Source organism: Peromyscus leucopus, unplaced genomic scaffold (genome assembly GCF_004664715.2).
Source record: "Peromyscus leucopus breed LL Stock unplaced genomic scaffold, UCI_PerLeu_2.1 scaffold_339, whole genome shotgun sequence".
Classification (NCBI taxonomy): domain Eukaryota; kingdom Metazoa; phylum Chordata; class Mammalia; order Rodentia; family Cricetidae; genus Peromyscus; species Peromyscus leucopus.
The window spans coordinates 1-72,089 of record NW_023505221.1 but is presented as its reverse complement, the minus strand read 5'-3'; the positions used below and the strand labels follow the sequence as shown (position 1 = coordinate 72,089).

The window sequence follows — 72,089 nt, the reverse complement described above, 5'->3', positions numbered from 1 at the left end:
TGAAAATAGATCTGCCACATTACCCATCTATACCACTATTGGGCATATGCTCTAAAGACCCTATATCCTACCATAGAGATGCCTGTTTATCCTTATTCCAGGAAATAGAAATAGTTTAGCAGGCCTTCAACTGATGAATGGGTCATGAAAATGTAGATATATTTACACATTAGAATATTATTCAGCTATTAAGAAAAAGAAAGTATGAAGTGCTCAGCTAAATGGATGGAGCTGGAAAGAGTGTGGTAACCCAGACTCAGAAAGACAAATATCACAGTTTCTCTCATTTGTGGAGGCGAGCTTTGAATCTTAGACATGTGTGTTACATTTGGAATGTAAGGAAGAGGTAATGTAATGTAAGAGGTCAGGAAATTACTAAGGGCCCATGGGAAGAGTCTTTCAGGGGAGGAAAAAATAGAATACACTGGTATAAAAGGTTAAAAGGGAATCGTGGAACAAGAAGTGATAAATTGGGAGAGGGGATGACAAGAGGGCATGATAGAAGAGAGAAACTAGATGGGATAGAAAACACTAAAAACCTTTGCAAAAAGTCATAAGGAAGTCTATTACTGTAAAAGCTTCCTAAAATATATCTATGTACATGGATAGAGTTAAAAAGGAGTTATCGTTCATTATAGGGGCAACAACTAGACACTATAGGCTAACAAATTAAAAAGCCCAGTCATAGGAATGGGTTACTTCCTTTGGAATCATTGGACATCGAGTTCCCAAAGACCCCCAAACATTACAATTGCTAATGATCTTGGTTACCTACCATAACTTGATGGTTAGACTCAATTGCTGAAGACACCACATACTTGAGTTACTGGACATAGAGAAACCAAGCTGGCCTTAACTTGAAAACTTTGTCTCTACTGGCTAGCTTTTACAGTGCTTGAAGGTGCTATTCATACTACTGGAGGGGGAAATTAACCATCACTCTTAACCCAGCTGTGAACCCTGCGAGCTACAATAATGGTAAGACATACCCACCTGGTGTAATAATGGTACACATGTTGTGGAGTAACCCATTGTTTTCTGATTGGATTCAAGTCCCACTCAACAAGATAAACTTCATACCTAGAGCCATTATTTTGCCAAGAATCTGTAACTATACAGATCACAAGCCCTAGGAGAGACTTACTATTTTTTTTTTTTTTTTGTGATATATATTTTTTATTTTACAATACCATTCAGTTCTACATATCAGCCATGGGTTCCCCTATTCTCCCCCCTCCCACGCCCTCCCCTTACCCCCAGCCCACCCTCCATTCCCACCTCCTCCAGGACAAGTCCTCCCCGAGGACTGTGATCAACTTGGTAGACTCAGTCCAGGGAGGTCCAGTCCCTTCCTCCCAGACTAAGCCAAGTGTCCCTGCATAAGTTCCTGGTTTCAAACAGCCAATTCATGCATTGAGCACAGGACTTGGTCCCACTGCCTAGATGCCTCCCAAACTGATCAAGCCAATCAACTGTCTCACCTATTCAGAGGGCCTGGTCCAGCTGGGAGCCCCTCAGCCTTTGGTTCATAGTTCATGTATTTTCTATTCATTTGCTATTTTTTTTCAGTAATTGAGAGACTTACTATTATTATCCTGCTAACTGGACGTAGTACTTAACCAACTCCTATTGAATTATCATTATACCCATAGATATCTCTCCACCTTCATCAGAGATGTTGCTGTTTACAGTAGCTAATGATCAGCTGGCTAATACAGACAAAAAGAGACTGTAGAATGTTCAGCTTTCAAAGGAACATATATACTGTGGTAGTTTAAATAAGTATTGCTCCCATAGACCCATGTGTTTGACCCATGCTTGGCCCATAGCAAATGGCACTATTAGGAGGTGTGGTCTTGTTGAAGTATGTGTGGCCTTATTGGAGAAAGTGTATCACTTTGGGGGCGGGCTTTGAGGTCTCATATGCTCAAGCTATGCCCAGTGTGGGACACAGTTTACTTCCTGCTGCCTGTGGATCGAGATGTAGAAATCTTAGCTACTACTCCAGTATCATGTCTGCCTGAAGGCTGCCCATGTCATGCTGATAATGGACTAAACCTCTGAAAGTGTAAGCCAGCCCCAATTAAACGTTTTTTCTTGATATGAGTTGTTATGGTCATGGTGCCTTTTCACAGCAACAGAAACCTTAACTAAGACATATACCATTCCCTCATCTCCAAAGGCCCAGGGATTATTGCAGAAGAGGAATTGGAAAAAGCATAATAGCCAGGGGTAGTGGATGACTATAGGGAAAAATGATCTCTGGACACAGCCAGGCAGACGAACATATGGATTTACAGTGTTAAGACAAAACATGCAAGACCTGTGTTAGCCCAAGTCAGAACAAATCCCAGGCTAGAGAGGAGAGATGGACACAAAGTTCTAATTGGCAAATATCAATTACTGTGGAAGGAAGGGTCAGTAAATCAACCATGCTTAGAAAAAACATACATCCAAGAATTTTTAGGTAGCAGAAATTCACATTAATGGGGGGACACAAAGTTAGTGGGAAGAGAAGGGGTATGTCTTTGGGAAAAGTTGGGGGAGGGAGGGTGAATATGATCTGTGGTGATATTTTGCTTATGTTCTAACAAATAAAGCTTGCTTGGAGATTAGAGTGCAGAGCTAGCCACTAGTTAACCATAGAGGCCAGGCAGTGGTGGCACACATCTTTAATCCAGCACTTGGGATCTCAAGCCTTTGATCTCAGTACTTGGGAGGCACACGCTTTAATCCCAGCACTAGGGAGGAGGAAACAGGAAGTGATAGGGCTGGGCAGAGAGAGGAATATGAGGCCGGCAGAGGCAAGAGCTCTGCCCCTTTCAGGCTGAGGAGTTGGTGAGGTGAGAAGTAGCTGTGGCTTGCTCTTTTGTCTTTCTGATCTTTCCGCATTTACCCCTATATCTGACTCTGGGTTTTTATTATGACCAATTGGAATTTGCACTACAATGATAAAAGTATATTGTACAAAATTCTCAAAGAGCTGATAAAAAGATGTGTCCATTTTTACTTTATATGTATGTGTGTTTTGTCTGCAGATATGCATATGCACTTCATGCACATAGGCCAGAAAAGGACAGCAGAACCTCTGGAACCAGAGTTACAGATAGTTGTGAGCCACCTTACATGGGCACTGGGACTGGACAGTGGCATATGTAACCACTGATAGTTTTCCTGTAAGAGAACTTACAAGAGCACCAAGTGCTCTCAACCTCTGAGCCATTGCTCCAGCCCATAGTTCCCATTTTAAGGTGGAACTGCCAAAGTTGTAGTTGAAATGACTCAGACCCTCTTCTGCACTTTGTGCCTAAAAGATATTGAAGAAAATTATACTATAAAAGGCATAATAAAGTCAAGTGGCAAGAAAGAATATGAAGGAGAAAAATGTATGTTCGTTAATTTAAATTAGGCTTGTTTTGTATTCTGTGACCTTTTATAAGTCATATCATTTCTTCATTTTATATTCAACTAATACTGTTATAAAGACTTGGAAAAGGGCAAAGCTGATATCTAAATGTCACATGATTTTCTGGTGTTTCATTTAAATGCAACCTACCTTTTGTTTCTTCTCTCAACAGGAAAACTATCAATGGTTTCCATATGCCAACGTTAGTCTTATGGAATTATGAAAAACTAGAATCATTGTTGAGAGCACCTTAATAATACCTCCAGAAGTGACCATAGTCTAGTTAATAGAATTAACTTAAGGAAAATGCCACAAATTATTGCTATTGTATATTTTGAATTGTGTACACAATGAAGATGCAGAAATCCAAAGTTCAGGGACTGTCCAAAAAACAAAAACAAAAACAAATTCCTAGTATAGTGTTAGCTTTCACTGTCAAATTTGAAACAGCCCACAGTCACCTGAGAAGGGAGTCTTAACTGAAAATTGCCCAGATCAGACTGACATGAGGGTGGAGATTGTCTTGATTATTAACTGATGTAAGAGGACTCAGCCCATTGTGGGCAGAAACATTCCTAGGCATGTGATCCTGGGATATAAGGAATATAGCTAAACATGAGCGAGTAAGTAAGACAGCAAGCAGTGTTTCTATGGTTTCTGCCCCGAGTTCCTACTGAGTTCTGGTTATGACTTCCCTCAATGAGGGACCATGCCCAGCAAGTGTAAGCCAAATAAATACTCCTAAGATGCTTTTGGTCATGGATGGTGTCTGTCATAGGTACAGAAAGAAAACAAATATATCAGAAGAAAAAGCCAACAATTGTACTATACCTGAAATGTTTTATGACTATAGAGACTTACAAAGTTTATTCAGGGGCTAAGAGCACTGACTGCTCTTCCATAGGACCTGGGTTCAATTCCCTGCACCCACAAGGCAGCTCACAACTGTAGTTCAAGTTCCAGAGAATCTGACACCCTCATACAGACATGCAGACAGGAAAACACCAATGTATATAAAATAAAAATAAATAAATCATTAAAAAAATTATCTAGAAGCACAGAGTATGGGCAGCTCATTGCTTGATTGCTAGTAGCTTTTCCCTTGTTCTTTCTTTGGGAAAGGTTTCCCAAACAGCCAATTTTTTTTTTCTTTTCTTCTTTTTCTTTTTTTTTGCTATGCATCTTGAAAACTGCATCAGAGTGACCTGGTTTGGAGTTGAAAATTCTAAAAAGAGACACCAGTATTTGTAAAAAACAAACAAAAAACCAGATGTCATCTTCAGAAAATTTAAATGTTTACCTGGAAGATAGTAAAGAGATCATGGTCCATGAGATCCAGTTGAGCAATAGAGATTTGGGGGGCTAGCCATGACCTTGTAACATTATAGAAAACTAGGGTCATCCTTGAATTTTAATGGGACATTTCAAGTGACATCTTGACTGGCTAGGTGTCATAGAACATCATGATAGGGCTGAAATAGTTGAGCAATGTGATTCCACTGGTTATCAGTTTATATCTCTAATCAAAGGGTCCCTTTAAAGGGTCCTAATAGTCTTGGGTCCAGCCAATTCCAAGACTAAATACAGTGTCAAGAATATGGTCACATTCAACATATGTTTAGTAGAGGTAGTAAATGATTGAGTCCAACAATCAGTAAATAAGTAGCTAGAAATTAACTTCTTTATTCATACCCAAGTTTTACAGGAGTAATGCTGGAATTCACTTTAATACAGTTAATCAAGAAGGCTGGTTGGGGAACATACATAAAGCCTGATTATTAAAAATTGGAAAATTACTAACATTAGGAATTGGGTACATCAGTGGTTTACTTTTTAATTTACTTATTTTTTTAGTATTTGAAAGTTTTCACATTTAAAATTTTTATTCTGAAAATTACTCAATTTCTAGAAGAATAAATATCCTGGCTTAAGAAAGAATTAACTCTTTTTTTTCAGTGTTAGGCATTGAAGCCAGGGCCTGGCACATGTTAGGCAATTGCTCTTCTACTAGCTGCACTCTTAAGCCCAAGGCTTAATCTTTTAAAAAACGAGAATGTAGGTTTGTAACTTTGAAAACTAGATCGGAGGGAAAACTTTGCACAGTATAAATATTTTTGTACTCAATACAACTTAAAAATTGTTACATTTGGGCCGGGTGGTGGTGGTGGTGGTGGTGGCGGCGGCGGCGGCGGCGGCGGCGGCGGCGGCGCGGGCGGCGGCGGCGGGCGGCGGCGGCGGCGGCGGCGGCGGTGGCGGCGGCAGCAGCAGCAGCAGCAGCAGCAGCAGCAGCAGCAGCAGCAGCGGCGCACGCCTTTAATCCCAGCACTCGGGAGGCAGAGGCAGGCGGATCTCTGTGAGTTCGAGGCCAGCCTGGTCTACAGAGTGAGTTCCAGGAAAGGCGCAAAGCTACACAGAGAAACCCTGTCTCGAAAAACCAAAAAAAAAAAAAAAATTATTACATTTATATTTAGTGTGTGTCTGTGTGTGGTGGTCAGTGTACAACTTGCAGGTGTCACTTCTCTTTCTACAATGTCTTGAGGATGAAACCCAAGTTGCAGGCTTGGGAGGTACCTTTATCTACTGCATCATCTCACCCACCTAATAAGTATGGATGAGACTTCGACTCTAAGCAAAGTTTCAGTCTTAGCATGGCTACAGACCGTTCGGCTCAAAACTCTCCACACCCAGTTGCACGACTAAAACTAATTTACTAGAAATTAGATGTCAAAAGCCTACTCTCACTCCAAGAAGTCCTGTAAAGCAGTCAGGAGTCCGTATTGTACTTAGGAGATTATTTCATATAATTTGTTTAAAAATATCTTTTCCTGGATTTGTAAAAGTTATATTTTTGTAATACAAGAAATTAGGTTAAGACACAAAAGCATAGTCTGCATGTAATAAGTACATCCATTGTTTCTATTTCTGGTTTCTGAATTTTCTAAAGCTAAACTAAAGAGGTCTATGTAGCCATTGAATCAGATCTCTTGCAGTCTATGCAATAAATTGAGTTATTGCTGCTGAATAAAGCCTGATTTTAATAACTGATCACTGAGGGAGACAGGCCAGACCACCAGCGAAACCTCTGCTTTCCAGGTCTAGGCCTTCGATGGGGAGGCTGCCGCCTCACATTCACTCTTGGCCTCTGGACCGCCTGTGCTTATCTGTGTACCTTGTGTGTTGGAGTGAAATGTACAACAGGGCCCCCACCTGCAAACTGACATTTAAATGATGGTTCTTCAGCTGGTACACAGAAAGTAAGAATTTACAATGAGGATACTATTGTGTGAAGCGAGGCAGACAGGGGCAAGGGGCAGATGCTAGAGATGGACTTGGGGTTTCCATGTCAACTCACTTGTGTCCAGAAAAAGAAATATATCTTCACAGAAGTAGTACGTGATACCAGAACTTGTAATAGATACTCCTATTTGTTTTTTTTTTTTACTTTTAAAAAGTAAAGTTCTATTGAAATAGTTTATTGGTAAAATAGAATAAGAACTAATTGAACAAGAAAGGAAAAAATTGAGAGCCAAAGGAATAAACAATTTTTTAATAATTATCCTAATAAAAGAAAAGGGTCTAGTAATAGTTGGTAATAGTTATTGGAGGAAAATATCCTTACAACTGAGCCACAGCAAATTTTCCAAGTTTATACCATAAATCACTCTTTAAAAATTTAAGGTTGTATGGGATCTGGACCCAATAAATCAAACGCTTTTTCTAATTTAAATTTTGTAAAGAGGTGAAGTTAGGCAAAATTAGTCATAAAGAAATTCAAGCCTATGTAAGTGCTAGAAGCATCACAATCTAAGAATTGGAGAGAAGCAAAAATGACATGTAAAAATTCACTAATTTCTTTGTGTGAAATTTAATATCTGAAGAGGCCTCTTCCATCTTGACTTGGTCAGACACACGGAAACAAAATTAGTAATATAAAAAAACACATGCACACATTGCACAAGCAGAAAACACTTGTTTAGACTTCATTTGTTTATGTTTGTGGAAAAATGAGAAAGGAAGGAGAAAAAGGAGGAGGAAGAAAAGGAGAAATGTAGGGTGAGGAAAAGGCCCTGCTTTCCTGATTTTTTTTTTTCAAAAATCGTTCCCAAGCCTTTCCTTTGATAACCAAAACAGTTGAAAGTTAGAGATGCTAAAGATTTTAATGTATGACAACCTCAATTTTAAAAGCAGGGACCAGATTCATATGTATATATATTTTTAGAGTTTCTTACAGTAGATCCAAAACCGATCACATTAAATGGAAATTGTTTTTTGAGTTGATTATGGATCTTGCTTCTCATACTTGATTTACCACTAGAAAAGTAAAGTCTCATTTATGGAGGAGAGGAAAATTTTAGATATTTTTGAAAATGACTGAAGATGTAGGAGTGTTTGGGGAAGGTGAAAATCTGAGGCATGACCTTATGAAGGAACCCAAGACGGACTAGAAAAAGCGCACAGTGTGACCTGAAGAGTCAGGGACCAAGGGAAAAGAGGAGCGCTTTGAAGAATGGAAACTGTTCATTTTTGACTTTTTTTAAAAAAAAAATTGTTAAACGTTAAGAAGACATGCTAAGCCAGGAAGGAATGGCAGAACAACAACAACAAAATAATGTATTTCTTCCTTCTCGTGTAGTGCTACTTTCTTAATACTAGTGAGCTAGTCCCCCAGGGATGCCCAGTGATCCGACGTGTAATAACACTTGAAGGCAAACAGCACGGGTTGTACCTACTACAGTGTCTCATGGAAAGGCTGTTTGTCTATAAATCATTCTCTCTCAGTACGGCTTTTTCCACACCTGAATGTGAGCACTCGAATTATGAAGGTAATAGGATTTGCAATCCCAGAATCTAGTGATAAGCCTTTCATAAACTTCAGCGCAAATATCTCACTAGAATAATGTTGGTTTTATTCTATAAGGCCTGATGGATACTCTAGCACAAGTTAGCCGATTACATTTCAGTCTTTGCAAGGTGCAGGCACGTATAGGAAAACAAAAGCAATTTACATGTAAATTATAGCTAGGCCTCCTATTTTCTAACTCTGAAGTTGGAAAGAACATTTTGATTACCAAATGGGTTAAATCTATAATGTCAGTCACATCTTTAATCTTCGTTGGAAACTAATTTAATTCTCAAGTTTGAGTTGGACTTGACCTCTACTGGCATCCTGAAAGTTTAGGTCTTACTCCTTCGGAGCCTTTTCCTTCCCCGCCGACAGGTCTACTTTGGTGTCCTTGGTTCCTCGGCATTTTTCTTTTGAGAAAATTTCTCAATGTTTGCTAGAGAAGCCTCCCTTCCTTCCCTTTCCATAACGAAATCCATTTTTATTCTGTGGGGGTCTTGAAGTTTATGAATTAAGTACATATAAAGGCAAGAGATGACTAACTCCTGCCCTGAAATCCTATCTCAAAAATCACATGAATAATAAAATGTTTCATTTAAAATCCCTCCAGTAGCAACTTCTGGGAGCCTCGGCATCCTCCTCCCCATCTCTCTTTTCCACTGTTCGGAGTCCAGCCCACTCCCTGTCCATCAAGCACCTTGCTAGGATTGAACAAGCCTGCAGACATCTTTATGTTTTTTTTCCCCCCTGAACAGGCTTTTTTTACTTCATTTACTGTGCTGCTCTGAATCTTGGAGAAATATGTTCTAAAACTGTTTCTTTTTTCTAACGTCCAACTGTACTGTTAAAGTCATAAAGTGATTTTTAAAAAATAAATTTATCCATGAAGACATGTATTTATTTTATAAATTAACATGTACAAATTGTAAACTAACAGGATAATTTAATTGGGAGGGAAAAGAAGCTTGAATGATTTACTAATGTTAAACTTGGGAAGGGAATAAATGATTGCTGAAATCTAGTTAATAATTTGCTACAGATTATAAGGGAAGGTGCTACAATTTATGTAAAAAGTTCTTTCAGTGATCTAATAAGGGATAACCATTAAATATCTAATAAGGGGTAACCATTAAATACCAAAAAAAAAACCTTGTTAAGTGATGGGGTGGTTTATTCAAGTAAATCAAGCCTGTTCTTTCTAAAGGCACCTGAATTCTATAGCTGCTCATGAACTTCAGCTTTGGCATTCACACTCTGTGGAGACAGAAGGATGTGAGAAGACAAAGACAGACAGGCATGGCAGGAACACGGTGGTGGAGAGCAAAGCTACAGGAGCGTGGCTTATAGGACAACGCCCTCCTAACAGCGGATGTGTTTCGTTCTTCAGGGCAAATACGTATGTTTAAAAAGGTGTGTTCTTTGGAGAAGGATGCCTTTCTACCTTTTTATTTCATTGGGTGAAACGTTTTGCTATGAAAGTAGCATATGAACGGAGAATACAAAGCTCAGAGGTGGACTGCCTAAGTAGTGTGAGCAAGAACCTGGGTTCAATGACCAGTATTACAAAATAAGAAAACAAAACAGAAGAATGCAACAGTCCCACCAGAACCCATAAGGATAACATGATACCAGTACTGAAACATGACTTAACATACAAGGTAACACACTGAATCCATGAGCTTCAGTTATGTGTCATTCACCATACTACAGGAGACAAATCAAATTTCATAAAGGGAGCACAACTGCAATTAGTAGCCATCTTATTCTAGAGAAGACTTAAATGGCAGATTTTTTAAAAAATAATTATTGCTTATCAAGATCAACACAAAGTTTTTGTGCAATGTTTAGCTTGTTTCATGCGATGCCAGGCTGCAGTATGAATTTCATAGAAACTTCAAAAAAGTTTATAATTCTCTTAAACTATCATATAAAAATTACTTTCAGCTTTCTAAGAGTTCTTCTCTTTCTTCTTTCATTTTTTGTTTGTTAATTTGTTTTTCTGTTTTATTGTTTGTTTTTTGTTTTTGTCCAGCTTTTTAGTTAAAATTCATGGAGAGTTTTTTTTTTTTTTTTTTTTTTTTTTTTTAATTTGGAGTACATGAAAGAGATGAAAATAGAAAGGGCTGTGGGTGGAATCTCAACTCTCTATAGAAACAGATAACCTGTGAAAATAACTGTACACACTCTGCTGTGGGAATAAAATACAGGGCTTCTAAACAGGAGCTTCTATTTGATAAGCACAGACATTTTGCATATAGATGCACAATAGATGACTGAGCAAGCTCCCAGTGAGCTGAAATGTTTGATGTTAAAGAGACTTATGTGAAGTCATCTTGGTTTTATTTATTTATTTTTCAAAAAAAAAATTAATGGACTTAGCAGGATATAATTTAACAGTGAGAGGGAAAATAATACTTTATTGGACTGAGAGAATGGGAGAAAAAAAATCTTAATTTTTGTCAAGTTCTCTGTGTTTTTAATACAAAGTATTGATAGGAATTAGTTTAAAGGCAAGCTTGTACTGTTTTCAAACTAAGTTTTTCAAAAAGAAACTAAAAACATTGTCAAGGGTTAGTCAAAACAATGGGAATATCTGAATATGATATTCAGAAGGAAGCAGGCTTTTCTTAAAACAAGTTTATTTTTTTTTATTTTGGTCTCATGAAAAAGCTCATAAGGCTTCTGCATAAAAAGCATACATGAAATAATCATGATAGCTTTGCCATATCTCCCAAACACCTATAAAGACATGGTACAGAAAACTTTAACCCAGAGAAATTTTTTTTTTTGCATTACATGTCCGAAATTTGAAGTGACCAAAAAAAAAAAAAATAAAAAAAAAGACAAAGAGAACAGATTTTTTTACCTATTTTTTACCCCCCCCACCCCCTATAAACCCCAACTTTTTACCCCATTTATACCCACCTACTTTTATATTACCAATATAAAACCCCCCTTTAACAATTTTTTTTTTTTACCCCCCCTTTATTACCCCCCTACCCCCTTTTTTTAAACCACCGATTTTTTACTACCCCGCCCCTTTAAATTTACCTAACCCCCCTTACCTTTATAATTTTTTTTTTACCCCTTTTATACCGACCCTCTTTTAACCCCACCCCCTCTTTTTTTAAATCCTTTTTTAATATTTATACATTATATACCTATTACCCCTAATTACCCTTTATACCCTTTTAATTAACCCCTTTTTACTTACTACACCCCACCCCCCCCACCCGCTATAAAACACCCCCCCCCCCTTTTAACCCCACTATTTTACTTACACCACCCCTTACCCCCCTCCCCGCTACTTTTCCCCCCCTTTTATACCCCAAAATTACCAACTCCCAATTTAAACCCCCCTCACCCCCATAACCCTAATTATTACCAAACCCCCCCCCCCCCACCCAAATTTTTTAATTTTAACCCAAACCCCCCCCCCCTTAATTAATTTACTCATACCCATTTTTTTAACACCCCCTACCCCCCAACCCCCTTTTTAAACCCCATTTACCCGTTTTTACTTTTAATACCCCAACCCCCCTACCACCTTTTTAAACCCCCCCCCCCCCCCTTTATACCCCCCCCCCACCCCCCCCCGTACCATAACCGCCCCCCCCTCTAACCCGAAATTAACCCCCATTTTTATTTTAAAACCCAGCTTAAATAATTACTTAACCCCCCAACCCCCCCCCCCACACCCCCAAACTAAACCACCGCCCCCCCCTTTTACCTTTAATACCCTTTTTACCCCCACCCCCCCCCCACACCCCCCCCCTACCCCCCCCCACGCCCCCCACTTTAAACGTTTTTTTACCCTCCTACCCCAACCGACCCCCTCCCCCTTTTAATAACGCCTATTACCTCCGCCCACCCCCCCAACCTTAAACCTACCCCCCCAATTTACTAAATTTAAAATAACCCCATTTTTTTTACCCCCATTAAACCCCCCCTTTAACCCCACCCCTTTTTACCCCCATTAACCCCAACCCCACAAACACCTTCACTTATTACCCCACCCCCCCACCACCATTTTTATTATTACCAACCCCACTAAACCCCCCCTTTTTAACATTTATTTTTATATTAATTAATTAACCCCCCCCTTCCCCCCCATAACACCTTTAACTTACCCCCCCTTACCCCTCCCCCACCACCTCCCCCCCCCCCCCTCCCCCTACCTATACCCCAACTACGCCACGACCCCCAACCTATAACCCCCCCTCCCCCGCCCTTTTTACCCCCTTAATATACCCTTTTTTACCCCCTTACCAGTTAAAACTCACCCACAATTACCCCCCCTAACCCTACCAAAATACTACTACCCCCCCCCCTTTTTACTCCCCACCAATAACCTTACAACCTATTAAAACCCCCATTTAATACTTTTTTAATTACCCCCCTTTACACCACCCACCCAAAATATATATTTTATTTTACCTTTATATACCTCATATTATAACCCCCACCCCCATACCACACCCACCTACCCAATAAAAAAAACCGACCCTAACCCCCCCCCCTTTTTTTTACCCCACCGCCCCCATATTTAACGCCCGCCACCCCCCCCCCCCCCAACCCCCCCCTAACCATAAATATACTTTTTTACCCCCCCCTACAACACCACCCTTTTTTAACCCACATTACCCCCACCCCCGCCCCCGCTCCATAACCCCCCCCCATTTAACTATAATAAAAACCCCCCAACCCCCTTACCCATAACCCCCCCCCCCCCCCCCCTGCCGCCCCCCCCACCCCTTTTTAACTTTACCCCCATATAAAACGTACAAACCCATTACCTATTACCTTTTACCCCCCCCCCCCATTTACCCCCCCTACCACCTAACTTTATACACCCCTTAACCCCCCCCCCCTAAACATTTTTACCCCCTCTATACCCTTAATTAACCCCACGCCCTAATACAAACCACGCCCCCCCCCCGCCCCCCCACCCGACCAAACTATACTTTAAACCCCTACCCCTACACACATTACCCACCCCCCCAATTTTTTAAACCCTCCCCCAACCCTTTACCACCCAGGCGCGCACTAATAACCCCCCACCCCACACCCCCTTTTTTTTACCTACCCACACCCCCACTTTACCCACCACTACTTTAATACCATAATCCCACACTGTTCTGCTGCTACATCTGCCTTATTGAGGTTTATTTTAATATGATATTACCTGTGGATAGCGCCGGCGACTTTAATCTAGACCGCCCTCACCCCCCCCCCCCCTATTATTACACCTCCCCTTTTAACCCCACGCCGCCCGCATTACCCACCCTAACGCCTCCCCGCACACCCACCCGCCTGCAGCACGACCCCTCCTAGAGCGACGACCGAACCTAACACCAATTAAACCCCCCCCCCACCCCCCCCCCCAATTTTAAAACCCCTACCCTTTTTTTAACCGCCCAAATTATACCCCTTTTTTACCCCCCCCCCCTTAAACATTTACCCCTCCAATTTATGACTACCCGCCGCTTACCCCCCCCCCCCCAACCCCCCCTACCCCTTTTATTTACCCCCCCTATTTTTTTAATTATTACAATTTTAAACTTTAAACCCCCCCCCCCCCCCCACTACCACACCCCCACCCTTTAAATTTTTTAACCCCTACCCCCCCCCCCCTATACTAAACCCCAGCCCCAACCCCCTTACCCCTTAAACTATTCTTTTAACCACCAATTTACCTCCCCGGCCCACTTATAATTTATTTTACACCCCCCCAACCAACCTATTTTAATAACCCTAACCCCCTACCTCCCCAACCCCCCACACTTACCAAACCCACTTACGCCACAAAAATACACCCCACCATACTTATAACCCCCTAAAACCCTCCCCGAAAATTATAATAACCCCCTTACGGCGAGAGCCACACACTCCCAAGATCCACCCCCACCACCCCCCTCGGACGACCGTTTTACACCCTCGCTTTTTACCTAAACCAGCCCATGAGCTATAACCCACCCTACTCCCCCCCCCCCCTTTACCCCCCTCAACCCCCTCCCGCGAACGCCAAACCCACACCCACCCCCGACCGCATTTACTATTTTACCCTCATTTTTAACCTAACCCCCCTAACAACCTCACCCCCCCCACTTTAACCCCCCCCCACACCACCCATAACCCACCTTTTACTATTATATATACCCCCCGGCTCCACCTGGTCACGCACAAGGTAGAAAATCTAAAGAGCATAGAGAGATTAAGATTAGTGTGTACCAGAAAATGTCGTAGGATTTCTAGTTCTCATAATCTGTTGATTAAAGACCTTCCCAGTGGAATAATCAATTACGTAAAGAAACACATTTTAAGAAGTAAAATAAGCATCAAGCCATATTAAATAAAATATACAATTGCAAAAGGCATAGAAAATGTGTTTTTAAGCCTAAGCATCTAGAAGCCGGCTATTTTACCTATCACTGTAAGAATAAAATGCCTTTAAAATGCAAACATTTTCAGAATCTGAGGATAGCCATGTCAGGTTACTAGCAGTTCTTCTGATAACGAGGCGGTGACAGGACCAATCATGGTAACCTCTCATTTCTATTTTATTGAGTTACAAAAGGCAATTTTATATCCCATTATATTCCGAAAGGGTGGAGGTTGGTCCCTCTTGCTTCCACGTGTAAGCATTTCTGATGTTTTAGTGCACTCTTGCAGTTCAGCCCAAGGCAGCTGCAGCATTTCCCACCAGGAAGGCAAGGAGCTAGGGAGCGAGCTTTGAGGGAACAATCCGGAAAACCACAGTACAGCTTCTTGGTCCTTACCTCAAAATTACCTTTTAAAATCAGACTCATAAAAATGCAGCTTATTGTCTAAAAATTTCAAAGAGGAGCTTTGTTAAAGGATTAACAAAAGAACGACTATCCTAATTCTTTTTAAAATGCCAACCTCTAAAAAACTGACCTCTCAAAGTCTTTTGGAAAGTGTTTAAATCATCTGGAGATAAATATCACTTGGTGTCCTTGTTTTCTAACAAATGGCATTTTCCATTGTTTCCATTAATTTCACCCATATTCGTTTAAAAATAACAAGGCCCCTATCCTCATCAGCAAAACAAAGATGAACGATTTATCATATGAAACCAGTAATTACATTCTGATTTACGAAAGATTTTTGTTTCTGCTTTTCGTCTGTTTTTAAGAAGTCCTCCGGTGATTAACTGTAAACAGGAATGGTTTACACCTCAAATTAGAAGCCATTAATTAGCATGACGAAGTCAACTGCAAGATACACAGATAATTTAAATTATTTAATCACTAATCACCTTGGCTAAACTGTAATATACTCTTTTCAATAACCTTCGGTAGGTTATCGACCGGTCAGTAATTTACGTTCATATCAGTTAGAGATTAAGTATTAGCTAGCGTCCTTTCCTTCCCCTCAGGTTTATAATAGCCCTTCTTGTAAACACTTTAAAAAGCTTTACGGTTCTTCTCTCCCAAATCCCTAATTAGCCATCACTAGCCTTTTTGTATAAGGGGAAAAGATGATCTGAAGTACAAAATCTGGAGTTCCTCCTATCCGTTTAACAAAAAAAAAAACATTTTTTTTTTTTTTTAAATCGAACGCTTCAGGCAATGGTAGTATAAAAGAAATATGCAGAGGTGGCTTCGGGAAATAACGGGTTTGCAAAACGCCAAGTGCCTCACAAAAAAAAAGCGCCCGAACCTCTATGGCAATCCACGGCACTCCAATAAATTACACACACTTGCACAGGCTGCAGAAAATATCGCAGGAACAAGACTTACAATGCCAATCCGCAGCATTTATACTCATGCATGGCAAGACAGAAAGCAAACACTAGCGTTCAAGTCGGGCAGGGCGGCGCGATCCCGACTTGGCCCAGCGTGAGAGTGCTCCCTGAGTGTCTCTGTGCGTGCGTGAGAGTGAGCCCCATCCTCCCGGCATTTCCCCTCTTTGGGCAGTTTTGCTTCATTTGTTTCCTATTTCTGCTACATAGAAACTAACTTCCATCTCAGCCCAGCCAGCGCCGCTGAATAGAGCCTGTGCTGCGGCTCCGTGTGCGTCAGATCCCTCCGCGCAGCCGTGCGGGGCCCCCCTCCTTTCCCCTCCTTCCCTTTCTCCCTCCCGCGGGCGGCCTCCTTCAGAGAAAGCGCCTGCCAGCCAGCCAGCCCGCCAGCCCGCCGTTTCGGCTCCGGCATCTTCTCGGGCTGGAAAAATAAATAAATAAGTCGCGGCCCGGGGCCGCGCGGAGGGGGGCGGGGGGGGGTGACAGCGCAGGCCTAGGCCGAGGCACTCCTTTTCCCGCGGGGGGCGGGGGCGGCGAGTGCGGGCCGCGAAGGCGCGGACTCCTTTCTGCGGCGGAGGGATCCCGGCGGAGGCGGCCGCAGCCGGGGCCGCTGCCTGAGAGTTGTTGTTTCCTCCTCCTCCTCCTCCGCCTCCGCCGCCGTTGCTTGAATGGTGGAGCGAGCTCGGCTCGTGAGCACACACTGACAGCTACACAGGGGCAGGCGGCGGCACCGTCCCCGCTTCCCTCGGCGGCGGGGTGTCCCGCCGGCGGCCCCGAAGTGACCCGCAAACATGTCTCGTGAGAGGAAAGGCCTCTCGGAGCTGCGATCGGGTAAGTCGGGCGCTGCGGGGGCCGCCCGCGGGCGGACTCGGCCCGCGGCCCCGCCCCCCCCCGGCCCGCTCAGCCCGTGTCTCCCGTCCCTCTCTCCCGCGCAGAGCTCTACTTCCTCATCGCCCGGTCCTGGATGACGCCCTGTCAGCAAGGCTCAGGTAGGCGGCGCGCGGCGCGGGGGGCGGGCGCTCGCGGTGGCCCGCGGGCGTTGGGGGAGGGCGGGCGGGCGGCGGCGGCGGGGCGGCGGGCCGCGGCCGGGGCGCGCGGGCTCAGCGTTTGCCCCGCTTTGTTGTTGCAGGTGCTGATCCGCGAAGTGGCCGAGAGGTAAGGGCGCGGCGGGGTCGGCGCGTCCCCGCACGGCTCCTCGGGCCGGCGGCGCGAGCCCGGGCATCCGGCGGGGCGCGGGGCGCGGGGGTCCCCGGCGGGGCGGGGCGGGCGGGGCGGGGAGCGGCGCGGGCCGGGCCGGGGGCCGCGCTCACCGGGCGTCCTGTCCGCAGCTGCTGCCCCGGCGCACCGACTGGACTGGGAAGGAGCACCCCAGGACTACATCTGGTGAGACATTCACAGCGCACAGCAAGAAACTTTTCCCCGAGTCGAATAAAAATTGAATTTCCCGCAATTTTTTTTTTTTTTTTTTTTTAAACAGAGACAAAACTTGGCCTCGGAACGGGAAAGCTGCAAAGGCCACGGGGAGGGTTGGGAGGCAGGAGCGGGGGGCGGCGGGGGGCGGTGGCTGGGGGGTGCGGGCGCCCCGGGGCCGCAGGGGCCGCGGACAATTTATTTGTGATATTTTGTTAATGTGCTAGAAATAAAGATACGTCATGAGTGTTGTGCAGTGCAAGGCCGGAGGAAGGGGGCCGGCGCGCGCGTCCGTGCGGGCGGGCGGGCGGGCGCGGGCGCGCGCGCGCGCGCGGCGGCGGGAGCGGCGCAAGCCTGGAGAGCGCGCTCGCCAGCTCCTCGCTTGCTCTGCACGCGCGGCCGGCTCAGCTTTCTCCAGACCCACACAATAGCTGGTGACTAACTGCTCCGAAGTGGCATTAGCATTTCACAAGAAGGCCTTTCAGCCAACGGACGAACCTTGGCAAGATTTTTTTCTTTTTCCCTTTTCCCCCCCTCTCTCTCCTTTTCCTTTTTTTTTCCTGTAGATTCAGACCTAGATTTTTTTTTAAAGCTTTTTTTTTTTTGGTTGGAGGCGTTCAGATAGATCTTTGATGGTAGCTACCCAGAGGCACATTGTGCATTTATAGAGACATATCTGCTGAAGTAGAAACCGAGAAGTTTTAACAGGCGTTTTCTAATTTTGCTGATTCTTAGGGTATATCCCCTTTTATTAAAAATCATTAACGTAGAGCTTTGCTTTTTAGCTGCATAGTTACCGTGGTCTGGACCTTGGCTCTTAATTTTTTGTTTACATTGAGATTTTTGCTTAATGGCTTGAAAAATCATGTGTTTTTTTTTTTTTTTTTTTTTTTTTTTTTTGTAGTTTGTGGGTCTTTCAAGGCAATAATTTAAAAAAATAGCTTCCCCAAAATGGAGCTATCACTTGAGTATTGTGAATGGAAAGGTAAAGTCTCACTGCTAGTTGACTTTATTAAAAGAGCTGTAGTTTGCCTACCCTGATAGAAGTTGTTTGTATGAATGTATTGAATAGTCAGTTACGGCAGGGCCCATTTAACAGTTGAAATTTAGACAGTACTTTGAAAAAACTGTTTTTTGGACACGTTTGTGACTGCTTGAGGTAGATGTAATTCCTCGTGTTGACAGGGCTGTAGTGATTGGGCAGTTTTGGTAGTTCAGAATGTCTTCTGTGAGGCGATGGCATGACACGATTCTGATTGCTTTGGTTTTGAATAGAATTCGCATAGCTTTTGTGTGTATGTCTTATGTTTTAACGTAAACTATTGATGACTACGCTGCTGTTTAGGCTTAAATCTAATGGAGACTGTTTTTCATTTTCATGCCTAAAGTTAGTTTTCAGGTAGCGATTTAGGGTAGTTCAGTCAATACTTGGGCCAATCCCAAAATGATTGGGATTGGAAGTAAACGCCACGGTTTACTGCTTTCGATGTTTTAAGTTTTTAGGTTTACAATTTTTGGTAAAATCTTAATTTCCATATCTTCCTTGCTGTTTAAGAAAAATCAACTCTAAAAATACTGTCACAAAGATACAGTGTGTTTTTACCAAACTCAGTTTTCCTTTCTAAAAATCCCACAAAGTTCAAGTCAATAAAAACTGCTGTCTTTTTAACTAGGAGACTTTAAGTAATACTGTGTTTTTTTGATCAAAGCACTTAATGGTGTTTGACCAAATAATGACAATGTCTAATCTGTGTGGGAATATAATTTGGTTTGTCTAGTGAAAACACTACTGCAGGTTTAGATTTAGACCTAATTTAATTTTAGAGGGGGTTCTCATCGGTTCAGATACTAGTAAGATGAACTATTCATGGTTTTCAAATTTCTTAAATTGCCTTTGTTAGTGTGCTGCTTACCAAGAGGCATGCCTTTCCCACGAAGGTGCTTCTTCTTGCTTGAAGAGTTTTTTTTAACTCTAGTCAACGATGGCTTTACTCTTAAGACAGGTGAAAATTCCTCCTGGAACTTGGGGTTAATTATTGCTCTTTTATTTACTCTGCGCTTACTGCCTGCTGGATGCAAGGCACCCTTGGAAGTGCTTTCGTATCCATCGAGTTATATGCTGAGGTGTGTGAGAGTGTGATTTATCTTTATCTCACTTTAATTGCAATTTTAGTTAGCTTTAAAAACATTTTGATTGCCAGGTTTCTGAGCACATTAGTAGATCTGAAAATTTTGTGTTTTGGTAAACAAATGCAAAATCTCTTGTATATTCTGTTGCCTTAATTTAATCTCATGGCTTAAAGTTTTACTTTTTATACATCAAATTGAATTAACAAAAATTGCTTTAAAATTATTTGGTGTGTAAAAATGTAGTTTCAGTAGTTTCTACTTCTACCTGGAAATAGTTTGTTGGTGTATTAACCAAGAAACTGAACAGTATTTTAAGTGGAAAAATTAATGTGAAATTGGAATTTTCTAGAAAGTCTTTAGGAAGAAGATGTTCATTTGTACTTAATGAGTTTAAAAATAAGTATTGATCAGCACTGATAGTCTATGAATAGAATTGCAGTGATTCAGTTTTGGTCCAGAGGAAAATGGAGTGTTTAGTTCTGTTTTTGAAAGTTTTATAAGTTAAGAAAAGTAAAACTGATATAGTATATATAAATGATTGTATATAAATGATTGAAAAGGGGGATTCTCACAAACTGAAAATTTGTCTTTGCTACTAAGAATGTGATGGATTATTATCTGGGCAACACTTAAAAATATTCTTTTAAAAGTGAATGGAATATGATAGGACGTTAAAATTGTTTTGAGGACTGATTTAAGTTTATTCAGAGTTTATATTTGTTAACCTGTAAATTTTTTTTTAAGGTAAAGGACATTTTTCAAGTATTCTTCAGAATTCTTTTACATGAAGCCAAGTATTAATCCAAAAAAGTATTTATTTATTTATTTTAAAGATAGGCTTGCCTTGAACTGTCCACGTAGCTGAAGTTGACCTTGAATTTCTGCTTCCACTCCCAGAAGGCTGGAATTACCGAGTGGTTTATACAGTACTAGGAAATGAACCAAGGAGCTCTGTGCATGGCCCTTCAAAAACTGAGCTGGCTACATCTTCAGTCCAGTTCATAGAATAAGAGTCTATTTTTGGACAGTGTTTTCATTTTTTTTTCTGTGGGATTTCACTTATCCCAAGGTGGTTTTGAATTAGCTGCAACCTTATACAGTAGTCGGATGGCCTCTGTCCTCTGCCTCAGCTTCCAAGTGTTGGGGGTTATAGGCATGAGCCACCTGGCTCATTTCTTAATTCATGTATTTGAATTTGTTGAGTGTCTAGTTCTGTTTCCCACTTGTCTCCTTACTTAGTCCTGACTGCTATTTTATTAGATAAAAGCAGATTATTAAAGCATTTTCACCAGACTTGGGATACTCTGATTGCATTATTTCTTACAAGTTCTTTTTTTCACTAGAGTTGATGTTTTGCTAATTTGTTAAAATGATATAATTTTGCTTTAAAAAAAAAAATCATACTTTTCTTTCCTTAAACTGATTGCATCTTACTAGATATATTTTTGTCAAAGTGAAAGAATTATAAGTCAGGAGATGTGGTTTGTTGTTTTAAACCCTGGTGATAGCTTGCAGGTAATATGGGCAAACTCTTAATTTCTCTTGTCTTGGTTATTTGTAACCATATGTAAAAGCATGGATTGAAAATTATCTGGAAGTATGATTTTGAGTTAGAAATAACAGTGCATTGTTTTTAAGTTCTTAGCCTTCATTTTGGAGTTTAGTTTTCCAAACTGGAAAACTAAGCCTGTAGAAATCATGCCAATTTGAAGTTGAATAAGTGCTTCTCATAGTACCATTCTTTGGTGGTCTTCCTACTTTGGTTTATGTTGCTGGCATAAAAATCTCCATGAAAAGCAACTTGGGGAGGGAAGGGTTATTTCATCCTAAAACTCCCAGATCAAAATCCATCCCTGAGGGAAGTTGGAGGAACTCATGTCAAAAACCTGGAGGCAGGAACTGAAGCAGAGGCCATGGAAGATGCTGCTTATTGATTTATTCCCTGGCTTGCTTAGCTACTTTTCTTTACAGCTTAGGCTGGGTACCATCCACAATGAGCTAGATTCTCATCAGTACATGGCCACAGGCCTCTTTGATTGAGGCAGTTCCTCTTCCCAGGTGTGTCAAGTTGACAACCGAGTTATTATAATACATTTCTTGTAAAGATGAAGGTTTTTGAGATAGTAGCCAAATTGTAGAATACCTCGTCATTGCTGTATGATTTGTGTTTTTCACTTTGGTTTAAGTAAGCTATTAGTAGCTTCAAATTGAGAGATGAATACAGGGGCCATGAATAGAATTTACTCAAGTATGTGTATATTTTAGGTATACACGTATTTAGAGTATGCTGATTAAATTGAGTCATGGAATTAAACTTAGAGGTGCACTTAAGGAAAGTGATAACATATGAGATGTCCTTAAAATAGGATTAAGATGCTTTGAAGACTTGTATAACTTTTTCCAGTTTGAAAGAGAACATATGAGGAGGTATATATATATATGTAACATGACAAGCAAGGCTTCTGTGGGGATTTTCTCCTTTAATTTTAAATTCTTTGACAGTTTTCATACATGTACATAATGAATTTTAATGTCCCCTTTTAAGAGTTTCAAATAATAAGCTTAGCTTGGTAGTTCACAAAACTGGATGTTTAAAATGACTTACAGTTATAATTAGGGATAAAATGTGTTAGGTAAAAAGGAAACAGTATGTGCTAAAGGACTGAAACTTCATCTTTTTTATATGTGCAATTCTGTTGGTACTTAGTATCATTTTTAAACATTGGATTCATTTATAAATTTATATGTGTACTTGTGGGTTTTTATGCATGTGCGATTGTGGAGATCAGGACAACTTAGTCCTCAGGCACTACCACTTTCTTTTTCTTTCTTTTTTTTCTTCCAGATAGTTTCACTGACCTACAACTCCTATAGGTGAGTTTGACTGTCCAGCATATACCAGGGATGTATCTACCTGTTTGTCTTTCAGAGCTAGAATTAATTACATGTGTGGATGCCTATATTTTTAAACATGGGTTTTGGGACCAAACCCAAGCACTTAGCTGACTTTATCCCCCAGTCCTATACATTTTTAAATGAAATAAATCCACATTAGATTCTTAATACTCACATTGCAAAGTGATGTGGTATGAAAGGGTAGTGGAATTGTTCCTTTCCTAACTGCATGGTGGTGGTTTATATGACTGAGACAGGAGTATCAAAGGCATCCATTTATTTGCTAATATCTAAAATGGTCTGATGATGAGAAATCCACCTTAAAAGGCTGGAGTGGTAATTGGTGTCGGTTTGGATTTGCTCTTGGCAACCATAGTGACAGTAGAAAAGGCTGTAGAACTGTGGCGGTGTAAAGTTTTCCATAAGGAAAGCATTTCTGTTTGAGATACAAGTACTCAACTTTCTCAGCCTAGCAATACTTTCTAAAAAAAGCTACTTTGAAACTTTAGAAAGTACTAATACACTTTTTAGACTTGAAGATGAAATAACCCTAAGAAATAGAAAAAAGGCCAGTGAATGTAAAATAAATAATTTCTTAGATATTGTGGATGGGTCTCTAGACATTTTGCTGTTAATTTTGCAATGATTTTCTGTGAGATAGCAAACATTAAATGTTTGGATGGTTGAGTTACCTTGAACTGAGGCTGGAGTTACAGCTCTCTATGTGGTCAAGCACTTGCGCAGTCTGAGTGAGGTCCTTTCTGGGTTTGATCCCCAGTGCTGAGAGAAGGAAAAACAATAAAAAATGAAGAGGAAAGTAAAATCCTGAAGTGATTAAAGATGTCATGAAGTTTTTTCTTTTAGGGAAGATTGTACGGTACTTTGGAGTAGGTAAAGAGAGACTGAGTGTTAACATTGGCTCCTTTTATTCACAAGTTTGTGGAATTTAAAGCCAGGGCAGTTTGTGAGAATTGTCACGTGTTGTTCTTAGTCTGTTTAAAGATGTGTTCCAAGCAATTTAATAATTTAAAATTTGCATTATTCTTCGGTTAGTTTTAGCTTAAATAAATACTGTCAAGTTTTTACTTCATTTAGAGGTTCTTTGTTAAGATTGTCTGCAAGTTTTTGTCTTTGTTGATTACCTCTGGAAATTCTTTTCCTGTAGGCATTTTTCTCTGTCCCAAGTTTTGTGACTGTCTGCCTGTTCCTGGAGAGCTTTTAACACATGGGCAGTTTATTTTGAGCAGTACCTAACCTAATGGGTGAATTCATTCTTTCGAGTAGTTTTCTTATGTGTATTTTAGGATTCTCAGAACAATATGTTAATATTAACTTACTTGGCCTTGAGTTAGCAGATTATTTAGCAGATAATAAAATAATTTCCTAGTTTATTTTGTATTGACTTCAGGAAGATCAGGCATTATATAAGTACATTGGACATAAAAAACTTATCTAATTAGGAATTTTAATTTACTTTTGTAATTATATCTAAAAGTGATAAGGGCTATCAAATTTAAAAAACTTAAATTACCATGTTTTTAGTTTCATATTTTGTTTGAGAGGATATTTTGGTGACATAAACAATTCATGAAAGTTAATAAATTTCTTTGAAAAAAAATTTTGAGAATCCATTTTGAAGAATTAATATGTGAAAGTGAAAGTTAATGTTTGCAATTAATAAGGTATTGAGCATGCAGATTATACAGAGGTATAAGTACTCTATGATATGGGGAAAATTTAATTTTTATTTATGGAATTTGAGAATATAAGATATTGCAAGTCAGAAACAATGATACAGAACAGTCATTTATGTAACTTTGAGAACTTGGTTATGCATACGAGGCAGTCGCTGCTTGTCTAAGTCTACCTTCAGTTACTCAGTACACATGCATGTGCAGTCTTTGAGTTTTCACGGATGGTTGGATGAGAAGTTTTGATATTGAGGAAATCTAAGCAGCAGCGTAGTTTGGTATATCTTCTGATTAGTTAAAAAATGAAACTGTAATGAGATTTGTCATCTAAGTTATCCATGGCATTACAGATGATGGTAGCATGTAACAGGCAGTACCAAAGAGTGCGTGGATTCTGCCACAGTTGTCATGGCATGACTGTCCTGAGTTTCTGTTATGGGTGGAGAGCTTGTATAGAACTTAGGAAGGGTTATAGTGTAACAAGGCAAGAAATAACTACTGTAAGCTGAGTCAGTTGACTCCAGTTTACTTGTGGAGTGCAGAAACACTAAGTTTGTAGGCACCTTGGTGAAACACATGTCTGAAACGTCACTCTATCTCTAGATGTTAAGGGATAGTTATTTTGAGTACTGGAAACTAAAACATAGCTAAAAATGAAACTGGTTTTTCTGTTAGCATTATTTACATTGACACTTTTAAGAATAAGCAATTTAAGGACTTTCTCCTCTATCTTTTTACTAGAAAGTATCTTCATCAGATTCATAAATTTGAGTTTTGAATTACACTCTAATAGGTTTGAGAGAGAATTTATTGTACATAGCAAATACTTGATTTTAAAAACTCAGTGTGTTACTCTATGAATAGAGCACCCTACTTTGCTGTAGGGAGGAATCTGAAGAGGGTTTTTTTTTGTTGTTGTTTTTTTTTGTTTTTTTGTTTTTAAGCAAAACAATCAGATTTTAAGTGAATAAGGTTGAAAAATTTGTATTGCCATTTTCTTTAATTGATAACATCATCTGAATTAACTAAATGTATTCTTATGGTTGACTGATTCTTGAAGACAGGCATTCATGTTGTGTTTGTTTCCAAGTACTTTGTAAGTAGACTTTCCAAGTTAGTTTTGATGTTTGGCAAAAAGTGTTTGTGTTAACTGTTGTTAAGCATCTTATAAAGAAATGATGAAAATTTAAGAATTCTCAAGTTAGTTAACCTAACTTAGAAAATTTGGTTTATAGAGTCTGTTAAATTTTAATGCTCAAACTTGTGTAATTATTGGGGAAAACTAAAGTTTTGAGAAGGAAACAGTACTATAAACAGTGTTGGAATCTGGAGACCTGGACTTGATTAATTTGTGTCCTATTTTCTGAAGATAAATCCTTGAACAAATTTACCTTTTCTTTACTATAACATAGGTAGTTTCCTTGCATTTGTTTGCAAATCTTTAATCTTTAAAAGATTAAATTTTGAAAAATAGTTGGCACCAACATGTTTTTCTGAGGAGAAGCTAGTAAAAAGTTACTAGAAAATACATACTAGCTTTAAAGACTATAGATAAATTTAACACATACTTAAAAAACCATAATAGCTTATAAATTTGGAAGTTTTGAAACTTAGTTTTAAAGTTTTGGAGTTTTTTATGATTATGCTTATAAACAGTGAATATGTTTCTTGAAATTTTTTAATATTCTAGAATAATTGGAAAAATGAGAGTTGTATTCCATTCAACTGGCCTTTTTTATAATGCAAAATATAGAGAGCAGAAATAACCAACCCTTTTGATCTGACAAAGTTTATTGGTCTAGTCACATGGAAGGAATGAATATGAAGTGTGTATTTTAATTAAAACATCAACGCTGAACTTCATTTTCAGAAATACTGATTTGCTAAAGGAAGGACATTTTTAGGTCAACATAAGCAAACCAAGTAATTGGAATGAGTCTGTGGAGCTAACCTCACAGTGGGAATTTGCTGGATTTTGTATTGCTATATCAGTCGTGTATACGTCATGAAACTAGAAGTGAAACTGACAAGGGGATAAAAGGACTAAGGGGAGTGGAGAGGGATGAGGATGCAGGTAGGAGCCCTGCAGAGAAAATGCTCAATGTGCAGTATACACTTGTATGAACGTTTAACAAATAAAGATACCCTAAACAATTTCCTGGATTAGACAAGTTTTCTTCCCAGTATGTGGGTCACCATGTAATTTGTGTTTGGAGTATAATTGAAGTAATAGTTGACTGTTTATGTGCAGTGCTAAGGATATCAGATGGTTTAAATAATAAGTTAGTGATGCCTTCTATTGATGATGAGGACACTTGGACTTAGTGCTTTCTCCATTTGTATTGCCAGTAGAATGCCTGGCTGCTTTGACTTGAAATGTTTTCTGAGCTGCTTACCTTTTCTTTAAAAGTTGAGTAAGAAGTTCTTTTGGTTTGTTAAGACAGGGTTTCTCTGTGTAGCCCTGGCTGTCTTGGATCTTGCTCTGTAGACCAGGCTGATCTCAGATCTGCCTGCCTCTGTCTCCCAAGTGCTGGGATTAAAGGTGTGCCCTACCACTGCCTGGCTGAGTAAGAGAGGTTCTTAATCACAGTATGTCTAGTGGAAATCAGTGGCTTTCAGTTTCCTCATAGGAACATCTTACTGATTATACCTTTTTTTTTTTTTTCAATGATGAATGCTCTGCATATATACCTGCATGCTAGAAGAAGGCATCAGATCCCACTGTAGATGGCTGTGAGCCACCATGTGGTTCCCGAGAATTGGAGCTCAGGACCTCTAGAAGAGCAGCCAGTACTCTTAATCGCTGAGCCATCTCTCCAGCACCCGACTACCCTTTAACATTACCTTCTGATAGTTGCCAAACTTTCTGTCTAGAAGGGATAGGTGCTTATATTGAATAGCTTGTATCTTAGTTTGCTTTTCTATTGTTGTGATAAACACCATGACCCAAAGCATCTTGGGGGAGGAAAGGGTTATTTTATCTTAACAACTTCAGGTTACAGTCCTTCACTGAGAGAAGCAAAAACTTAAGGAAGGCAGGAATCTGGGCAGGAACAGAAACAAGCAGGGAGGAGTATACTGGTTTAATCTCCTTGGCTTGCTCAGTGTGCTTTCTTTTACAACACAGATACCTGCCCAGGGGCGCACCACCCACAGTGAGCTCTTGAGACTTCCCATATCAGTCAACAATCAAGAAAATGATCATCAATCAAGAAATGTTCCACAGACTTGTTTATAGACATATATATATATATATATTATAATATATATATATAGAGAGAGAGAGAGAGAGAGAGAGAGAGAGAGACTGTATGTATATAGTGTAATGGAGGCATTTTCTCTACTGAGGCCCGTCTTTTTGCATAACATTAGCTTGTGTCCAGTTGACAAAAAACTGACCAGTATAGCATGCTACCCAGAAACAGCTTGGTTTACCCAAAGATGCAGATAAACCAACCATCCGGCTTAGTTTTTTTTTTTTCTTTTTTCCTAATATGCTGCAATTCACATTCTCAAATGATTATTGTTAGTTATTTGGCGGTTGTAGCTAGAGTTTTCCTCTTGTCCACAGTCAGGACAAATCTTTGTCACCCGCTAGTCCCACAGCTGCTCAGATCCAACCAAGTAAACACAGAGACTTATATTGCATACAAACTGTATGGCCGTGGCAGGCTTCTTGTTAACTGTTTTTAATATTTTTTGTTTGTTTGTTGGTTTTTCGAGACAGGGTTCTTTGTGTAGCTTTGCGCCTTTCCTGGACTCACTTGGTAGACCAGGCTGGCCTCAAACTCACAGAGATCCGCCTGCCTCTGCCTCCCGAGTGCTGGGATTAAACGCGTGCGCCACCACCCCGGCAACTGTTTTTATAGCTTAAATTAGTCCATTTCTATAAATCTACCTTGCCACGTGGCTTGTGGCTTACTGGTGTCTTTACATGCTGCTGGTCATGGCGGCAGCTGGCAGTGTCTCCCCTCAGCCTTCTGCTTCCCAGAACTTTTCTCTATCCTTGTCCCACCTACTTCCTGCCTGGCCACTGGCCAATCAGTGTTTTATTTATTGACCAATCAGAGCAAACAGGAAGAGGGGGAGAGACACTGCAGCCACCGCCAGGACAAGCAGCATGTAAAGATGCCGGCCGGTAAGCCACCAGCCATGTGGCTAGGTATAGATTTATAGAAATGGGTTAATTTAAGATATAAGAACAGTTAACAAGAAGCCTGCCACGGCCATACAGTTTATAAGTAATATAAATGTCTGAGTGATTATTTTATATATGGATTGTGGGACTGCGGGGCTTAATGGAACCTGGAGAGAAGCTCTCCAGCAATAGGCGGTGTTCTTACCCTGCGAGGAAATATCACGAAACACGACAGAATCCACTAACAAGAGTTTTATTAAGATAAGAGAGAGAGAGAGACAGATGTGCTCAGGCCTGTGGAAAAGACTTGTGTATAAGGAGAGGAGCCGGGAATACAGCGCCGGCTGGCCACTCCTGCGTACACAGGCTCATGTGGTTACTCCACGCATGTGTGTGTCACATGATTGTGCTGCACACTTTACACAACCATGCAAAGCCACAGGTCTGGTCACGAGAGATGTTTTGACCCAGAAATGGCTAGGCGGAGTGTTTATGTCTGCCGGACATGGGGGCGTATTGTAATCTCTATACCATTCAAATTGTAGTTAATAATTCCAGAAATATTTCTTATATGTGATCTGAGAAAGAAGTGATACACATGTGATTTTGATCAAAGTGGAAAAAGAAATAAGAGCTGTGTTGTTTTTCAGAGAAGTTTTTTGACCCTGATGTGAGAAACATTGCTATAGACCTATGGATCATTCTTTTGGGAAAGGGTCAGTAAATATTGATTGCCATGGTAAAGTGCTTCTGGCTTTTAAGGTTGCGTACCTAATTGGTATTGATAGTCCCTGTTTTGCAGCATTTTGTGTGGAGTGTTGACATGAAGGTCCATGGTTGCAGTTTTCCAAATGAGTTCTTAAAGAGACTCCTAGGATTCCAGGTGTCCTGAGGAAGTTGAATGGCCAAGGCTAAGAAAAGATGTAAATTTGGGAATTAGCTAAGAATTGTCCAAAGAGAGAATGTAGCGTGAGGAAATCATGTGTGGATTTGGGACAACTAGGACCTCAAGGGCTTTACCACTTTGTGGCTAGGTAGAAGAGAATGAACTTGTAAGAAGGAATGGATCCACAGATAGAGGAAAGTCAGGGAATAGCTTGAAAATCAAGGCTAGATGGTGGTAAAATATGAAGATACAGATTTAAAAAAAAAAAGATCACTGGGCGGCAGTGGTGGTGACACACGCCTTTAATCCCAGCACATGGGAGGCAGATCTCTATGAATTTGAGGCCAGCCTGGTCTACAGAGGGAGATCCAGGGCAGGCTCCAAAGGTACACAGAGAAACCCTGTCTCGAATCCCCCCCCCAAAAAATCAGAAGTTAAGGTGAACCCAATGAGGCTTTTGTTTTTCTGGTATTTCTGTATTTATTTTTAAAAATAAACTTAGAAATCTACTGTCAACATTACTTTTTAGTAGAATTTTATATTAAAGTATTTGTAGGTTCACAAGTAAGAAAAAATAGTGGAAGCCTATGTAAACATAGGTCCACTGTGAACATTTTGTGAAATCATGGTGATAATGACTTTGATACAGTGTGATCGTACTTATATCCCAGTTTTTCCCACACTTGCTTATTTGTGTACATGTATGTGGGCATATTACATTCTATGTCATTATTGTTTTTATTATTTGAATTGTATTTATTCACCAATATATGAGTCAATATGTAATGTGTAACTTGAAGCATAATTAAAGTAACAGTTGACTCTTAGACCAGGTGCAGTTCTAAGGACATCACATGTGGTTTAATGTATCCAAGACCATAGCCAACAGTTATAACACTTTCACTCTGTCTTAATGTCTCTAAACTCTTAACAATGCCCTACTTGCCCTATGTTTCTAAAATAGTATCTCAAAAAGTGATATATATACCTGAGCTTTTTTTTTTTTTTTTTTTTGACTCAGGATTTCTCTGTGTAGCTCTGTAGACCAGGCTGGCCTCGAATTCAGAGATCTGCCTGCCTCTGCCTCCCTAGTGCTGGGATTAAAAGTGTGCACCACCACCCGGCCACTTGAGCATTTCTTAATGTTTTTTTGTTTTAATTCATTCGAGTGAAAGCTGTTTTGACTGAGGCAGGAGAGTGAGGGAAGAAATGAGACTGAAAATGAGCTATCAAAACAACAACAAAACATGTTTCTGAGGAGGCAAAGACTAGAAAACACGTCTGGATGATTAAACTGAAGGGGTGGAGAACAAGTCAGCAGGATTTGGGAGTTTTGCTAAGAAGAAACTTGAGGATATTTAAATAAATGTAGGTATGAATAGGAAGGAGGTACTTGAGAAGAACATTAAATATAAGGAGGACTAGCTTATGGTTTGGAGGATTCATAGCCTAGGTAGAGGATTTAGATCTTATATATTAAGGGGAGCAATTCTGCTAGAAGTGGAGTAGGTTCAGTTGTAGCTTTAGGGATTTGATGGAGAGAAAGCAAAGTTCCCCCATAAAGAGATGACAAAGGGGGTATGGAAAAGGACTCAGAAGAGCTTATTATGGGAAAGAGAACATTGTTAGTCTGTTTTCACCTTCCACCCCCTTTTGGTGATAATTCCTTACAGACTACTAAAGAGAAATAGTGGCAAATGGAGATATGTATTGCTTGGAGCTACTTACATTAGAATACTTTAATACAGTATCTGTACTTTCCTGTTTCATTTAGAATTTTATTTGGGGAATTTTCTTTGGCTTTGAAAAATGTTTGAAACTACTAGAATAAAGCACTAGAATGCATAAAGTCAACATTTTGTTTTCTCTATTTTTATGTGCTGGAGTAGGTGCTAATAAAATGTTTTCAGTATTGGGTAATGATGAAGTCAGCAAGTCTTTGTTAACATGTTCATTTATCTAAATAATCATTTATTACCCCCTCAAGTTGTTAGGTACCTAGTAGACAGGTAAACCAGTCTAATCCTGTGTCTTACATGGGACACAGACAAATTAGTTGGTCAGTGATTCAATATAGTATGATGTCTTCTGAAATCCCTGCTAGAGAGGCATAGAATGGATTTCTGATGTGGATTATAGTTACCATTAGATTCTTACTGAGGTTTAAAGTATAAAGATTTATTAAGAATTAATATATATACTTTGAAATGTTATGGGTGACCAGGGAAAACTTGAAACGTAAAAAGGGATGTGCAAAAAGGGACTAAGGTAGTGTATAAAACAGCTCACAGAAGGCAGTGAAGCATAGACAGACATGAGGAAAAGGAGGTTTGGAAGTGGGTGGGTAAAGAAAAAGATTTCCAGACAAGTCAGTTTCTATATTTAATATCTCAGAAACTGGAGAAAGCATTGCATTTAAGAACTGAATGTCTCTTCTAACTTGAAAGTGAAAGTTGAGTTTGAAAAGTTGGAATATTCTACATTATCAAGAAAGCTTTAGTCAAAGTGGATTCATAATATTTTACTAACAGGTAGAGATCTGTAGAAAAGGTTACCAGTCTTACTACTTGAAAAGGTATTCAGCCTACAGATTCTAAAACAAGACCATTATAAACTTCTCCTTGCTAAAATAAAAAACTGAAAAGGAATTTCGAGCAGTTTCAGAGGTCACATTAAAATACTTATATTTGGGCCAGAGAGATGGGATGGCTCAGTGTTTAAGAGAATTTGTAGCTCTTGCTAAGGACCTAAGTTGAGATTCCAGCCTGTCTCAGGCATCTCATAACCCCTGTAACTCCGGATCCCAAATGCTTTCTTGCCTCTGCAGGCACTGGGGCACATAGACACAGACACGCACACGCACACATGTAAATTTAAAAAATCTTTTAAAGCAATAATTGCTTTAAGTTTGGATCCAAAAGGCACCTTATAATTACTCCAGGCCTTTATTATAACTTAAGGTGCGTGTGTGCGTGTGCAGTGTTAGTTAGCAGGTGTTCTGCTCCATCTGTATTAGTCCATGGAGCCTTTGTGACAGGGTCTTCTACTGATCCTGTCACTAGACTAACCATGAGTAGCCCCAGCAGTTCTCCTGTCACGTGTCCTCAGTGCTGGGGTTCTAGGCATGTATGGTCACTCCTGGATTTCCTGTGGCCTTAAGGGATTTGAACTCTGCTCCTCATGCTTGCTCAAGCACTCTTAACCTGCTGAGCCATCTTCTCAAGCTTAATTATATTTTTAGTTGACACATTTCTATTATGAGGTCAAGTATATGTTCATTGTATGGTTATCAGTCAGTGTTTAGAATATCCATCACCTGATACATTTATTATATCTTTTGTGTGGTAAGAACATTCAAAATCTTTTGAGTTACTCAGCTAACTTTGCTAACTATAGTCACGTTGTACTCAGAATCTAGAATTTTCTGGGGCTTATGAAAGAAAAGTATAAATAAAATTTAAAAAATCTTTTATTTGTTATAATTGCTAAAGATAATTTACTAATTTACTACTCATTAGTGTTTTTTCTTTTTTGGTTTTTTGAGAGAGGGTTTCTCTGTATAACTGCCCTAGCTGTCCTGGAACTCGCTTTGAAGACTAGGTTGGCTCAAACTCAGAGAGATCCACCTGCCTCTGCCTCCTGAGTGCGCCACCACCACCACCACCACTGGCATCATTAGTGTTTCTTAAAGTATGTTCTAGTCTGACAGATACTAGGGAGAAAGTAATGCTGTAGCTAAACAAATTAGGGAAATTAAGTGTTGAGCAAAATTAAAAACATTCTTCTGGAGTCTGAGAGGCTTTACTGACACTGGCCAGGAGAGTATATTGTACATCATTTGTAATGCATATTTTATTAAGTCCCTCTTTTTCTAAAGATATTCATTCTGCCAAGCCTTTTTAGCCATTTAAATATATTTTTCTAGACCTCTGTTTTTAATTATCAGTGTGATAGTATGACTCCAAGTTATCTTCACAACAGGAATGTCTTCTGGAGTAAAATTTCTATTACTGGCTTCATGTTAGAAGGATGTTTATTAGTCAACTTTTAAAAATATGTATGCTAGTCTTCAGAGTATAATTAAACCTAAAGGTGTATCTCGGTGGTAGAATGCTTGTCTTGCATGCTCAAGGCCATCTATCCCCAGCACTGAGAAGGGGAAAATAAAAAGAATATAACAGATAATATGAGATATAATAAAAGGATTTATCTATTCACATAGCCCTCGGTATTTTAGGAAATTCATATTAAGATTGCCTAATGGATAAAATACTTGGAGACTTGGGCTCAAGTCCCTTTTCAACACTACAAATTACTGCATTTCTTTGTTAATGTGTGTTGTACTGTACTGGTGGTTGCCATTACTTTTTCATATACTAGAAACCTATCAGACACCAGTATAGTAATCCAATTTCATGTTATCACAGGTAGCATCTATGTTAGAACTTTTCAAAACAAATTTGTAAGGGAAATGGCTTTTTATTTACCTTTTTGTGAATCTTTAATAGCTGCCTTACTTAGATCATTAGTCTTTGTTGACTCTGTCGTGAAGTCATAAGCTGTGTATGTGGCCTCTGGAAACCACTACTGCAGACAGAAAATGGCAGGGAAAAGGTTTTATTCTTAATTATGATTTTTACCTGGAGAGTCATCCTGGTTCTTAGCATATGTTTGAAGAGCACCTTACTTGAATGGTTAGTTTCTACAATAGAACATATTTCATAATTTGGGGAGGTAAATGTAAAGTGGAAGATAGTATATACTTGTTCTAATTTAATTCATTTTGGATTTTGAGAATATTTATTAAAAGATGAAATAATAAAAAGAATGAACATTATGCTTTCAAATGCTGATATAAGTTAATCAGTGGTGTGGAATTCTTAATGTGGTTCATCTTTTTATAGTAGATAGCTTATTTTACTGTTGAAACTTGTTTGATATAACAATTAGAATTTTGCCTCCCTCCCCACCCCTTTTAAAGGTCTCTGGTAAATTAAAAATAAGCATGGCAGGGCATGGTAGTACCTTTAATCCCAGCACTTGGGAGACAGAGGTAGTCAGTCTCTTAGTTTGAGGCCAACATGGTCTACATAGTTGAGAAAGCCTGTCTCTAAACAAACAAACAAAAAACCCAAAAGTTAGCATAGATGGTATATTAAATATCCTTAAACTTTTTATAATGAGAATCTAAAAATACTAATTGTCTTTAATTTTTAATTATTCTAGAGAGACATAATAGCAGTTTCTTAACACAGATTTTATGGTTTTTTTTTTGCTGCTTTAAGGTTTTTTAAATTGCAAATGCTGTGTGTGTGTGTGTGTGTGTGTGTGTGTGTGTGTGTGTGTGTGTGTGTGTATACACATTTTTTTTTATGGAGGTGGGAGGATATTCTGAGTTTCCATCGCAGGCTGGCCTCGACTTTACACAGTGGGAGCATGGAGCATCTGGCCCTCCACACTGCTAGGGTTATAGGTGTGGACCACCACATCTATAGTGTTATAGGTATATAGTGTTAGAGATAAAAACCCAAAGCCTTATGCATTCTAGGCAAGCTCTGCCAACTGAGTGGTATCCCCTGTCCTGAAACTGTATGTTTATCATTATTTAATATTGGCATTGGCCAGCATGTTAATTTATAGAACTTAACGTTTAGTTTACATTAATTTATAGCAACTTTTCTTCCTTGGTATACTAACTGATAGGCAGCTTGGTTCTGTGAGTTAAGTGGTTTAACAAAATGTGAACATTCTGGAGTGAAAGACAGTGTTGACTAGCCTAAACAGATTGTAACTTTTGAAACTGTTGTCTGGGACATAATAGATGTCTATGTCTGTTTTTAACATAATAGGTGAAGTATTATAGACATCTTGCACTGATCACTTGCTGCAAATCTGTCATCGACTAGGACCTCTTCTTGAGCAAGAAATTCCTCAGAGTGTTCCTGGAGTACAAACTTTATTAGGAGCTGGGAGACAGTCCTTGCTACGTACAAATAAAAGTATGAACATTTTCCTTTACAATTTAGACTTTCTTTTTCTTAGTTTTTATATTTTATTTTTGTATTCATGAAATGTATGTTTTGATAGGCTGCAAGCATGTGGTATGGAAAGGATCTGCTCTGGCTGCACTACATTGTGGAAGGCCACCAGAGTCTCCAGTTAACTATGGTAGCCCGCCTAGCATTGGTGAGTTGAGTTTACTACGTTGTGATATCCTCTAGGTAAAAACCTATTGAAAATAGTTTTTGGTTACTGTGATGTCAGAGATCTTTATATATTATGCATATATTATGTATATCAACATTCAAAGATGAAAAACCTCTGAGATTTTCTTATATTAAATTGTTTTAATAATGAACATGATGTACAATTGTAAATTATAGGCATTGCTTCTTATGAAGATTGGTCATCTCAATGTTTTATTTTTCCTAAAACTTCCTTATTAAAAATTATATTGTTTAGTTAATTAGTATCAGAATTCCAGTTAGCTATAATGTTAGTAAGCAACTAGTTTGGTTAAGCATTGCATATTTTTTGTCTAAAGTTTCAAGGAGAACAAATTTGCAAATAAGTTTGCCTTGCTTTACAGCCTATCACCTCCATTACTACTAGACATTGTCTTGTGAATTAATAGACCATCCTAAAGACTAGACTTCTTGACCTTGTCTTCTACCTTTCCCTTCCAGTACATTGTCTAACACTATAATCTTAATTTTTTTGTGACTTTACCTTTGCTCTTCCAAAGAAATACATGAAGGTAAATTATGACGTTTTAGAGATATTTGTTTCATTTACCATTATGTCAGCTCCTGGCTTTTAGAGATCTCATGTTAATCTTAGCTTCTTTTCTCATGTGCACTCTTCTGCCTAATGTCTTTTGGTGAAGCTGAAAAATTCTTCTTATTTTAAAATAAGGTCTGCTTCATTATTTTTCCTTCCTAGAACTTCAGTTAATAAATGAAGGATTTTTTTTTATTTAGTCTGTTTTCCTCTTTTTTTGTTTTACAATTTTTTCTTTCTGTGATGCATTCTGAGTCATTTCCTCCTACCTGTTTTTCAAAACTATCCTGATATTTGCATGATATGTAATCATAATTGGTTATATTTTATTTATCTTTTATTGGTAAGATTTAATACCATTTTAATATTAATCTTATGTAAATTATGCTGTACAGTTTTTTCCTATTGATCAATTTTTACCTATTCATTGTTATTCCTTTCTTCCGTTCAGTTCATAGTTTATCTCTATACTTATCACATAGTGCTCATCACCTAAGCACATTCATTCCAACCTGCTCTCTTAGTAGCTGTTTTCCTTTCACAATTCATTTTCTTGTGCTTTCTTCATCATAGTTTTACCATAACAGTTTTTTTTTACAGTTTGTGGTTAGTCATTTCAAACTTAGCTATTTTCTTTTTATATTGCCATTTGCTTCTTAATTTATCTTTAAATTTATTTCTCATTTCCATTTGGCACAATGTTAACTTTAAATTTTTTTTTTTTTTCTGTCTTCTGTAAAGAGAAAAGTGTATTGCCCCTCCAAGGTCATTTTTTCCCTTCATTTTTTTTTCTTTTATAAAATATGATAGCTCTTAAAAGATTTGTAAGATGTGTTTGCATTATACCAAAGTTCTTTTGTTTCAATTTCTATTTCAAGTTACGGTTGACAAAACAAAGGGTGTGAATTTTTGAAAAATAGCAATTTCCGTAGGGAGTTCAGTGCTTTTAAAGTTGTGTTTTCAGGGACTGGAGAGATAGCTAGGTGGGTAAGAGCACCAGCTGCTCTTCCAGAGGTCCTGAGTTCACTTCTCAACAACCACATGGTGGCTCACAACCGTCTGTAGTGGAATCTGACGCCCTCTTCTGGCATAAAGTCATACATTCAGACAGAGTAGTCATATACATAAGATAAATTTTAAAAAGTTACGTTTTCATTTCTTTAGTAAATAATTGATAAAGTTTACTTTTAAGTTATAGGTAAGATAAAAGATTCCCTTATCCACGATGTATCTTGACAAGCAACTCAACTACTAATTAGGATGTACTCACCATTTCTCCTTTCACTTCTCACTATGTATTTTCCATAGTGATTATTGAGTTTAATGTTGGGTTTTCATCTTTGTAAATGAAACAGATTATCATCTTTTCATTAGGCCTTTGAATTTTTCAATTTCTTCAAGAATCCTTTGATTAGGATTTGAGTAGATTTTATATAGATATTAGTGCTTTATTCAGGTCCTCAGTAAGACTCAATGTAGTAAAATAGTCTTCCATAAAATAATTTACTTTTATAACACATAATGCTTTGATTGCTTAGGGGCAGCCAATATAAGTAATTGTTAGTGTAAAATAGTGTTGAGTTTGCAGAACCAGTGGTATCATTTGCACTTCATAGCAGGTCTCTGTAAAAGACCCCTTTTATTAACGAAGAAACCAAATTGTAGACGTGGTAACAATTTCAGTGTGTTCTCTGTTGGCTATGGTTTGTAGCTTTTGCATATATATATATCTACTATATAGTAGGAACTCTTTTACTTCTGTGAAATTATTTATGCATTAACATACCCGCTATGTCCATTTATTATTTGAGTATAATAATTGTTGGAAGTATGCCTTAGTATGAGAACTGTAGAAATAATGAAGCGTGGTATATTCTTTCAAGTTTACATATTATCAGATAAGTACTTGAATTTGAAATTAGATACTCGGTTCCTTAAGAAAATTATAGAATCTTCATGTGTTAGACTTATAACTGAGGATGAACTTGCAATTCTCCTCCTTTATCTCTTGAGAGTTGAGATTATAGGTGTGTACCTTACCACACCTGGTTTATCTCCTGCTAGGGATAGAGCTTAGTGCTTTGTGGATGCACAAGAACTCTACCAACTAAGCTACATCCTTAACCCCAAATTTTGTAGTTTGAATAATGGATTTGTTTCACTAAATCAGCTTTTGCTTTTAGTTGCATCCTTTCCAGTTTCATTTTCATTGCTGCCAAGAGAGAAAGTCACAATAAATTATCTTAAAGCAAATCTTACATTATTCTGTGCATTTCTCCCTAAAGACTTTAAACTCATTTTCACTGGAATTTAGTTAAAATGCATCTGCACATCTTCTCTCCTTAATTTTTTCCCTTGACACTTGTTCTTTTGTATTTTGTGTGCTAATCATACAAGACTTAAACTGTGTTTGGTGCTTTTTTTTTTTCTTTGTTCCTTTTTATTGAGATAGGCCCTCCCTGTGCATTTCAGGCTGAGGGTTGCAGAGTTGGAAGTACAAGCCTCTACTACCTTGTCCAGCTCTGTAACTGACTTCTTAAAATTTTTTTTATTGTATTTGTTTGTGTGTATTGTATGCATGCACATACTACATGTTCATATGGAAGACAGAACGACTTGTGGGAATTGATTTTTCTCTACCATGTGGGTCCTGGGGTTTGAACTGTGGGTATTTGGCTTGGCAGCAAATCCTTTAACTCTCTGAGCCATCTCCTGTCTCCACTTTTTTAATGGTGTTTTAAGGCACCAGGCCATTGTACTCACTGTTCCTCAACTTGGAATATATTCACGTCCTGTGAACATTCTTTGTCTATTTATTTTCAGTTTTTAGACTTCTAGAGAAATTACTTAAATTTCCCCTTATGTTTAGAACCTTTACTATATGTTCCATAATTTCCTAATCTATACTTTATTTGTTAATACCATTGTTTGTTATAGAATATTATTTTAAGATGTGTTATATTTGTTTATGCTGTGGAATATTTGTTTAATGATACAAAGATGTGTTGCTTTTGTTTATGTTGCATTTGTTAACCCTGTGAAGCTGTGTTACTTAGCTTGTCTAAAACACTTGATCTTCTAATAAAGAGCTGAATGGCCAATAGCAAGGCAGGAAAAAGGATAAGCAGGGCTGGCAGGCAGAGAGAAATAATAGGAGAAATCTGGGAGGAGCAAGAGAACAAGGAGAGGAGGATGCTAGGGGCCAGCTACTCAACCACAATGCCAGCCACGGAATAAGAGTGAAAGTAAGATATATAGAACTAAGAAAACGTAAAGCTTAGGGCCAAAGATGTAATAATTTAAGGAAAGCTGGCAAGAAACAGTCAAGCTAAGGCCAGCCAGAATAAGCCTTGTGTGTGTGTGTGTGTTGTGTGTGTGTGTGTGTGTGTGTGTGTATTTTGAGGGGGTAAGGGAGCTGGGTGGCGAGCCCTCCAAAAGAACAAAAATAGCTAACATCATTTTGACATTCAGTGTGGGCCTGCAGAAAGCTGAAGAGTTGTTTTGTACCAGGCTTTTTTTGTGGGTCACCAACCAGCTCCCAAATCATAACACGAATTAGTTATGAATGATCGGCCTAGCTTAGGCTTGTTTCTGGGTATTTCTTTTAACTAAAACTAACCTGTTTCTTTTTGTGTACCTTTTACCTTAGGGCTTTTTACTTTTTCTTTCTGTATATATTACTTTCACTGCTTCCTGTGTCTGGCTGACGAGCGGCTGCCTGGTTTCTGGCCCTCGGTGTGTCCCTCTTTCTCCTTGTTCTCTTCTTTCTTTTGTTCTTCTCAAAAGCCTAGATTTCTCTTATTTATTCTCTTTGCCTGCTAACCCTGCCTATCCCTCTCCTGCTAGCTATTGGCTGTTCACTTTTTTATTAGACCAGTCAGGTGCCTTAGGCAGGCAAGCAGAAACAAATGAAACACATCTTTACATAATTAAAACACACTTACGTCATTAAGCAAATGCAGCACGAGCAAATGTAACACACTATTGCACAGTTAAAGTAATATTCTGCAGCATAAACAAATGTAACACATCTTTGTCCAGTTAAAATAATATTCCACAGCAACGTTGCAAGCCCTTATTCCTACCTTTCTTCCTTTCGAGACTCAGTTTCCACAATGGTAAGTACCACTTCTTTTCTCTGTTAACATCCTTTTGTCTACACTTGGTTCATATGAGCCCTGTAAATATGTTAGTTAGCTCAAAGTTAAATGACTGGGATGTTTGACATAGAGAAAAACTATATAGCATTTTAAGGGTAGACATTTAAAGGTAGTTTTAAGTTTGACCCTCAGCACCAACCCAAAAAATAAATTTTTTTGGGAGGGACAGGGACTTTCTGTGTAGAATGCTGTTCTGGAACTCACTCTGTAGACCAGGCTGGCCTTGATCTGCCGGCCTCTGCCTCCCAAGAGCTGGGATTAAGGGTGTGTGCTACCATGCCTGGCCAAAAACTAAATTTGTAAAGAATTTTTATTAAAATAAGTAAACTTTTTGCTAATACTTAAAATTTAAAAGTATTGTTTCTACCTGTAGTATTTTCTAGTTGAAGTAGCATCAAATTGATTTCTAGTAAAAGGGAAAGAAATACCATTTCCAGTAGTAATAGTCATTATCTTTTCCTTTTCATTTTATTCCTTATGTACTTGGCTCATGAAACCTTTTGCATAATTCTTAGGATTATCATTTCTTCCTGCCTGAAATTTCACCTGCTTTGCTGCGTTTTAGACATTGTTCATGCTCTTAAAGTATTTACTAAATCTGCTTTTTTTTTTTTTTTTAAGTAAAACAACTGAACACTAAAACTCAACATGTGAGGATTTAACTCCTAAGTATACCAGTCCTTTTATTTATTATTATTAGTAAAATAAGGAGAAAAGCTTTCATGGTTGTTTCTGTTGTCCAAGAGATTATTTTCTATCTTCTATTTCTCCATTACCTTTCTTAATTATTACTATGAAACTGATTATGGGTTGTCCTCTTAATACTGTACATCATCATCTTGGCTGAAGTTGGAGCTGTTAATTATGTGATTTATCTTGTTCTGCTCTAGGTGGTGCTGTAGAAATGAACCAAATCATGTTGAAATATTTTCCACATGCTATCTGGCCTTCAAATTAGGATTTTTAGGTTGTCTTTTTCTGCTAATGTTAATACGACTTCTTGTTCTACTTATTAATTGTAACCTCAATAATTCTCATGCTTCTATAGTGAATTAGATGTTCCCTTTTAAATCTTTTTTTCCTTGTAGCATGAATCTTAAAGAGTCTTATTAATAAAATCAAACCTGAGGCAGGTATTGGGGTGAACTGGAAGATCAGAGAACCAGAACAAGTCCACAGCTAAACTTCACCTGGCCAACTTCTCAGCTGATCTTGTTTCCTCAGACTGGAAACCTTTGTGTCCTCATATCCGAATGGCTCTCAGCTGAACTGTGCTGCTCAAAACCTAAAAGCTTAACCAGCCAAATGCTTCTAGTTTCTGGTCTTCATGCCTTATATATTTTCTGTTTTTTGCCATCACTCCCTGGGATTAAAGGCTCACTTTTTGGGATTAAAGGCTTGTGTCACCATACCTGGCTGTTTCCAATGTGGCCTTGAACTCACAGAGATCAAGAGGGATTTCTGGAATGCTAGGATTAAAGGTGTGAGTGCCACCATTTTCTAGCCTTTGTATCTAGTGGCTGTTCTGTCTCTGACCCCAGATAAGTTTATTAGGGTGCACAATATTTTGGGGAACACAATACCACCACACTTCCTAAAACAAATAGAAAGTAACTATCTTTGATCTATCTTTCTTTGATTTTAAAAGCACAGTGAATTTGTGTGTGTGGTGGGGGTGGGGAGTATTCCTGTGTAAATTATGTTTGTGCAGGTACAAATCCATGTATACACATATGTAGGCCCAGAAGTATAGTCACATGTCATACTCTGTTGGTTTTCACCTCATTTCTTGAGTTAGGATCTCTCATTGAACTTTAGAGGTCATTGATTTTGCTCAGTTGACAGCAAGTTTCCTGGATTTTATTGTCTTTGCCTTTTCAGCACTGAGGCTATCATGTCTAGTTTTTATGTGGGTGCTCTGGTTCAAACTCAGGTCCTTATACATGCATTGCCGACATTTTATTCAATGAGCCAGACATTCAGTGAGAGATTTTATAAATCAAAACTTATATAAAACCAAATGTAGTCAGATTTTTTTTGGGCCAACAGCCCCCAAATAATAACTTGGAGACTTATTTAATTATGAACAGCTTGGCTTTTAGCTTAGGCTTGTTCCCAGCTAGCTGTTATAACTAAATTAACCTTTTCTTTTAATCTGAGTTCTGTAAGTTCAACTTGTTCTGTGTCTCACTGGCATCTCTCTGTACCCAAGATTTATCTCTTGAGTTTCTCTCTCTCCCCAGAAATCCTGCCTATCCTCTCCTGCCTAGCTATGGGCCATTCAGCTCTTTATTAAGTTCATCAGAATAAAACAGTGACACATTTTCACACAGTGTGATCAAATATCCTGCAGAGTCAAAATGAGGGCCTGTTGTGTTTATCTTCTGCTTACAGATCAGAATATGTGATTGTTTTGTTTTAAGCAATTTTTGTTGTTGTTGATTTTGCTTTTTTTGAGGTGTTGTCTTTATGATGGAGCCCTACGCTAGCCTTAACGCTGCACTCTTTCTTGCCTTAGTCTCCTTTATGCTGGGGTTATAGTGTGTCCGCCAATATGTGAATTCTCTATATCAGTTTTTCCGTCCATGTGAAACTGGCAGTTGTCATTTCTGTAGCATAATATATTTTCATATTCTTTAATATGCTTATTTTAATGCTTTTTGTGATTGAATCCTAAGTATTTCTATATTTCTATCAAGCTTTGGATTTAAGTTAATCTTTCTAGACACTGTAGAAGAATATGTGCCCCAGTAGGAGAAAGCTTGGAAAATAGAGAAAAGCTTAAAAACATACAAACAAAAATCAGTGTAATTGGTTATATGCTTATACTTTGGAATATTTTCTTTCAGTCTTTTTTCCTAATGTTGATGTAAGCACCATAGTGTTGGGAATCATTACAGTTTACTTTCAGTTTTCTTTCTGATGAGGCATATAATTTCTTATGGTAAAGATTATATATGTGTATATATATACATATACATATATATATATTATATATATATATAATTATAAGAAACTACTGCATTGAGTAGTTTCTAGAATGTAGGAAAGCACTCAGTAAAATATACCTATTATGAGCCATCATTTCCAATACGGTACATTGACATTTTTAAGCATTATTGAAGTTTATCTGCTAATATTTTAACTTTTAAAAAATACAGTTATTTTGTGGCTGTACCTCTGCCACAGTGCTCCTGTGAAGGTCACAGGACAACTAGTAGGAGTTAAGCTCTCATTCCACCCTGAGGATGAAACTCCAGAGGATCTGGGCAAGGGTCTTTAGCCACTGGACCATCTATTTGGCCCAGATTTTACATTACTAAAGTCCTTTTACCAATGACCCTCTCTAGCTATCATGGCTAGATGTTGATGGCTTTCTTCCTCCTCCAGTCATTTTTTTCCAATATATTTTATATACATATACACACACACATATACATATATACACACACACATACACACATATATAAAATCGTGTTTTGTCATTTTTGATGCCACTGTCATATATCTTTTTATTACAACTCTTTTGTGGTCCTTTGAAATAACATTTTTTATGTAAATGTTGACATTAAATACTTTAGACCATACAGTATGTTTGTATGATAGAAATTCTGAAGTCATCTTATCCTGTAAAGACAAGTATTTGTTAGAGTAAACTTAGAAGCATAGAGAAAGTGCTCTCTGAATGTTTGGTTAGAAATACAGAACTATTTCACTAACATTAAAGATGGGCTACATGATAATTTTTTTTCTTTTTTGCTTATTAGGTTTTTATCACTTCATTGTAAGTAAAATTTAGTTTTAACGATTCATAGATTTCTGTAGTCTTTAATTTACAGATATTGATTGTAAGCCTTATATGTACAAAGTCTTTCTTGACATTGTGGAGATTAAAACGAAACCTAGTTACAGATTATTCACAGTTCATTCTTTTTTGTTTTAATTTAGGAAACATTTTGGTGTTTATTATTATAAATCTTATGTTAACATTTTACTTAGAGGAAACTAGGAAACTTTTCAAGTCTGAGTGTTTTTTAAATCACAGTGACAGAATCAAATTTAGGCCAAGGTAGGCGTAATAAAATTAATATACATTATTTCAAACAACCTGCTAAAATACCCCAATGTTTCTTATCTGAGTTCTTATTTTGTATAAAAAAAGACTTGGGTTGCTCAAATTGTACCAAAATACTTTCTAAGTTAGATATTTTGCCTCTTCATTTTCTTCTTTTCTAAGTGTTCTTTCACAGAAATTGTTTTCCCCGGGTTTGGAACATGCAGCTTCTTCTTGTATTCTTTTTTTTTTTTTTTTGTTTTTCAAGACAGGGTTTTCTGCGTAGTTTTGCGCCTTTCCTGGAGCTCACTTGGTAGCCCAGGCTGGCCTCGAACTCACAGAGATCCGCCTGCCTCTGCCTCCCGAGTGCTGGGATTAAAGGTGTGCGCCACCACCGCCCTCTTCTTGTATTCTTTAGGCTGATAGATAGGCTTTGATTTTGTAAATGTGTAGTTCTGGGCCTCCAGTTTCTGATGTTAGGGGGAAAACAGCTGTCCTACGTGACAATAGGTAGTATATCACATGTTTTATTCATCGTAAAGTTCTTTTTAAAAATTGTGGTTAATTTTGACCTTAGAATTTGGCTAATTTCTTACAGTTTACCTGAATTCGTGTACGTTTTACTAAGTACTTTGCAAAGGAGAAAAAGTCTGACCATTTGAGAGGGAAACAGTGTTTCTTCTTTAGTGCTTAGTTGTTGGTTTTTGCCATGTGTATTCTTTCCTGTCATTGAATATGTAGTTACCAAGGTGGCCGTAGATGCTCTTTCTGTGCCGCTGTCTGTGTGCTTGTGCATGTGCTCCTTTCCTTCCTAAAATGGACTCAGTACACTGGTGCCTGTATAGTAAAGGAAACTGGGGGTGACGTTGCTGAACTGTGTAGAAAATCATCTGCATTGAAAATTGGATCCAGAGGAGAGGAACTTGATAATGAAAGATGTCATTTTATCAGCAAATGAGTCTAAACTGAGACTTGCAACAAATATTTTTTACTTATTAATTTCTTCAAAATTAGTTAATACTTAAGAATAAAATATTTTAAAATAGACTTATAATGAAAATACCCAGAAACATTAAAATGCCATTAATTATAAAACTAAAGTACTTAGTAATGACATAGAATAGCCTATAATAATTGTTAATCACAGTTTAATGGAAAAAAGAATGAGTACAATTGAAAGGCTAGATACAGTGGTTAGTAATTTGGGGGCGGAAAGTCCTTAGAAGTTGTCTCAGTCACTCTTCTATTGCTGTGAAGAAACATCATGACCCAGGCAACTCTTCATCAGGCTTTTCTTTAAACTTTTTATCTCCTTGAGCACAGGACTTAGCTCCATTACACTTCCTGGTGCTCTTTTCCTCCTCACACTGTACATTTTATATTTTTCCTTTTTCAGCCTGCTTCTTTTCATTAGGAGCTAAAGCATGACCACTAATAACCACACACGTGTCCATACTAGGCTGTCTTGAAATTTCCTCTGCTAATGTCATTAATCTAAAACTCTTCAATTTAGCCTCAGGCAGATATTTAGGACAAGGGCAAAAACAGCCATATTATTTGTCAAAATATCATAAAATTGGTCTCTAGGCCGCTTATTAATATTCTTTCCTTCTAGACTTCTTGAGCTGGGTCCTCACATGTCAAATTGCCCTTTGCATTGTCTTCCATGTTCCTATAAATGATCGTCCATTAAGCCCCACTTAAAGCATAACCAGTTTTTTTCTAGTCCAAAGTCCCAACCAAAGTCTTCCATATTCCCCCTGCTAAATAGCATGGTCAGGCCTCACTCTTGTAACCAACTTCTGTCTTAGTCACTGTCTATTGCTGTGACGTATGGGATGCCATGACTGAGGCAACTCTAAGTGAAAGCATTTAATTGAAGACTTGCTTACAGTTTCAGAGGTTTAGTCCGTTATCAACATGGTGCGGAGTGCGGAGGCATACACCCTTGGTGTTGGATAAGTAGTTGGGCACTACATCCTGAATTGTAGTGTTGGAACCCAAAGTTTAGGGTCTTAAGTGGCGCCCAAGAACCCAGACTCCAGTCCAGTTGATGCATATAGCAGGAGGATTTATTAAAGCTTCTATATAGAAGGGCAAACCCTGCTCCTAAGAGCAGCCCCCATTAAGGGCTTATAAGGAAAAACCCACAAAACCCACAAGATTACAATTCCCATACAATTTCGTTTCACAAGATCATGGTCTGATCACAGAGTGATCACAGAGGGGGTACAGTTACATCAACAGGTACATTTTTCCTGAAACCTCAAGGGGGGGTATCAAGGTGGGTAGTGGAGTTTACACACAGGTCATGGTGGTCTTCCTGGAACACCTGCAACTATCCCAGTCACAGTTGAGCACATCTCTTTTTTTTTTTTTTTTTTTTTTTTTTGGTTTTTCAAGACAGGGTTCTCTGTGTAGCTTTGGTGCCTCTCCTGGAACTCACTTGGTAGCACAGGCTGGCCTCGAACTCACAAAGATCCGCCTGGCTCTGCCTCCTAAGTGCTGGGATTAAAGGCATGCGCCACCACCACCCGGCAATTGAATATGGTTGCAGGGAGATTGAACAATGGCTAAGTCAGGTTGCCCTTGGAAACTAGATATTTAGTTTCTCATTTCCTGGTGCTTGAAGTTTCTTTTTTCCTGAGGCTTGGGGTTGTTAAGCCTGAAGGGCTAGGGTCTTTCAGTAGGCAGAGAGACTGGGCCTAGCATGGGTTTTTTGATACCTCAAAGTCCACCCCAAGGGACAGACTTCTTCCAACGAGGCCACACCTTTTAATTCTTTTACTCCTCTAGGATTCTACTCCTGTAACTAAACTTTTAAATATATGAAACTATGAAGATCACTCTCAGAAACTCACTTTATAATGTATATTAAAGTAGCAAATGTATTAAAAGCCTAAATGGAGAAATGTAAACAAAAATCTTGAAAAGTAGATGTTTATTGTACTGTTTTCTCAGGAGGACTTATTAGGAGAAAGCAACACAGAAAAAAATTGATATTAGTGATTGTGTAAAATGTGATAGTGTCAAAAGACAGCATTACATAGGAGCCAAGTATATTGTGGAAAATGGAAATGATTTTCCATAACATATCTGCAGAAACTGAAGTGTATAAAGAGAACTTGCACGGGTGGTGGTCGGCGGCGGTGGTGGCGGCGCACGCCTTTAATCCAGCACTCAGAGGGAGGCACAGGCAGGTGGATCTCTATAAGTTCAGGCCAGCCTAGTCTACAGATTGAGTTCTAGGATAGGCTCCAAAGCTACATAGAGAAACCCTGTCTTGAAAAAAACCAAAAACAAACAAACAAACAAAAATAAAAAAAACTTTTTTAAGCTTTCAAGAACTCACAGAGATTAAAGCAGCATGCACAGGTCTGCACCAGGTCCTCAGTGTATATATTATGTATGACTTCCAGTTTAGTGTTTCTGTAATACTCTGAATGTGCAGACAAGAATCTGATGTTGTGCTTGTCTTTTGCTCTTTTCCTTCTGTTTGTCTTGTCCAACTTCAATGTGATAGTTTTTGTTTTATCTTCGTATATCTTATCTAGTTGTATTTATTATTATCTCTTAGCCAGTTCTTTTCTAATGAGAGACAGAAAGGGAGTGGATAAGGATGGTAGGGAAGGTGAGGAGGACTTTGAGGAATGAGGGAGGGGAAATTGTAATGAGGATATATTATGTGAGAAAGAACAAAAAGTAATTATCTCTGCCAGATTTGAACACAAATACTGCATAGATGTTAATTGGTTTTTTGAAGAAAACTTGTATAATTTATGAAATTGGCTTTGGGGTGGGGGTTATGTATTGTACTTTTGCAGTTATGTTTTATTTTCTAAATTGACTATGTACCATAATAATTCAATTCTTGAGAAATACTAGAAGAGAGAAGTGATTTGTTTGGGAAGTATTGTCTTTCTGGTACAGATATTAGTGATTTGAACTCTTCAGCTTGATTCCTGCATACACAGGTGTTGTTTTATTACATATGTATTAGTTACAGTGTTGGGGGCTTTCCACTATGGTAGTTAAAGGAAGTGATATTTCAAATGGCTAATAATTGCCAACATTTTTTATTTCATTACTGATTTACTTTCAGGAAAATTGAGTAAACATATTAGTTATGCTGTCATCTGTAAATTAAGTCAATTTAGTAGAGTAGTTGAAATAAAACAGTATTTAGAGATAGAAAATATCTTATTTATCAGATACAGAGATACTCCATTTCATCTTATTCTTAAATCTAGTTATTTTATTACTGTGTTACTTGTTAATTCACCAAATATATGTTGATTGAGATGCAGTTTTAGACTAGTCTAGTATAAAACAAACAAATACATTATCTGTGGAGTTACGTGTATGCTATGGGAAGAGTGAGAAATAAAATACGGTACATAAAAATGTGGTTTTATCTGTAAATGAGTTTTTGTAAAGGAACAAATACTATGGCTATATAAGGGTATCAAGTGTTAGCAGTGGTGAGAGTGAGTTTATGATTTTCAATGGGCAAATCGGTTTTTGGTTTCATAAGAAAGGTGCCAGGAATTTGAGGAAGATTAAAAGAAACAACCCCCCCCCCACACACACACATGGTAGGCAGAAGTACAGCTAATGCAAACACTCTAAATTAGGAGCATATCTGAAGTGTTGGAAGAATGAAGCAGATTAGCAACTGGAGCTGACAAAGGAGACGAGAAGTAACAAATGAAGTCAGACAGGTGTTGATGTGATAAAATACCCTGGCAAAATCAGCTTGACAGGAAAAAAGGTTTACTTGGCTTTGGTCACAATTCAGGTTACAGTACCACGTTAGAGGGAATCAAGGCATTAGGATTTGAAATAGCTAGTTATTTGTTTGTAGTCTAAAACGAGAACAGTGAATTCATTCATTATCCAGAGCTCAGGCTTACCCTTTCCATTTATATATAGTGAAGGTACCCCTGCTCAGGAATGGTCCCACCCCATTAAGATGTATTCTTCAGCTGGGCATGGGTGTACGTAATAACCGGGAGGAGAGGCAGGCTAGTCTCTGAGTTCGAGGCCAGGCTGGTCTACAGAGTGAATTTGGGGACAGGCTTCAAAGCTACACAGAGAAACCTTATCTCAAAGAAACGGAAAAAAAAAAAGTTTTCCCCACATTAATTGATCAAGACATTCTCAGAAGTTAGCCTTAATATAGATAATCCCTTACAAGTGTACCCTGGAGACCTGCTTCCTTACATGTCATGTTGATAGTTAATATTAACCATCATATGAGACAAATTTATGTAAACCTTGGTAGGTCAGTATCAAAGGAAGTTGGTGATTATTCTGAGTGAAGTGAAAATATTGTAGATTTGAGTAGAGAAGGTGGTAGTACTGGGACCTGAAGTTAGGAAACATTTGAAATTCACTAGTCTGCCTAGAGGGGTATCTTCTTGGCTTGGGATGATAAGAAAGAATTTCCAAGGGAAAATGATTTAGTCGAGTTTAGAACTATTTCCTTTTTCCATAATTAGGAAAATAAACATACTTTTTAAACCAAAGTTGTATTTCTAGTTAAAGCTTTAAATAATCTAATAAAAGAACAGTTGCTTTGTATCCCCTTACATCTGTTTAGCCATGCTCATTTAAAAAATTGATGTTCTACTCTAGTAAAATTTTTAAAATTTCTATAATTTGAGGCATTTCCTTTTTATCCAAAAATATAATTAACTCATTATTAGAATATGAGTAATTGCCATTATGTCTTTTCCCATGAAATTAAATTACATTGAACACTAAATTACATTGAACAGCCTTATATATCTTATTAACTAAGATTCACTTATATTCCTTTTTGTTTAAAAGGCTCTGCATTTGCTTGTGAATGAAATACAAGGTAATTTCTATTTTTCAGTGAAATAGTTAGATCTAGTAGGATAGATAGATTTTTATAGCAATGGTATAATAAAAGAAAAAATAGGAGGTCATTGATTCCTAGATTATCTTTTTTTTTTTGTAGAAATGACCTACCTTTTTGATAGTGTTTTGTTTTTTTTTAAATTTGACCTCTTCAATTGTATTTTAATATAGTCTTTTTCTTTAATTCTTGTAATTACAAGGTTTGAAACACCAACTTGATTACCTGGTATCTCTATATATTATTCCTTACTATGCCATATCCTTAGTGCTGTTGATGGTTCATAAGTTAGTTGAAAGCTTTATAATACTGTCTCCTACAGGATAGAATGCTAAGTAATTAATTGCTTGTTAAGTGTCACTGAGTGTAGTTAAAGATACTTTCTTGTGTTTCTAGAATGTTTGATTGCAAACTCCTGTGGTGTGGGGTTTTTATTTTTTTTCTGGTTGACTCAAATTTAATTCTAGTTATCTTGAGAGTTGAGTAAACTCTATTTTTAAGGCAGTAACATGTTCTCATCTATAAAATATTTTATAAATAATATATTATCAACTGATTTTTTAAAAGTTTTGACTAAAAATTTTGATAAACTTGGGTAGTCATGTGTAATGTAGTTTTGTTATTTTAAACTGTCTCCAACAGTTGTGTCTTCATACCTGAACAGTGTTAAATATTATAAATTTGAATTCTAAGCATTTTGTAAGTTTTGGGGTAGAGGAGGTAAGTACATCTTGATAACACTGTTCATCATTTGGGTTGGCATTATTATTATTTTCTTACAGTACAGACAGGTGAGTCTGAGATGTCAGTGGTCTGTATTATTTGAATAATACAGTTTTATTTTGCTTCTGAAGGATAGTTGATAACTGGTTTTGTTTCCACAAAATAAAATTGAAGCCAAGCATTAGATGCTTTATTACCAGGTTATTTCTGTGTGTAAGAAATACATGACAGAGGCTAAACTATCATGGAAACCTACTGAGTTTCCTGTAACTGAATTATTGTATAACCTGCTTAAACTTAACTAAGTAAGTTAATTCACAGCTCTCAGATGACTTGTGATACTTTCAGGGTTAGATTATTGAATAGCATTTGTAGGCTAACAGTAGATATCTGTTGTATTCAAATAAGATTTTATAGTAATAGAACATATAAGCGTATATAATTTACTTTGAAATAGTGTTACTTTAAAACCTGTGAAGCATGTAGTTTTGTTAACTTTTCAGCAGAACTCACACAAATGTAGTGTGAGTCAAAAAGTGCATGTGGAAAAAAACACCTAAGTGAGATACTTTTGTTTCATAAATTATAATTTTTGCTAGGCTCTAATTTGAGTTAGATAGCATACTGTGTGTGTGTGTGTGTGTGTGTTATAGTATGTGTGTATATATAAACTACATATACTGTTTTTAAGAAATTTTCTGATAAAGTTCAAGTGAGAAACTGTAGTGATGGCATGTACTTTGTGGGAAATCGGCGCCTTCTGTTAAAAACAAAATCAGTCAGCATAGATTTATTGATTATCTTCTCTGTCCATAAGTTATGTATAGGAAGTAAGTACAGTAGTAATTAAGTTAGATGAGAACATTTTGTGTTGGAGTTAGCATATAAAGCAGATTAGCCTCAGTTAGCTCTTGAAGTCAAGATCCCCAAGTGACTTCTCTGTTTTCAATCATGGAAAGATGTGTTTTAAATCATTCTTGGAGACATATTTAGAGTATTTGAGTATTATTAATTGATGAAGAAAAATTACTAGAGTTTAGATTTAACTGCTTTTGTAAGGGAACCTTATTTCTTAGCATTAAAAGGTGTGTGTGTGTGTGTGTGTGTGTGTGTGTGTGTGTGTAAAATGTGTTTTTAAAGAATGACTTTGGATACAACATTTGATTTGGTTATTTATAAGAATAATGAGGACACTTATTTCAAGCAATAAATTATTTTTATTCTTTATTTTGAAGACTTTAAGCTAGGAGCCATATAGAAAGCATTTTTTTTTTTTTTAAAGCAGCATGTGATAAATGAAACAAATTCTAGAAATCTGAATTTAAGAAACATAGTTTGTTTCTGGAGTACATTTATATTCCCCCATTTTTTTGGTAGCGGATACTCTGTTTTCAAGGAAGCTGAATGGGAAATACAGACTTGAACGACTTGTTCCAACTGCAGTGTATCAGCATATGAAGATGCATAAACGAATTCTTGGACACTTGTCATCGGTTTACTGTGTAACTTTTGATCGAACTGGCAGGCGGATATTTACTGTAAGTCATTTTTAAAGTCTTATCTTTACTGGTAGATAGAATTGAAGAAACATTGCTGAAATAAGAACTTGAAGTAAAAATTTTGATTTTAATGGGAAACTGGAAATTTGGGCAATTTTAAAAGTGTGCTCTAACAAGTTTTTATTTAAATTTGAACTTTTTCCAAGTTTAGCAGTTCCTAAATTTAGACCTGTTACAGTGTAATCACAGTTACATATACCCTATGAGTGTGTTTTATGTATTTCTCAATAGTAATCACATGGCTGATGGTGGGGCTCTTAGAAAGGTTATATCATATTTTTAATTAGAACCAGAGCCCGGGCAAGTTGTGGAAAAGTATTGTCTGCAGAGAACTACTTGCTAACCTGAGAAAACTCTTTTAAATGTTGATAGAAATTCTAAGCATATCTGACACTCTTTGCTTAGGATTTTGTGATCAGCAGGGCTTTTCAGCTTTGAATGAAAAAAATTATTTTGGAAGTATTTCAACTTATTTTTTTCAAGTGCCTTAACAGTCCGCAATTACCTTTGAAACAATAAAGTGGAAGATAGAACTTCAAATAGAAATTCCCATTTTTGAATTTGGGAAACTGCTGCTAACTTTAAAGATTTATTTATTATATTTTTTTATGCATATGAGTGTTTTGCCTGCATATGTATGTGTGCACCTGGTGCCCATGGAGCTCAGAAGAGGCATCAGATTTTCTGGAGATGGAGTTAATAGATGGTTGTGAGCATCTATATAGGTTGTAGGAATCAGCCTAGGTCTTCTACAGGAATAGCAAATACTCCTAACTACTGGCCATCTCTCCAGTTGCTAATTTTAATTGAAGTAGCAATGATTATAGATTCCTTTTGTTTTTCTTTGGATGAATTTGCATATAAATTAAGTACTACCTATATATTTAGTTATCTATAGAACATTTACAGAAAAGAACATCTGAAAGAATTTTCACATTTTTAAATTGATTTTAATTTATTGGGCATTTGTACTTCACTCCTGGTATCAATATCTCCTACTTTTACCTTTTATCATTTCCATTGCTTTTCTGAACAAAAATAAAAATTTCTAAGCTTCTTTATAGATTGTTAAACTCATGAAGAGCAGATAACTGTATTTGCTTTGTGCTTGCTACAGCCACATTAGTAGGTGACTTTTAAATTGTAACTGGATATCAATGTAGCTATTAATTTAATAGGTTAAAGTTTAGTTTTCAAAACCTAAATCAAGGCATTTCTAATATTTGAAAGAATTCCTTCAAAAGTGGTAGTAAACGAGAGTGAGAAGAAGTATTGTGTTGGTTTTGAATTTTGGTGATCATAAAAAATGTGTGACATTGTCACTTTGATGATTTAAAAAAGTACAGCTTTTCTATTGTTGATGTGAGTAAAGAACCTTATGGGAGTTCTTTCTTTAAGAGAAATATGGATTGTAAATACCAAATTTATGCAGGATTATCTGATTTGATAGAAATTTGATGCATAATCTCTTAGAATGTTTTGAATGAAACAACATTGACATAATGTGTTTGTTCCTATTTTTCCTATTTTTTGAGCTTAATAAAATTTTCAGTACAACATTTGAAAGTACTTTGAGCCAGGGAATAATCAAATTAACTGCTTTAGGCTCAATTGAGCTTACCACTTATTCTTGGAAATAGTTCCTTTTTGTTTGTTTGTTTGTTTTTTAAATAAAGACACATGGTTTATCACAGAATCATATAGCCTGCAGAGTCGAAATTATTTATAATCCGGCCTTACAAGAAAATGGGCATCTCAGGGCATTTCATTTGGGGAAGAAGAATAAGTAAAGAAGAAACTGCCTCCTGGTGTTTCCTTTAGTTGAAGGCATATACAAAAGGGAAGAAGAGGAGCATAATAATGATTATATAGTCTTACCTAGACTCCAAAAGGGAAGAAGAGAGCATAATAATGATTATATAGTCTACCTAGACTCTAAAAGGGAAGAAGAGGAGCATAATAATGATTATATAGTCTTACCTAGACTCTAAAAGATATTTTTAAGAATGTGATATAATTTGCTAATTGTGCAAACTCATAGTTTTCATTTATGTGGTGATTTGTAGTTATATACTCTAAAATAGTACCTTGGAGTAGAAATGCTAATAGAGCCTGGTTTTTGTGTTTTAAAATTTAGTGTGTGTGTGTGTGTGTGTGTGTATGTATTTGCATTAGTTTATGTGCAGGTGCTTGCAGAGGCCATGTGTCAGATGGTGAGACCTATTTTTTTTTCAATTTACTTTTGTTTTTGTATTATCACTTAAATGGGTAACAGGGCCCATTTATATCTACTGCACATATTTATCTTGTAGAGTCAAACTGATGATGGGTATTTTCTCATTCAACTTTCTAAAAGCACACAACATACTGATCTGACTAGTACTTTATAGCTTGGTCTTGAAAATTGAAGAGGGATAGCTAAAGCTTGTGACAGTAGTTCATGTGCCAACACATTGACATATTTATTGGATTAACAATTTGGTAAAGGACTAACCAATATTTTCTTTTAGTACACTGGGTATTTTAAGACTTTCAATTTTATTTCTAAGTTGCTCTTTCAGGTATTTTCGAAAGCTTTACCAAGGGACTAATTCTCTTGAGTTTTCTGCAAAGGCCCAACTGTAGGCAGATTTAGTTCTATCCTTAAGAGCCTCAGCTCTGACCTCAGCTCTAGTCACACACAGCTTTACCACCTCTAAAGAAGGAGAGAGGGGAATGGATAATAATAGTAGCAACATAACGGGATTTTTGTGGGAGGATCTGCAACAAACACTGCATGTGATTAGTAGCTATCAAGGGGTACAGATAAAAGCCATTGAGCTTTACCTACTGCTGTTAATTTTTAGACAGACTTAAGCAAACGTTGTCGGTTTTTACTGTCTTAAATGCTTGTGTGATGTTAGATTTTGAACTCGTGACCTAGTCACTGACTTATGTTCTAGCCTCTAGCTAAACTCTTGTTCATAAATGCTATGAAAAGTTTTATAGGAATTCCTTGTAATTGGTAAGTGAAATTTTCTTTTAGGAAACTATTACTATTTGTGTTAATTTATTTTAATAATATTGTCTTGGTAGATTATTTTTTAAAAGGAAAGAGATAGCATAATTACAAGTTAAATTTACTTTCTAATTCTTACTTAATCTTATAATCTTTTTACTTGGTTTCAGAATCACTGCCTGAAATTATGTTTACGAAAGAAAATCAGAGTTGATGAATTCTCAGGACTAAGGCAGCAATACAAAAGTTCATTGAGCACAAAAAAGACAGAGATCCCAGCCGGGTGCAGTGATGCAAGCCTTTAATCCCAGTACTCCGGAGGAGGCAGAATCAGGCCGGGCTCTATGTAGAGAGTTCAGGCCAGCCAGGCACATAAAGTGAGGCACAGACAGTGTCTCAGATAGAAGAGAGAGGGAGAGGGCGGGGCGGGGGGGGGGAGAGAGAGAGAGAGAGAGAGAGAGAGAGATCCCACACCTCCTTTCAGAAAGGTAAAATGTATTTCTTTTCCATTGAGACTAACGCAAAGGAATGTAAAATGCTACGTTTACTAGAGGTTATAGTAAAGAATATGGGTTGGTGCTTTTAATGAATTTGAATCTTTCTACCCGTCACTATTCTAAGAATTGGAGGTATAAAACTTGAAGACATCTGTTTACAAATAGTAAATGGACAGTAATGATACCATATGATAGGAACTTTTTGATATAGGACACCTAAATTAATATATTTGAATAGGCCCCTTATTCAATCTTACCATAGAAAATGTAAGGGAATTTACTGGAGAAGGAACACCTTAGCTGAATTGACTGGATGTTACCAAGTTAGAGAAAGGGTTTTACAAACTTTGAGAAATTATAATATATAATTGTACATTATTGGATATAGCACAGAATTAATATTGGTTATCATTGAGCAAAAACCAGAAATGCTGATGGAAGAAAACCATATCAAGTTCCTATCTGATGTGCTAAAGAGTAAGTCTTTCCTGAGGGCAAGAGAGAACAAGTGATAAATTTAAAGTATACACTGCATTTCTTCTTAGATAGGACTCCTACAGAAACCAGGCTGCTCCGAAATTCACCATCTTTCTGCCTCATGTTCAGCCAAAATGCTGGGATTGTGGGCGTATACTACCTTTCTACGGATCCTTTTGCAGTGTATGGATTAAAACAGCAGTGATGTTGGGAGTGGTGTAAATTAGAAAGGTCCTAATAGTGAGCCATGAAACAAAGCAGAGCTGGAACATCACAGGGAAATTGAAAATAAGATTTATATAATTTAAAAGACACACACACACACACACACACACACACACACACACACACACACACACGGACGAGTATGAGAAGATGTACGTAACTTGTTTCACAGAAAGCCATCTCATTTACTGTGTCAGTCATTTAAGCAGAAAACATCTGCTAAGTTGGACATGCTGCTCTTGTGTCTGAGAGGCTTATGTGGGAAGCCAAATACACATTCTCAAGAACAGTGGGAACAAGAATGAGATGTAGCCTAGAAGATTCAGATGAAAAATCATTCATATGGAAAGCAACATTACATACAGCTGAAGAAAGCTTAATCTTCAACTTTTAAAACTGACAAAAGAACATAATAACTGCCATGGGTAGTTGCCTCTGATTCTGGAGGGCAGTAGGTAGGTAGAGAGAGCATCTTAGAAGCCAAGAGAAGAGTTTTTCATGAAAGACAGGAATAAGGCAAATAAGACTGAAGGTATCTTAAGAGTTTGCCAGTTGTTAATTATTACCTGAATCTAAATGTTTGTGGTCCCCCCGCCAAACTCCCATTTCAAAAGTATCTTGAAACTAATCCCTATTAAGAGGTATACCTTTTGGTAATGGTTAGGTCATGACTTTGTGAATGGGTTGATTTCCTTTAAAGAGGCCCAAGGGGACTTGTTTGCCTCTTGTATCATGTCTGTTAAAGTTTCTACTTAGGAAGTAGACGCAAAGCTTTTTACTAGAAACTGAATCTCTTAGTCTCTGGGTCTTAGATTTACCAGCTTCCTTAAGTCAGAGCATTTAAATGGCTGTTTATAAATGACCCACTCCAAGGTATTGTTAAAATAGCTCCAATTGATTAAGACAAGTAACTTTGACAGATGCTAAGTTTCCCCTTTTATGTGTTTTAGTTACATTGTTACCTTCCCTATGTATCAAACACAGAGCTTTCTTACTATTGTTCAAAACCTTTCTGCTACCTACTTATTCCCTTTGCTAGGGATTGGATTGTTTTCTCAAACCATTCATGTGGTTAATTTCTTTATTAGCAGGTTGAGGCTGGTAGAGGGAATCTTGGTTTGAAGATCTTGACATAAGCTTGCACTATGCCCCAAAAGGTACCAATTGTTTAAGAGGAAAAATTGGAGGTGAGAAAAATAGGAAATAATATGACTAAATTAACTTTACTAATTGTAGGATGTATTGACACTGTGCATCCTGAAAATGTAGTGTCTTTGCAGTAACTTTTGTTACTGGATTAGCTGGATAATGTCATATAGATAGATTCTGCAGAGCCAGGTTCTGAGACATTGTACAGACCATATTTATAAAACTTCTGAGGACATAAATAAGACAGGATTCCAGCTAGGAGAGCCTGACGAAATATGACAGTTAAATGTGATGTGTATATGGAGTCCAGTGCAAAAAAAAGAAGAGTACATCATAAGCAGAGTTGACAGACGGAATGGATCCTGCAGATTGAAGGTAGTATTATTTATATTAGCTAGACTGCTTATTCAGAGAAGGTCCTTGTTTTAGAAAGGAATGGTGTATCAGGTTTGCAACCTGCTCTTAAAGAGTTGAACAAAAGTCTGTCTTTCTCTCCCTGTGTCTGTTTATCTATCTGTCTAAGTAAGTGTGACTTTTTTTCCACCTTTAAAGTCAGGGAAAGATTTACAGGCTTAAATTTTAAGGCCAACTGAGCAAAATTGTTGTGTTCCCAAATGTATACAGTTTTCTACCTGCACAAACATGAACCATATTTATCACTTACCTCTCTATCAGATTTTTTATTTAATATTTCACATACTAGTCACTTAAAAATTTATTTACGTATATGTGATATAAGTGCATGTGTACATGTATGTAGGAATGCTTAAGTTCAGAAGCCAGAAGAGACTGTTGGCGTTGTCTACCACCCTTAACCTATTCTTTTAAGTAGAAGTCATCTCTCTCTGAACCTGGGCTCTTGCTTTCTCTGGTAGGCTAAAATCCAGCAAGCCCCTGTGATCTTGCTGTCGTTAGCCCTGTGAAAGCTGGAGTCACAGTCACTTGCAGAAAACTCAGTAGACCCTGGGATCTGAACTCAGGAAGCATTTGTAACCTCAGTCATCTCCCTAGCCTATATATTTGTCACTTCTAACCCTCTAGCCCTTGTTTTAGATCAGCAGCTGGAATGGACTTGGAAAAGGTAGTTTACTGACTGAGTAAGCCATATGAAAAATTACCATCAAGTTCTGAAACAGCTTTCCTTTTTAATAAGTAACAAGTTACTACTTGTTAATTACTTTAAAACTTGCTTTCTAGAAAGTAAAATTTGTGAATATAGATTTTTGACTGTGTTTTGTTTTCTGTATCAGATTTATGTGGTTTGTAGCTTTGTGTTAAAGTTTAGTGAAATTTTTATGTAGACTATACAGCATTTGTTTTCTGAGGCTTGAGGAAAATCAAAGTCTAGTGCATTACAAAATAGGAAGCCATGTCAGACCTGTAGAAGTTTCCTTCCTCAAAAGAGCAAAGTCATACACCTCCTCAGATAATGTGTTGCCTAGACTTGCTATATCCAGAAGAATGCTTGCAGTTCTCTCCATCATGGTGTTTGTCCCACTCAGTTCATCTTTTTTTTTTTTTTTTTTTATAAATACGGCCCTTTATAGAGGGATTCATAAAATTTTAAACTTTTTTAGATGGACAGCCTGATCTTAGTAGAAGATATATTAAAAGGAAGCAAGTATTACTACCACCACTTTAATGGAATACTTCAGAGAATTAGATAAATAGCAGTGAGTCCAGCATAAAGGCCTGTTTTAAAGTACCTTACTTTAGTATGATATATGTGATCTTTTTAAGTTTAGTGCTAGAAATAAATAGGTTACATTAAACCAAATTCCTTGATTTGGAGAAATCTAAATTTTGCTTAAATCCTACTGTTCTCATCAGACATTTGTACTCTATTGTATTTTCAGAATGAAAGTACATTTTAACTTCTTTGCCTCCAATCTTCATTGACAGGATATCTTGAAATAATAATTAAAAACCCACTACATTTGGTCTCTTACTTTTAAAGATTAGGTAAGCTAAAGGCTGCACAAAATTTTTGTTGTACCGTTTCTCAGCTCATGCTAGGTTTAGTGACAATAGACAAGTAAAAAACGGACGGCAGTGAACACTTTTCACAGTAGTTATGGGTATATTATTAAGTAAAATAACTACTTATTTTTTGTCCATGCTATTTCCAGATTAACACTATATAACATTATAATTGGATTTAAAGTGAACCCCAAAATAAAATTTCAGTTTTGTAGCCAGCCTGATGCTTTTATCATAGCATTCTCTTATAATTATGAACTCTAAGTGGTGCCTCTTTGTAATTCTATCTGTTGTCATTGTCATTTATAAACTAGTAACTAAGTTTTGTTCTCTATCCTAGACCTTCTGTTGTAGCTTCAGATCTGTTTAGAAACAGTAGAAATCAGCGGGATCTGTCAATTGAAATTCTCTAGTAGCTACTTTAATAGGTTAAATCATGCTCTTAATACCTTCTCTGATTTTCCTTAGATTAAGCCTTTCTAGATTAGATGTTAGTATCTGGAGACAGTGTTCCTGCAATGATGACTACCAGTTTCTACTGGGCATTGAGACTTCACTGAAAAACAACAGCAGCAACAACAAAAAAACCAATGCCAGTCAAGATGTCTGTGCTGCCTAAATATATCTAAATGCTATCTAAATATTAGGTTTCCTCAGTATTGATTTTGGAATTTTCCTTCATAAGTGCCTTTACTCAAATGAAATTCTAAACTTTGTTCACTTTTTTGGTCTGTTCTTTTGTTCCCATTTCTCAGAAATAATATTCATGTGCTTGTTTTATTATTTCTTTATGTTTGCTGAGGTTAGTTATGTAATTTTTCCTGATTTGCTTTAAAATTTGTTCTCAGTGTCCTTCATACATTTATCTCAAAATTTATTTTCTTTTGACATTTGTCAGTATGAAAAGAATGAGTTTTGGTGTGGCATTTTCATGAATATGTGTCATTATGTTTTTTTTGTAATTTGTCACCCTATTGTACTGTCCTCACTGTGTTCTGTCCTCTGACTTGTTCCCTTAATTGGACACCCCTCTCCTGATGTCTCCTTCTTTGCTTTCAGCTCACAAATATCTATTTCACTTTCTTCCCCGACCCTTTCAAGAAGTAAAGGAAGGAGCCAGAAATAGAGAAATAGAGGGAGGGTAAAATTAAATATAAAAAAGGGAAAGAATAATAACAAGGGTAGGAGAATATTATGGGAGGAGGAGAATAAGAGATTGTATTGTTTTTAAAAAGTTAAAGCAAACAAAACAATTCCAAATAATAGACTGAAAAGAAAATTACTGCTCAGTAATGAAAACAGTGTAAACAAAATCAGGTGATGTATGAAGAGGAACTAAACAAACAACCTTGAAATATTTAAAACACTATGAAACAGAAATACATCTAAAAGTGTAGTGATTTAAAAAGATGTGGCTGTGCTTGGTGGCACCCGCCTCTAATCCAGCACCAAGAGTCAGGACCAGGTGGATCTGTCTGTGAGTTCTAGGCCAGCCTGCTGTGTTGTAAGAGAAAGGATGGGGTTCTTTGAGCAGGTTCTTCTTGGGTTCTCAGATTGGAGATGGCCGGTTACCTAATAGGAAGCTTGGGAGCATCTTGTATTTCCTGTCGTCTGTACTAGTGCTGTGTCTGTATTAGACAGGTATCTAAAGTCCACCTGACCTGTCTGTATCTTGGTAGCTCTCTTGTTTTTTTTTTTTTAACCTACCAGGGGCCTTTTCTGGACATACTGAGCTTTGCAGTCTGAAGACTGGCCTGGTTCTCTGAACTCCTGACACTGACACTCCCCAGATCATTACAGCTGGTGTGACTATTTTATCTGGCAGATCTTTTCCAAGCCTATTAGGAGTGTGACAAGGGACCAAACCGTGAGGCAGATCTGCCTTCCTGCTTTTTCAAGAACTCCTGGAGTTTTTAGGTTCTGTAGCAGTTAGGCATAGATGCATGGCTGCAGAGATTGATCTGCTTGCTTTCTTCGGCTACATGGATGCAGAGGTTGATCCTCACTGTCCTCAGGCTCAGTCCTCTCAAACTCTCGAGTTTCTCAGTTGGTGAGGTCTGTTTGTTAGCCACCAAGGGCAGGATATTTTTGACACACTTCTTGTCCTCACCTAGCCTCTTGTCATCTATGCCCTTTGGGTTTTCACTGTCCACCCCTCCACAACAATTTCCCTGAGCCTTTCATTATTCAGTGGCTAAATAGGCCAATTTGTGACTTCCCAACCTTGATCTCAGGCTCTTACTGTAGTTCAGTCTTTAGTGATAGGCTCTTCCTCAAGTGGTAGCCAGTTGCTGCCCATCACTTCGAGTGAAACATGAGATTTCTTTCCACCTGAAGGAATTACTATCTCACCAAAACCAGCAACTAACTTTGATGTGAGGATAGGACTTAGACTCTTGAGAATAGAGTCTAGTCTGTCTTCTGATTCTCCTTCACATGGATGTCTCTTTCCTTTATATATCTTAAATATATACCATGTTGATATTGAACCTTTTCACCATTCATATAACATTGTTCTTTTTAATACCCAATATGATTTTAACATTTTTCTTTTATTAGAGTCTGATGTCTTACTCTTTGATTTTTAACCTCAGTATCATTTGTGGTGCTGCAGTTAGGCTCAAGGAAAGAAAGCTTGTTAAATTCTAACCAACAGTTTGATCTCTTTAAAGAATAATTTTTAGTCAGTTTTCAACTTACCTTTCACAGTTATGTAAAACACATGTGTAAGGTATTGAAGCTGTAATTCAGCAGTCATGTACTTTTCTTGGATTCAGTGCACTGGTTTGATACCTAGTGAGCAACAGTAAATAAATAAAACAATTTATAGTGCATTTATGCATCTATACTTTCAGTTTGGTCTTTTTTTTTTTTTTAATGTATGAGTGTTTCTGCTGGCTTGTATGTATGTGCCCACGTGCGTGCCTGGTACCATGGAGTTCAGAAAGTGTCAGAGCCCTTAGAACTATATTTAGAGACAGTATGAGCCACCATGTGGCTGCTGGGAACCAAACCTGCTCCTCTACAAGAGTAGCAAGTGCTCTTAACTGCCTAATCATCTCTCCAGTCCCCTTTGCTTTGTTTTTTGTTTTCCTGAAGCCTGAGTTAGCCTCAAACTTAGCCAGGGATGACCTTGAGCTCATCTTCTGTCTTCCACATGTTGAGATTACACAGGTCACAATGTGTTATCCTACATAGTTTATTTTCTCTTAGAAATACTTTTTTTTTCAGAGCTGGAGGGATGGTTTAGTGCTTGAAAGCATTGGTTGAGCTTCCAGATGTTCTGGGTTTGATTCACAGCACCCACATGGAGATAACAACTCCCTGTAACTCCAGTCCCAGAAAACAGGATGCTCTTTCTGGCCTCTGCTGGCACTACATGAATATGGTAATAAAACATACATATAGACAACACCCATGCATGTTAAAAATGTTTTCTCAATATTCTATTTTCCTTTCTCGTTAATTGTTTTCTGTGTTTGTAATTTTTACAGTCATTTTAAAAGAATTTAGTTGATTTTTTTCTTTCAAATTTCCTTTAAAAATTACTGATCAAAAGTAATAAAGTATGAGGTAGAATTTGCTTAGTTATACTTAGTGTTCTGTTCGAAATTCTGTCAAGAGTTCCATAGGAGCAAGAATAGGTTTTTGAGTAGTATAGTATAGATTTCCTTAAGTAGTTGATTAAAAGTTCTGTTATGTGATAGGAGGGAAAAAAAGGTTACTTGGAATATTAAATACATAAGCAGAAATATACATTAGTTCTATTATTGGCACTTGTTTGAATAGGGCAGAATAATAAAGTTAGTATTTAGTTGGTACAATTATTAAATAATAAGCTCAGGAATACAATAGGATTAAATTTAATTTGTGAGAAGTGGCTGGAGGGAGCACGAGTTGCCATTTTTATTGTTTGTTAAAGCTGACATTTTTATCAGAAAGCTAAAAGTGTTCATAGTTTTTTTTAACATGGGAAACAATTGTAATGGAGTATAGAGCAAATTCTCATTTAGATTCCTCTGAACAGTGAGTCACACTAGTATTTGGAAGCAGTTATACACATTTTGCTTTTGTCTTGTGTTATATGAATGTTTGGTGTAATATTCCATTTTGTAATAAATACAAGTCAGAACCAAATACAGTCAGTCAGTTGTCTCTTGATATTTTGGAGGAGTTGATTCCAGGTCCTTTGTGGCTATCCGGGCTCTGTGGTTGTTCAAGTTACATCTATAAAAATTGCAGATAATTTGTATACAACCTGTGTCTCTTACCTTGTACCTTAAGTCATCTCTGCATTACTTAACAATACCTAATGCAGTGCCAGTGCCTTGTAATTAGTTGTTACATCTTGTTTATGGAAAGAGGCTGTACATGTTTTGTGTACATGTGTTTGTTCTGAAATACTTGTTTATTGAAATAGATAATGGAGAGTGGTGACATTGTTTTGCCTTCAATTTTGGAACTGAATCTAAATGACTGGAGTGAATGGTTTACTCATTTATGGAATTAAGAGAATTTAATTAAATGCGTGTTGTGAAATGTGCGTGTGTTTTTATGTTTAGCAAGTACTTGTGCTAGGTGTTGGGATAGACTTTGTTTTCAGAAATCAAAGAGTGCTGTTCTTACTTCCCTTACCACAGATGTGCAGATGGATTCTTATCCGTTAGTCCTCTTGATCTTTTTCTGATCTTTCTCTTCTGCTCTAGTAACAACTTACTGTATTGCTTTTTTTACTATCTTTACTTCTCTAGTAACAATTTATTCGTTTTACGGTTAACTGTTTTACCAGCTCTGAACTGATTTCCTGTTTTCTAGCCTCATTCACCGATGACAAAGTACTCTTTGAAAAATACATCTTGTCCTGGTACTACCTTGCTTGATGTCTATTATAGATCATCTTATTTCTTCATTTTCACAATGTTACTTCATATTCTAAGTTAGTGTGCAAACTGCTTGCTACTTAGTAACTTTTCTAGTTTGCCTCAGGACTCAACCACAACTAGTTTGTATTTAAGTGGGCAATGTTTCAGGTAGTGTTGGCAGAGTATGAATTAATATACATGGTCTAACTTCTACTACTGTGTATGTCATTATTGTACATGTCATATCTTTGTTTTATTAATGTGAAGCAGAAAACTTCTGTGAGTTGTTTGCCTTAGTAGATTCTGTTTAGATCTAAAGGTTTAGGTTTTTTGTTGTTTTTTATTTGCGTTAGATTGGAAGATCTTAGAAGAATGGTTACATGAAACCATAGTGAAACTAGATCCTGCCAGACACTCAGTAATTTTAAAAGTATTTGTTTTCTATTTTAACTTATAGTTTTGAGTTTCTAGGATCATTATATGAGGATTAATGACATGATTTATACTGTTTTAAGTATTTGAGATTTTCATATTAAAAGATAAAAATAGAACCCAGAAGTTCTCATCTCTGTTTTGGAATGTGAAATTGTAATATTCCAGATGAAGAATTAACAAGGAACACTTTCCTTAAAAATTTCTTACTGCATTTAAGCTAAACTAAAATTTTATATATGCTTATTGGCTTCAAAGAGCTAAGCCTTTTTTTCTGAAGAGCAATTTTAGCCAGTGTCACAAATTTTAGCTGAATGTCAGTAATAGTAAACTTGTTTTGTTACACTTTCAACTTTCTAGAAGCTTCTGCAGATTACCATACTTTTAGTTTTGTATAGCAAAATGACATATATGATATTAGAAACCAATGTATAATATAATTGTTTTGCAATTAGATTTGATATTATTACTGCAGAAATTCAAATTTCTTTGTAAGATTGGAGGTAGTAAGATTGAAGGTAGAGGTAATTAATTGTAGATGGTGGGTGGGGACCATTGATGCATGTTAGTTATTGCCTATATCTTCTCTTGTTTGCTTATGGTTACACAGATTTTAATTATTGAATGGCTTAATAAAATAAGGAATTTAGGAAGAAGAATAGTTCTTAAGATTTTTCTAGTTTTCAATGCCTGCCATGTAATTGTTGATATATGGACATAACTCATTTTTTTAATATTACAATTTGAATTATTATTTATAGGATTAATTCTGTCAATGTGTCTATTCTCCTTTCAAGGGTTCTGATGATTGTCTTGTGAAAATCTGGGCCACAGATGATGGGAGATTGCTAGCTACTTTAAGAGGACATGCTGCTGAAATCTCAGACATGGCTGTTAACTATGAGAATACTATGATAGCAGCTGGAAGTTGTGATAAAATGATCCGAGTCTGGTGTCTTCGAACTTGTGCACCTTTGGCTGTTCTTCAGGGACACAGTGCATCCATTACATCACTACAGGTAATTGTTTGAAACTCGAGGAAACCTTTTTTGATTTAAAAATTTAAATTTTAATTAAGATTCAATTAAGTTTTATGAAGTCACTTTTACAATATAGTATCCAAGGTTTAAAACAGAAAAGTATTCCTGCTTTATGAATTGTATGGACTTGTTATGTCACAGCAATCATGAATTTAATTAATTCTGTGTTTCTGATTACTATTAGTTTCTATTAATTTGCTTTTTAAAGGAGAGTTTCATTATTTGGACTGTCTTTGTTCTTGTAAAGACTGTTTTCCCTATTATTGCTTTTCAGTTCTCACCATTGTGCAGTGGCTCAAAGAGATACCTGTCTTCTACTGGGCAGACGGCACTATTTGCTTTTGGCTTTGGGATGCTGGAACTCTTAAAATAAAGTCAGTTGCTATTTTATTCCATAAAATAAGTGTGCTTAATTGTTGAAAGTTTAAAAGATCCAACAAAGGGAATATATTTAATTTTTTACTGGATTAAATAACAGAATAAGCTTTGATTTTTCACTAATTTCTTTCAGTTTTATGCCTCACCATTTTTTTTATGCTTTAATTTTTTTTCCCTCATACTTATTGATGTTAGTTATCTTTGTCTCGAGCCCAGTTGTTTCCTTAAAGGATATGTTTTATTGCTATGTCTTTCTGTAGGCTGTATAATTTTGTCTCAGTAGCTTAATTTTATGCTGAGAACATATTAGCGTTGCTAATGCTATTTAGTGTTTTCCCAAGGTATTTTATATTATTTGTGGCTATTGTAAAGGGTGATGTTTCTCTGACTTCTTTCTCAGCCCTTTATTATTTGTGTATAGGAGGGCTACTGATTTTTTTTGAGTTGATCTTGTATCCTGCCACTTTACTGAAGGAGTTTATCAGCTGTAGGAGTTCCCTGGTAGAGTTTTTTGGGGTCACTTATGTATACTATCATATCATCTGCAAATAGTGAAAGTTTGACTTCTTCCTTTCCAATTTGTATCCCTTTGATCTCCTTTTGTTGTCTTATTGCTCTAGCTAGAACGTTAGTACTATATTGAATAAATATGGGAGAGGGACAGCCTTGTCTTGTTCCTGAATTCAACATACGAAAATCAGTCAATGTAATACAACATATAAACAAACTGAAAGAAAAAAAACCACATGATCATCTCCTTAGATGCTGAAAAAGCCTTTGACAAAATCCAACACCCCTTCATGATAAAGGTCTTAGAAAGATCAGGAATATAAGGAACATTTCTAAACATAATAAAAGCAATTTATAGCAAGCCAACAGCAAACATCAAATTAAACGGAGAGAAACTCAAAGCGATATCACTAAATGCAGGAACAAGACAAGGCTGTCCGCTAATGATATTTAGAATAATTTAAATTGCATTACTAAGTCTGTAAACATTAGTCTTTATTTTAGATTTAGGAAAACAGATGAAGTTTCATTATGCTACATTAAGTTAGATACAAATACTCTACAGCAGCACTTCACAGTGTTGCTTTCCCCTGTATTTGTTTGCAGTCTTGGTTTGCAGAGGTGGAAAGATGGCTCAGCAATTAAGAACGCTTAGAACATATCGGATGCCCAGTTCTGACCTTTACAAACATCAGGCACACACTTGACATAATGAACATACATAAGTAACAGGTAGAACACTCATACAAATAAAATAAATACATCTAAATTTTTTTCAATTTTAGTTTATCAAATCAGGGTGGCAGAAGAGTTAATCTTTTGATTAAGGACACCGAAGTAAAGAAAGGTAAAATGGTTTTCTAATAGCTGAAACCACTTCTGAAAAAATTATTTCCAGGTAGTACTTTGCTTTATGTGCCATTTTTTTAATTGGTTCTCACATTGTAACTCATGTTGACCTGAACTCATCATGGAACCCAGGCTGGCCTCATCTTTGAATAGTCATCCTTCTTCAGCCTCCTAAGGGCTGGGATTAAGGATCATTTTTTGTATTATCTTTTCTTAAATGATCACAAACTGAAAACTGCTCAAATTTTAGTGTTGTGTATTAATAAAATTAGATAGCGTACTATAACACAGCCCTAATTATTACATCATTTTCTTCTCTGATTAAAAAAATAGGTAAAAATAGGGTTTTAAATGAAATTAATATATCATAGCATTATATGTACTTTGCTACATGCATTAGAACTATTGTCATATTTAAAATCCGTGTTTGATTTTTTCAACGTATAACATTTAAACTTGTCAAAATTGTAATCTGAAACATAGTGTTGTTATAACTAATATAAAATATAGTTGAATATAATCTGTTTTATGTTGATCATGCTATTTGAAGGAATTTTATTGTTGACATGAGTCACATTGCCTTCAGATTTACTTTAGTATAAAGGATAAATTCTTGTGCTTTGGAAGACTATTTTATCATGTTCTATTAGAAGGTGAACAAGAGCTGGGGAGATGGCCCTGTTGGTCAATTGCTTGCTATGCAGGCATGAAAATCCTGTAAAAAACTGGACATAAAAGCACGTCTGTTACCTCAGGGACTAGGGAACAGTAGGGGAGCAGAGATAGTTAGGATCCAAGGGCTTGCTGGCTATCTAGGTTAGCCAATCTGTGAGATCTAATATATTAGCAGACTTTGTCTCAAAAATGAGGTGGAGTCATTGAGAAAGACACATGTGTCAGCTTCTGGCTGCCACACACATACATTCTGCAACACATATAACTTTAATCAGAAAGGAAAAGCTCAATTAACAAATTAACAGTGTCATATAATGCATATAAACTACAGAGGTAACTTTCTTTTGTCAATGCATTCATTTTTGGAGTTAATTTATTTTCTTATATATTTGTATGTTGCTATTCTATTATATGAAATTTGTTGAAGTTCATCAAAAGTGGATATGATTCACTTCTAGAATGATAGTGACTTTAGGATTGTTCCATGTACTAATGGATGTATGTATGGGAATGTACTATGGAATTTATCTCTAGAATTTTACAGGTCTGCTGATAATGTTTTGATTTTTTGATGTTTTTAGGAAGATAGCCATATGTTTTTTCCAAGATCAATAATGGGATTATTTCTTGTGTTTCATAAGGATTTTTTTTTTTAATGATTTTTTCTTTTTCATTAAAGTCCAAGACCTACAAAATTTACAGAGCGCCCTCGGCCTGGAGTTCAGATGATCTGTTCTTCATTCAGTGCTGGTATGATTGTTTACCCTTTTAATTTTCAACTTAAAATTGTGCATTAGAAAACACCTCTCAAAGAGATAAAATTATAAAAGTATTTTCTGCTGCAGCATATATTGTATTCCTATACATATACTAGAGATAATAAGCAAAAAAGAATGAAAATCAAATTAGGCAATTTGATTTTTGATAATTTGAACTTTGCTGGAATTTAGTGTATATAATCACATAAATACCATATTTCTCTATTAGGAACGAATAAGTGATTTCAAAGTTGACTGATTAAAGAATTAATCTTTATACTATCTCATTGCAGATAAAGTATTTTAAAGCTGGTTTGTTTTCATGGGTTTTGAAGATGTTCCATAAAATCAATAAAAATTTTAAAAAATGATGTATTTATTTTGTTCCAGAGTCTTGTTCTAATTAAGCTTCTGCAGTAGCATTTTAAATGATTACCAGAAGGTTTTATGACCTAGGTATTTAAAGTGAATTAATAAAGAAAATGAGGGTGAATAGATTGATATGTAATGTTCCCAGTATCTGTTCCTCCCACCGTTTTTAATTTAATTTAATTTAATTTTTTTTTACAATATAATTCAGTTCTACATATCAGCCACGGATTCTGTTGTTCTCTCCCCTCCCGCCCCTCTCCCCTTCCCCCCAGCAATAGCCACAAATGACATAAAATACCTTAGGGTAACACTAACCAAGCAAATGAAGGACCTATATGACAAGAACTTTAAGTCCCTGAAAAAAGAAATTGAAGAAGATATCAGAAAATGGAAAGATCTCCCATGCTCATGGATAGGCAGGACTAACATAGTAAAAATGGCAATTTCACCAAAAGCAATCTACAGATTCAGTGCAATTCCCATCAAAATACCAACGCAATTCTTCACAGACCTGGAAAGAATAATCCTCCCACTGTTTTTATCTACCTTTCTTTATTAGGTAGCTTAGGTAGCAGTATTGACTGAGGGTAAAGGAGTAAACACCAAGACAAACCTAGGTTCTTCATAGGAAGTTTGTTTTTTCCATACTGTGGATTCATGCTCTTTTTCTAAAGCTACAGTGTTGTTTTTAAGGGCCCATTAAGTGGAATCAGTGTGTCTAACACTTGTGTTAGAGTATTGCTCTCAAGATGAATAAAATTGTCATACAAATAGTGATTTTTAAAGTAAAATTTATATGCTATAGTATGCTCATGTAAGTGAACTTTGGGAACAGGCTCGTATTATTGCAGAGTTGGTGTGGGCACATTACTGAGTGAGTTGGCAAAGTAGGGTAAAATGTGATAGGTGCGTAAATGGACAAAGAAGACTCAGCAAAGTTAGTCGTATCACATGTAAGTTGTGTTTTATTTATGAAAGTGTGCTGTTGTTCTTCATAGGTGGAATGTTTTTGGCCACTGGAAGCACTGACCATATTATTAGAGTTTATTTTTTGGATCAGGTCAGCCAGAGAAAATATCAGAATTGGAGTTTCATACTGTGAGTATTGGTGAAAGATCTAGATGGGTACAGTCTTCAGTGAATCAAGTTTGTACTGAACTTTTGCTGTATGTTTTTTCTCTTTGTACAGGACAAAGTTGATAGTATCCAGTTTTCCAACACTAGTAGCAGGTAAAATATATTTGTCTAATTTAATTGCAACTTCAATTTGTCTAATTTGATTGAAACTTTAAAGTTAGAAGATAAAGATAATTGTAGTCAGATTTCAAGTTGTGTAGAAGTTATTCATTCTTGAAGAAAAAAATATAGCTGCCTTACGCAATTTGCCACAGTGTTAGTTATTTGGATATTTTTCTAACAGGAAGGTTTTTATTGTTGTTTTCTTTTGTTTTATCCATACATATGTCTTTCCTATCTATCAGAAGAGAAGCCTTTGATAAAAACTGGAAATTGATCACATTACATTTGAGACATTCTTAGGTTTTAAAAAGATGGCTTTCTGTAAATATTCTCCTGTTCTGGATTTAAAAGAAAATGAAGCTACTTCTTGGTATCTTGAATAGAACAAATCAAGATCTTTGATACTGAGGAACAATTTTTTTCCCATTGGAAAATATAATTCTGTTTGTTAAGTGGTCTTAAATCATTTTGAGTATTTTTATTAGCTTGTTGATGACCTATTAAAATGGTCTTATAAGCTCATAAAGTTTTGGGAGTTCTTAGATTTATGGAGACAGAGATAATCATTTTTATTATATTGGAATTTTATAAATAAAGATGTCCTTTAAAAAGAGAATTTTGGGAAAAGTACATTTTGATGATCTTACCCGCCCTTGACAGATTGGACTGTTTTTTTTTTTTTTTTTTTTTACAGGTTTGTGAGTGGTAGTCGTGATGGGACAGCACGAATTTGGCAATTTAAACGAGAGAGAATGGAAAAGCATTTTGTTAGATATGGCTACTCGTCCAGCAGGGTAAGAGATGAGCTTGATTTATTGATTATTAAAATATTGCAGATTGGAATGACCTTCGCTTATAAAGTTGTATACCATGTTAAGATCATTATATTTTCTTCAATACTTTTGGAGGTGAACAGTGTTGATTTTTGTGAACTGTCTCATTGCCCTGAATATTAAGACCTACTGAATTAATTTTTTATTTCAGTTATTAAGGAGATGAAAATGTTTGCAACCCAAGTATCTTATATTTCATGTCTGGTCTTGGTTTTGTTTGTTTTTGAGACTTGATCTCATGTACTGGGTTGATTTGAACTACTGAACGGTGTAGTCAGACGATGGCACTGTTGAATTCCCTGATTCCACCGACCCGCCAAACTAGCCTCCATCACCTCTATCTTCTGTTGCTGCTAAGGTTTTCTAAGATCATTGGGTCTCACCACCCCCCCTGGGACATCCCCCATTCACATCTGAGCGTTCGCTTTTAGGTTGCCCATAACGGCGCTGGGGATTTTGCCCCGAAACCCTTCCTTTGCATCGTTATTAAG

At 37.1% G+C, this 72,089-nt stretch overlaps 1 pseudogene; it reads left to right on the top strand.

Moving 5' to 3' along the window:
* The first annotated feature begins 28,706 nt into the window (after positions 1-28,706).
* Positions 28,707-71,637, top strand: LOC114697270 (annotated as a pseudogene).
* Positions 71,638-72,089: the final 452 nt, after the last annotated feature.